At 45.5% G+C, this 72089-nt stretch overlaps 2 protein-coding genes and 2 pseudogenes across 3 annotated transcripts; 1 reads left to right on the top strand and 3 right to left on the bottom strand.

Moving 5' to 3' along the window:
• The window catches only part of LOC115150244 (voltage-dependent L-type calcium channel subunit alpha-1D-like), a 131304-nt pseudogene extending 123094 nt beyond the window's left edge, over nt 1-8210 (bottom strand).
• Nucleotides 8211-31043: 22833 nt separating this feature from the next.
• On the bottom strand, nt 31044-32445 carry LOC115151183 (putative proline-rich protein 21). The gene is made up of 2 exons (XM_029695194.1): nt 31860-32445; nt 31044-31558 (listed from the first exon to the last, which is right to left on the bottom strand). Exons 1-2 carry the CDS (start codon nt 32443-32445, stop codon nt 31044-31046), a joined length of 1101 nt encoding a protein of 366 aa, XP_029551054.1.
• Nucleotides 32446-35691: 3246 nt separating this feature from the next.
• Nucleotides 35692-57642, top strand: LOC115150241 (transketolase-like; annotated as a pseudogene).
• An 8293-nt stretch (nt 57643-65935) lies between these two features.
• On the bottom strand, nt 65936-71702 carry LOC115150240 (zinc finger and SCAN domain-containing protein 31-like). 2 transcript variants are annotated; one of them, XM_029693327.1, is made up of 2 exons: nt 71301-71702; nt 65936-67305 (listed from the first exon to the last, which is right to left on the bottom strand). In XM_029693327.1, exons 1-2 carry the CDS (start codon nt 71491-71493, stop codon nt 65981-65983), a joined length of 1518 nt encoding a protein of 505 aa, XP_029549187.1. In that variant the 5' UTR covers nt 71494-71702; the 3' UTR covers nt 65936-65980. The 2 variants fall into 2 exon arrangements, with proteins under 2 accessions (XP_029549187.1, XP_029549188.1); XM_029693328.1 differs by lacking the exon at nt 71301-71702 and adding an exon at nt 67574-67903.
• Nucleotides 71703-72089: the final 387 nt, after the last annotated feature.

The following is a 72089-nucleotide window of genomic DNA, read 5'->3' as shown; positions in this document are numbered from 1 at the left end:
CGTAAGTAAGCATTTCACTGTAAGGTCTACACCTGTTGTATTTGGCGCATGTGACTAATAAAATGTTATTTGATTTAATCATCATTCTACCATATGAACATAAGATAAGGTGTAATGTAGCCTACATACCTACACTGAGTGTACAAAACATTAAGAACACCTTCCTAATATTGAGTTGCAGTTGTTGACACAAACCGGTGCGCCTGGCACCTACTACAATACCCCATTCAAAGGTACTTTGATCTTTGGTCTTGCCCATTCACCCTCTGAATGGCACACATATACAATCCATGTCTCAATTGTCTCAAGGCTTAAAAATCCTTCTTTAACCTGTCTCCTCCCCTTCATCTACACTGATAGAAGTCAATTTAACAGGTGACATCAATAAGGGATCATAGCTTTCACCTGGATTCTTCATGGGAAGAGCAGTGTTCCTAATGTTTTGTACACTCAGTGTATATGCTACGTAGTCAACTTGAACCATAGTTAACTCCAGGGCCATACATACTTTATATACGGCCCCGGTTTACTCCCCAGAACTATCAGATCAGATCCCCTGTTACATTTCATCTGTCTTTTATTCATTTTCATATGGTGGCCCCTGCAGGAAATGAACTAACAACCCTGGCGTTGCACGCGCCATGCTTTACCAACTGAGACATACAAGACAACATTTTTGCCTTATACTCATACTGATATGAGCATCACAATCCCCTCACTAAGAAGATGCACTTTTCATCCTCCTAACAACATGTAGTTTAACACCAACCAAGATTACACAATAGTGTAGCACAGACTGTATTGTCCCTGATGACCTACTTTCCTCCGCCTATGCACCACTGTGCAAACAAATACCCTGGGGTCACCCTCCTGGAGGTCACATTAGCAAGCATTACACCACACTTCTTCTCTCAAGTAGTACATCTTGGTATCTTACAGTAGAACGTCTTCATACAATCACAGCATTACTGCAGTATAAACCCCACACATCTTTTAAAGCAGTAGTTGTGTTGAGTTTTACAAAACTTGACAGCTTCAACACTAGCCTTCTATCACTCTTACACCATCCTACTTCTGTCTGTCTGTCTGTCTGTCTGTCTGTCTGTCTGTCTGTCTGTCTGTCTGTCTGTCTGTCTGTCTGTCTGTCTGTCTGTCTGTCTGTCTGTCTGTCTGTCTGTCTGTCTGTCTGTCTGTCTGTCTCTCTCTCTCTCTCTCTCTCTCTCTCTCTCTCTCTCTCTCTCTCTGTCTGTTTCTCTCTCTCCCCCTCTCTCTCTCTCTCTCTCTCTCTCTCTCAGACATAACATTACGAGAACATCCAGCAGTCCGCTCTCTCTGCAGGTAGACATACGATCTCTTCATGAATCATTAAGCACTCCAGCTAAATTCTGCTCATGTACGAATCCAAATGTCTGTTGTCTCGCCAGTGGACTTTGCACACACTCTCATACTCACTCTCAGCTGTAGAAGCACTGCTTTGAACACTACATCACCCATAATTCATCAACCTACACAGACACACTGTCAGACTAACATGCACGGGGAGCATAAAGAGCGGTGGTGCAGAGATGGGGATTTCTAAAAATAATAATCTGAATGAAATTCCGGTGCACTGCAAGAACAATGTGACATGACAAAGTAGGAATGAAAGGAGCATGGAGATGATTCTCTATGTAGCCAAAGCTTGGACTCATAGTCTCTGTGGTTACACAATAACAATATTCAAAGGGGATATACACACATCAACACATCCCCAGCATACATCCAAAGCAAGATATCTACATGTATTATACATAAATAACGTATGACCATTGAACAGCAAAAGAACGGCCATATATTCCCTTTAAACATGTCCTGACAACCCCTAGTCCTACAACCAGACACAGCCATTACAGCTGAGCAGGGTACGGCATAACAACCTGAAAACAAACTGAGGGTATCTTCTGTCCTACAGCACCTCCATAGAGACTTCAATGACACCATAAGTCATCTGCACCATGAATGATGTTACTGTCAGAGTACACAGCAGCAAACCCAAGCAGTGATTCAGAGTAGCAGCTGAAAACAGCAAAGCACAGAATTCTCTAGGCTCTGGGGTGAAGTGTCCCTGAGGTACAGATCTAGGATCCCCTCCACCAATCCTAACCTTAACCATTAGTGGTCAGCATCTAGGGGCAACTTCCCCCTACAGAGCACAATAGAGGTTAAAGGTATTGCAATGGGATTCGAAGGTCATGGGGTTAATTAGGGGAGTCAGGAGTAATGTTGACATACGAATGTACTCACCAGGTCATGGTTGGTGGAGTTGGAGTCATCCTGAGGGAAGGGGATGTACACAGCTAAGGCCATACAGTTGGCAAATATAGCAATTAATATAAAGATATCAAATGGCCTGGAAGAGAAGGTTAAGGGGAAAACATCAAAGCAGTGGATCACATAAATATATTCACAGTGCCAACATGTGATTACTTCCTGTTCAAAGTATAGTCATCAAACACAGATAGTTCTAGTCAAAGACATGGAAATTACAGGAGCAAAAAAAGTCAGAACAACATTCAAAATGCAACTTTGCAATTCAGCACCCATCTAAATAACATGAGATAATGTGCCTTGTTATCACGGTGTTCTGATGACTGTGTCTTCTGGAGCAGCAGAGTCCCAGCAGAGGCTGACACACACACAGCTGTGTCTTGTCACTGAGTCACCCTCTGTTATTACAAGCCCCACCAGTATTTTCGGATTTAGGACGTGGTGACTTTCACTGTGCCTTGGGAGGCAGCAAAAAATGACTTTGTTAAAAAAATAAATGACCTCCAGTTGACTATTCTCTAGCATGAACCGCTGAAAAAATACAAAGTGTAGAATGATTCACACCTCAGTGGCTATAGCAGTCAAATAATGTGTTTTTGCATTCCCTGCTGCAGTATGCTACCTACGCTAGAACAAACTGATTCAAAGTAAACGTTGACTTGCTGTTTCACTTTCATATTCTGTGTTGGGTAGTGAGTCACAGGCTGCAGTGAGATTAACATGAAGCAGTGTCTCTCGTCTAGTTGTACTGGAGTCTGAGGGGTAATGGAGACAGGATACAGTCTCTCCACATGGCTAAGTTAAAGCTAGGCAGCTACAGTTAGGCATGGGCTAGGTGCAACTCAGAGTTAGCCAACTGTACTGTTCAGAAGTAAATCAGGAATTGGTGCATGATGGTTCTTCTCATGTACTCACATACACATCACACACAACGCAACACACACTAAAGAACACGACATAGATTACTGACATCCAGACATACCCCCCCTCCACACACACACACACACACACACACACACACACACACACACACACACACACACACACACACACACACACACACACACACACACACTGTGGTCCTTTGTAAAGGATACTTCCACTCCACCAGGCTGATACAGGCTCTTCGTATGGGGTTGTTAAGTTTGAGGCAGAACAGGGCCCTGGCAGGCCTGGTGTTGGCGTTGCTGCCCTGCTTCTTGCTTTTGGCGTACTGCGCTCGCTTCTTTTGTGCCAATGCGCCCACCGGGACGGTCGGCACCGGGACCGGGGCAGCCGTGGGGGCAGCTACTGGAGCTGCGACCGGCAGGGCGACTGGGGTTGCAGCCGGGGCTGTAGCCAGGGCCACAGGGGCAGGCCCGTTGGCGCTCATGGTGTGGGCGTGGCTCTGTGGGGCGTGTCCAGCAGCATGGATCTGCCAGGGGAGAGGGCGTGGCTAGAAGTGGTGCACAGAGCTGTCTGACCAATGGGCTGGCAAGTCACCAGGGGGAGGGACTCTGGTGCTGCTGGCATAATTTGCCTCTGAGAAAGATAGAAAGGAACAAAGAGTGGTTACCAATCCATACTTTTACATAAAACTGATCAATGATCATCACTAGCTAACATCATTAGTAGCAGGTTACTGTGGTGACTTTGTGAATAATGTTAAAAGGTAAACAACAAACATTAACAGTGGAGTTTCTGATTCAGCATCACAGACAGAAACGATTCAATCCCCACAATCTGACATTCGGAACCACAAGACAGTGGACAGCAGCCATCTCAGGTGAAGCTGCAGCAATGTCGATGGCCACTGGGAGAATCACTTGAAGATAAATAGGCTACAGGAAGGCCTCCACAGGAATCAGTCTACCCAACAAGGAGCCTGAATGGGAAACTATGATGATTGATAGACTGTTTCAGCCATAATTGATTTCAAACGTTTAACTTCAGTATTGTTAATAATAGGTAATAAATTGACAAAAGATGAAAATAGACTTCTCCAGTGATCCCTTGCCATTCAACAGCTACCCCATCCAGAACCACTACTTCATAATAACCAACAAGCCTCATGCCACTGATCTCAGGGAAGCCATTGACAAACTCAAAACCTAACTCTTATTGAAATTATTGCTACTGTGTTAGATGCGATATAGGTTAGGCACTAATGATGCATTACATAGCAGTAGGATTTTGTTAGTCTTCCTCATATCATTTATCTTCCAATTGCTTGGCAGCGTTAGTCAGTGTCCTCTGTTGGAGGACATGCATGTGTCAGTGTCAGTTATGAAATGTTGTCACCTTCATGACCATGCAGGGGGTAATGAGATGAGCTCACTCCTTCAGCCCAGCTACACAGTCACACAGAGCTATCTTAGAGGTTGTGAGTGTAATAACACTGTAAAAATACATGAATAGTACTATTAACACTGTAATAACACAGTAATAACTAAATAATTCTGTCTGACAAGACCAATAATCAAATCTACCTTATTAAAGGGTAGCAAGCATGAGTAGTTTTTACTCACCAAAGTAACAACACAGTGTGGTCAAAGACTTAGTAACATAGTTGTAGTCACGATCTGGTTACCTATAACTACAAACATAGTTATGTATTTTGGTTATTACATATTTATGAACTTATTTCCAGATATCTTCTAAACTACCCACAATGCACTATTTCTCAATGTCATATGGAAAATATACTCTGTGCTACCGAGTTCATATGCTAGCTCGTTAGCTAGTTCAAGCTGGCTAATGTTAGCATCCTCATGCTTGTCACGGACTTTGTGGCTGTGTTAACCCGTTTGCACGGCAGGCTCTGGTGCCTTCTTGACGTGGACTTAAAATGAAAGAGAAAATCATACCTGCTTGCTCTAATTGTGTAGTACCTCATCTGTTCTCCTTTTTGTTTTGCAAATTTCTTAGCATGTTCTCTATGAAGTAGGTTACAGGAGTTTTGCTACTTTTTCCACCTTGGTTTAGTGCTAGCGCGCTAGCTGACTGACATCTGGAATCTATCTATTTTGGATTTTTATCGCTATATAGCTATTCGATTTCCCTCACCGACTCTCCCTTGGGCCAGTGAAGCGCCCGCCTCCCCTTCGCTTTGGTAGCTAACTCAGCCTGCACCCTTTTCAAAGTTTTACCATCGGCTGGGCCCCAGCTATCAATCTGTAAGTCTCTGCTCTCTCTGCTTTTGATCTGCGGTTATGTTTTAGTTGTGTTGTGTTAGTTGTGTTCTAGCTGGTCTCCAGTTGTTGGGCTCTGGCTTGCTGATAACCGTGGCGGTTGGCTAGGAGGACTAGGCTAATACTTAGTTGGCTAAACAGCTAACATTAGCTGGCTGGCTGGCTAGCTTGCTGGCTAAGATAACGGCATATGGCTAACATTCTTTAAAACATTATTTAATAGATGGTTGATGTTAGATGGCGTTATGTATTTCCAAAAACTTTGGCTTACTTTAATGTAGCTGTAAGCTAGGGGTTGATAGCAACTGGCTGATTCATGCCATGCTAACATAACGTTAGCAGGCTGGTAGGGCTAATGTTAGCTGGCTAGTTGGCAAGAAACCTTGCAAGTTCATTTGTAACAATAAATTCATAAAGTATTTGCTTGTAAGTTGGCTGAAAATGTAACTGAAACCAGTAGTCATGAGTGCAAACGATTTGGTTGAATTTGAAGTTATACATTTGAAGTTATTTCTGTTGGAATTTACATTATAGGGAATAGGCTGGCTTGCAAATCCATATGTTACATGTGGCTACGTGTGTCCTCCATATTACGTCACACCCCGTTAAAACATTTTCCGACATGACTTCAGCATTTCATGTAATAGCTCGAAAAATAGAAAAGGCGTGGTGTAACTTTGGTGTAACATTGGGACTTTTGATGTGTATAATAATGCAAATCCATATGTTACATGTGGCTACGTTTATTCTACCTACCCTTTAATCATCTTATTACACATGGTAAGAGTTGTTAATCATTCACTTCACAGTGTCAGCAAAATGACAGGCATAGCTAATGCTGGATATCTGTTGAGTCTCATGATTGGAAAATAAGGAGAGAACCATCTCCCTCTCAAAATAGGTAAAGCGCATCAATTACATTTTTGGACACAATAAAGAGTTGAGTGAAAAAGAGTGGTTAAAACCGAAACGCACAGGCAAAGCTAATACATCTATAAAAATGTACACAATGTTGCATTATGAGGATACAAAGTTAAAGCACTAGTCTATCAAAGAACGTTAGCAAGGCACAAGACTAGGATATGTGTCTGGATGATGGACTCGACCATGTCATCACAACAATGAGGGGACACAGTCATATTTGTAAACAACCGAAATTATTTTAAACTGAAAAATGCGGCCATACATATTAAAATATCACCACAGATGACATGCTGCCCGAGCCAAAAACACAGGGATAAGCTGTGTGAATTCAAAGCTGTCACTCTAATGCATCACTTGGTCAAATCAGTTGTGTAAGTCCTTGAACTGCGAGTGCTAGGCCCCGCAGAGAAAACAAGAAGAAGCTGAAAAAGGTCATATTGCCTGAATATTCCTGAGAGCTTATAAAATCTCTCAAATTCCGTGGATAATAAGGATAGAGCGTTACAATCATCTTTGTCATAGAAAATAAACACATTAATGCAGAAAGCACCAAACGTTAGCCTACACTATTAGAAAAAAGGGTTCTGCAGCTATCCCCATAGGATAACCCTTTTTGGTTCCAGGTAAAAACCCTTTTGGGTTCCATTTAGAACTCTCTGTGGAAATGGTTCTACATAGAACCCAAAAGGGTTCTACCTGAAACCAAAAGGGGTTATGCAAAGGTTTCTCCTATGGGGACAGACGAATAACCCTTTTTGGTTCTAAATAGCAAAAAAAATTCTAAGTGTAGTGTTGTCATTCATCCTTACTGTTTTCATTTGCTGTCCATATGGAACTGTATCCTATGCAGAAGAATAGGCTACATCAATATTCATTTGATAAATGTCCAAGTAACATTGATATAAATCGATTCGTGACACTTGAACAATACCCTTCACCAAACGTGTCCGTATTTCTCCTTGAACACACTGAGGTAGGCGTAGGCCTATTTCGTCAAATCCCAAAATAAAACGGTGTAAAATGACAGCCCGGCTCTAGGCGCTCATTGTAGAAATGGAGCAATGCATGGCCGTCAGATAGTCCTCGCGATCAGAAGAAACAGCTGGCGTTATTGCTAAGTTACAATGGGTTACACCGCTCACTGACGGTCGCTCCGGTCTAGGGACACGGTCTGGGGTATTTTGCCCGGCGTTTGATTCCGCGCAAAGAATTCTGTGAAAGGATACTAACGTAGTCACCGAACTTCGGTCCAAATGACAAGCATGTATCTTGTTCAGTAGGCTATTGATATTGTCATGATAAATGTGAAATAGTCTTCGCAAAAGCTATTCTGAGATATGCTCAACAAAATAGCAGGGAATATGAAGGACAAACTTGGCAATACGGTTTTTTAAAAATGAAATGGACACTGTCAATTAGTTATATTGTTCTGGTATAGAAATAATGAAAACAAACGACATTTACAAAAACCCTTTAAAACCCGGTGTAGCTAAGCTAACATGCTAATTTCAGACCCTATTCCATGCAACAACAAAAAACGTACCTTTTCTGAAGACGTATTATTCGGCAGATACCTCCGTGTTATCCACTCTGTACAAGGAAATTCCAGAGCTTTTGCGGCCGAAAAAACGCAAGTCCAGTCTCAAACGGCGAATTAAAATTCATTAGCTTCAGGGCAGGAGGGACACATGCATTAATTAAGCCCTTCCATGTTGACGGTGGAAAGCAGGAGACAGGAGAGTGTGTGCGCGACAGAACAGAGCATCCTAGTCCGCTGCGCAGCGCTGCCTGCCAGTTTATCGTCACGGCGTCAGTGAACAGTGAAATGAGCACATCAGAATCAGAGCCCTTTTCCTTCTGGCTCTGTGTCCCTCCTGTTCGTGCACAAGCTTCTCTTCATTTACATGCCACGGAAAAAGTAATCAACAAAAGAGACATCATGAGTATATAGCCTACGTCTAATTAGGTATAGTCTAGCATACTTTTAATAGATTTTAATTTAGAACCTCAAAACTATAATCAACCATCTCAATTTGGGAGGCAAGTATTTTGACACCCAAATATTGCCAAACCACTGGCACAGTGACACTAGGAGTCCTCTGATTTCATTGCCTTGATTAACTTAAACTGAAGGTTCATGTTGATCAATCTTTGTATTATCAGTCAAATCCCTCAGATTCATTTTATGAATGAAAAATGATAAATTCCAGCTGACATGGTCCAAGTGGCATGACCACATGACATATTGGAGAGAGGCTTAAGCAGCATAGTCCAGCCATACTGTGCATGGCCCGCAAATGTAATCCCCTATTCGCCTCAGACGGATAGCCTAGAATTTAAGTGACCTTTAGTGTATGTCATTCAAACTAAAACTGCCTCAGCAGCCAGAAAAGAAAGCGAAGTTGACAAGTGTTGGAAGTAAAAGTGGACTCAATGGGGACGCGCACAGCAGTGATGAAGCAACCCATGCCATGACCCCTTTTTGGTTTGGACTGGGAATTCACTCAACTCTCCTTGGAAATGTTGGGAAATGTCTATTGTCAGACACAGTAGACCGAACAACTGAGCTGTTGGAACTGAAGCCTATTCTACAACTCATCTTATTTACTAGGGAGGCGATACATGTGTCACTAAAGACATTCACAGCCACCAAAATGTAAATAATTTCCACAAGAATTTGAATGAATGCCCACAGGCAGGCCAGAATGGTTGTGTGTGGCAATAACAGCTCCAGTGACCATCGATTATATGCAACACAAGGCTCCTTATGTCACGCCCTGACCTGAGAGAGAGGGTTTGTTTCTCTATGTGGTTAGGTCAGGGTGTGGGGTGGGCATTTTATGTGTTATTTTCTATGTTTTGGCCGGGTATGGTTTCCAATCAGAGGCAGGTGTCTATCGTTGTCTCTGATTGGAAGCCATACTTAGGCAGCCTTTTTCCACCTGTGTTTGTGGGATCGTATTTTTGTACTGCTCGTTATTAGCCTGCAAGACGTGACGGTCGTTTGTATTTGTTTATTATTTTGTTTAGGTGTTCTGATTAAAAATAAAGATGAACACTCACCACGCTGCACCTTGGTCTAATCCTTTGGACGATCGTTACAGAAGATCCCACCACCAAAGGACCAAGCAGCGTGGGCCGATGGACTGGACATGGGAGGACATCCTGGATGGCAAAGGATCCTGGATGTGGGAAGAGATCCAGGCCTGAAGGGATCGCTTTCCATGGGAACAGGTGGAAGCAGCAAGGGAGGTACAGCGACGTGATCAACAGGCAAGGCAACAACGGAGGCCCGAGAGGAGCTTGTACCGTGTTATGCGGTGATACGCACTGTGTCGCCAATGCGTACTCACAGCCCGGTGCGCTCGGTGCAAGCTCCTCACCGTTGCCGTGCTAGAGTTGGCCGTCAGCCAGGAAGAAGTGCGCTGGCTCAGCGTATCTGGTCTCCAGTGAGTCTCTACGGCCCAGGTTATCCTGCGCCTGCTCTACGCACGGTACCCCCCGTTCACCAGCACAGGCCAGTTCATCCTGTACCAGCGCTCCGCCCTTGCCGGGCGATAGTCAACATCGAGCCAGGACGGGTTGTGCCAGCCCTAAGCGCCAGACCTCCAGTGCGCCTCCAAGGCCCAGTGTACCCTGTGCCTGCTTCGCACACTCTCCCTCCAGTGCGCCACCATAGCCCAGTACGTCCTGTACCAGCGCTCCGCCCTTTCCGGTCGATAGTCAACATCAAGCCAGGACGGGTTGTGCCAGCCCTAAGCGCCAGACCACCAGTGCGCCTCCCTAGCCCAGTACGGTCGGTGCCTGTTTTGAGTACGCGGTCCTCAGGGCATCTCCCCAGTCGGGTGAGACCGGTTCCAGCTCCCCGTAGGAAGCTTCCAGTGATGATCAATGGTCCAAAGCCTCCAGTGATAATCCATGGCACGAAGCCTTCAGTGATGATCAATGGTCCGAAGCCTCCAGTGATAATCCATGGCACGAAGCCTCCAGTGATGATCCATGGCCCGGAGCATGTAGGGATGATCCATGGCACAAAGCCTCCAGTGATGATCCATGACCCGGAGCCTGTAGGGATGATTCATGGCACAAAGCCTCCAGTGATGATCCATGGCACAGAACCAGTAGTGATGATCCATGGCACGGAGCCTGCAGCGACGGTCCCCAGTCTGGAACCTACAGAGACGCTCTCCAGCCTAGAGCCTCCAGCGACGCTCCTCAGCCTGGAGCCTCCAGCGACGGCCTGCAGCCCCGAGTCTTCAGCGACGCCTGCAGCCCCGAGTCTTCAGCGGCGGCCTGCAGCCCAGAGTCTTCAGCGGCGGTCGGCAGTTCAGAGCCTCTGGCGCTGATCCACGGTCTGGTTCCTCTGGCGACACAGAAGCGGGGGGATCAGCGGGCGGTGTGGGGGCTACGCCCCGAACCAGAGCCTCTCCGCCAAGTATAGATGCCCAACCGGACCCTCCCCTATAGGTTCAGGTTTGCGGCCAGGAGTCCGCACCTTTGGGGGGGGGGGGGGGGGGGGAGGGGGGGGGGGGGGGTACTGTCACGCCCTGACCTGAGAGAGAGGGTTTGTTTCTCTATGTGGTTAGGTCAGGGTGTGGGGTGGGCATTCTATGTGTTATTTTCTGTTTTGTTTTGGCCGGGTATGGTTTCCAATCAGAGGCAGGTGTCTATCGTTGTCTCTGATTGGAAGCCATACTTAGGCAGCCTTTTTCCACCTGTGTTTGTGGGATCTTGATTTTGTATTGCTCGTATTTAGCCTGCAAGATGTGACGGTCATTTGTATTTGTTTATTATTTTGTTTAAGTGTTCCAATTTAAAATAAAGATGAACACTCACCACGCTGCACCTTGGTCTAATCCTTTGGACGATCGTTACACCTTATCATGTAACACAGGGTCAAGCAGCAGTAGCCCAGCCTGTATTCAGATGTAAATCTATTATGCCACATTATACATGTAAACATCAAGGAAACAGACCTGTTTTCTCTCCATGCATATAAAAAGGACTAATTGGCCAGCTATCTCTATGCCTGCCCTACATCAGCATGACTGTTGAGGTGATAAAGTAGTTTATGGGGGTGGGGTTATATCCTGCCTGTTTGGCCCTGTCCAGGGGTATCATCGGATGGGGCCACAGTGTCTCCTGACCCCTCCTGTCTCAGCCTCCAGTATTTATGCTCCAGTAGTTTATGTGTGCAGACACTGTTATCCAGAGTGACTTACAGTAGTGAATGCATACATTTCATACATTTTTTTATTTTTTATTTTTTTCATACTGGTCCCCCGTGGGAATCGAACCCACAACCCTAGCATTGCAAACACCATGCTCTACCAACTGAGCCACACGTCTTATCCAGTGTCCTGTGTGAACTTAAGTATGCTCTCTCTAATTCTCTCTTTCTCTCTTTCTTTCTCTCTCTCTCAGAGGACCTGAGCCCTAGGACAATGCCTCAGGACTACCTGGCATGATGACTCCTTGCTGTCCCCAGTCCACCTGGGCGTGCTGCTGCTCCAGTTTCAACTGTTCTGCCTGCGGCTATGGAACCCTGACATGTTCACCAGATGTGCTACCTGTCCCAGACCTGCTGTTTTCAACTCTCTAGAGACAGCAGGAGCGGTAGAGATACTCTCAATGATCGGCTATGAAAAGCCAACTGACATTTACTCCTGAGGTGCTGACTTGTTGCACCCTCGACAACTACTGTGATTATTATTATTTGACCATGCTGGTCATCTATGAACATTTGAACATCTTGGCCATGTTCTGTTATAATCTCCACCCGGCACAGCCAGAAGAGGACTGGCCACCCCTCATAGCCTGGTTACTCTCTAGGTTTCTTCCTAAGTTTTGGCCTTTCTAGGGAGTTTTTCCTAGCCACCGTGCTTCTACACCTGCATTGCTTGCTGTTTAGGCTTTTAGGCTGGGTTTTTGTACAGCACTTTGATATATCAGCTGATGTAAGAAGAGCTATATAAATACATTTGATTTGATTTGATTTGATCTTTCCATACACACTAAATTGAGTTTCTTGGTAGCCTGTAAGGCATTACGGTAAAAGTTGACTTTAGTGCTATGCCTATAGCATAGCTTGCTGCCTACATGATATCAGTGTTGTTTAACGCCTTTACAGTATAAGGCTTATAACACCTTTATGAAAACTATAAGTGTTACAGTGTTACACAAGCATCAAATTCAATAGCTGATTACAAGCAAATCAGATAATGATGCTGTAATGATTATGATAAATGGTCCCTAACTATCAAGGTGTTATCTTAACATTGATTGCCATTGCCTCCTATGCCCCCTGAAGAAGGGCTCACACCCAAAACGTTCGTGCAGCAATAAAAATATGCTCATTTAAGTTTATTCACAGGAGTCCTGTCCTATTTCTGTTCTTTGGATTATATACGAGGATACAGCACCCAATCTAAGTTTATATAAGGTGGAGAAGAGCACATTATTTATCCTTTCCCTAGCAAGTAGGGTCAGGAGTGTTCCATAGTCACATGGTCAGGTAAAACTCAGCCCTATTTATTTACTAAATAATCATAATTCACACACTGTGACAACTCTTTCCAACCATCGTTTTCACATCCCCTTCCAAATTAGGCCATGGTCCAAATCCCCTCTATGGTGAATTTCATAGCATTGCACTGTAGCCTACATGAACATATTCCTACTCCCACAGCTTGTGTATAGTATCGTGACGAGGCAGTAAGGCAATACCGTCCTGCTTGATCTGCTTTCACACTCATGGTTTCTCTCCCATTACAGCTGTTCTGTTCTAGTCCTATCAGGATCAGCCACCTTCTGTTCTGGAATATTCCTCTGTAGCACTGGTCTCTTTCCACTTAATGCAGTTTCTAGAATATGTCCTTGTTGGTCGGAATTGACATTGGCTATGGAATACAGCTATACTGCCAATGCTACTGTAGGATGTTCCAACTATTGAACTGTTTCTGGAATATTCTGAAAATGCCTGTAGTGTAGGACAGTATAGCTGTAACATTTCTCTGAAGTGCAGAGTATTCCTTCATAATGCACAATAATAAACAATACACTCTACCCTAATCTATGCACCACACTATTGATTAGGGAATTCTTGAGACACCCCCATGACTACCAGTGATGTTCACAGTTTCACACATTTCCCCATACAGTGGTATTCCAATAAGAGGCAGAATTGCCCAAAACTGTGGGGTCTGTGCCAGCTGCTTAAGCCCAATGAGCAGGTGACATGCTTAAAAAGGGGAGTGTCTTACTCTCAGGCAGTATAATTATAATTGTGAACATGCTAATGAGTCTAACTGAGATGAACAGGCACACATGCATGCACGCACGCACGCACGCACGCACACACACACACACACACACACACACACACACACACACACACACACACACACACACACACACACACACACACACACACACACACACACACACACACACACACACACACACCCCAGGATGCAGAAATAAGTCCATCTCTTGATGGATTTCAACAGTACTGTAATTCAGTGTAACAATTCTACTGTGTAAAGTAACACATCACCTGTGTAGATGTCAGCACATCTTTCACTTGGGTTACACACTTGCTGAGTGATGCACATACACCTCAGGCAGGACCAAACCCTTCCATGCCCGTTACACAGGTGGTGTGTTCAGTGATGTGAAACGTTCTGAGCACTGCAGATAGAAATATAATGAATAAGGCTGACACAATTCCCTATTCTATCTGGAAAACCATCATATCTGTTCTACACAATACATTTCTATCGGAACAATCTGTAATATCCACCAGAACGGGCCCAGGAGTTTCTCCAAACAGCAGGTTGTCATTTATGCCTATTTATGTCAAGCCTCAAAACTCCAGTGCACCTGCCTGTCACACACACACAAAGCTGACTTTTATGAAATAGTAATGAGGACATGATACAGGTGACCCATAAGAGACCCCTACACCACCCTGTTCTGGAATTTATACAAATATAATGTTCTCTCTTTGTCAGACTAGACAGGAAAGAGCTGGCTCAGGCGCTCTAATATCTGTTGGGAAGGATATGGTCCAAAACGGTTTGAGCCTTTCTGACATCAGAGACATATTCACTAGGAACCAAATGTAAGAAAGCTGTAGGTTCAAATCAAATCAAGTTGTATTTTCACATGCGCCGAACACAACAGGTGTAGATCTTACAGTGAAATGCTTACTTACAAGCACTTAACCAACAATGCACTTTTAAGAAAAAAAGTGTTAAGAAAGTATTTACTAAAATAAACTGAAGTAAAAAAAGAATACATTTTTTTTTTAAGTTTTAAAAAACAAGAAAAATAACAAATAATTAAGGAGCAACAATAAAATAACAATAGCGAGGCTATATACAGTGGGTAGTGGTACAGAGTCAATGTGCGGGGGCACAAGTTAGTTTAGGTAATTGAGGTAATATATACAGGTAAAGTGACTATGCTTGGATAATAAACAGAGAGTAGCATTACGCATGTTATGGAAATCTGAGGGAATAATGTTGCTCTATTGATCCCTTTAACATCTGGAATAATATTACAATGAAAAACACCCTCAACAAACACCAATTTTCCTGGAAACAAAACACCAAGACAAAAGAAACATCCACAACGTGTCTTATAACAATAGTTGTACACAATACAGTGTATATTAACACAATAGATTAAAGTAGAATCCAATGATCTCTTTGGTTGTAATCTATAATCTAAACAGATATAACCAATGAATTTGTCCTTACTAGGACTGTGGTCAGTCAGGTCCATACACTATCAACATATAACAGTCTATCGGAGCTAGAGAGCTATTAGAAACCTTGTCTAACAGTTAACAATTCAATACAGAAGAAAAGCTTCAGCTTTACCTGTAGGTCTGAGGGGAGTGAGGAAGACAATGGAGCCTCTCCTCTTACTCTTCCTCCCGGCGGCGAGTGGAAGGGGAGGGTGAGTGCACCGAGATGAGAGGTATTACCCAGGCTCCCGGTAAGGTTCCTGGTAGTAATGGCAGAGGGAGGATGACAGGCCACAGGGGAAGGGAATAGGTTTACTACCCCTATCACCTTACTCTTTCAGTTCAGGATAATGGTTTCTCCCAGAATGCACCTGAATTATTCATCTGGGGAGAAGGAGGGAGGGGTACACGGCCTGTCCATCAAGCGTTTGTGTCAGTCAATCATTACCTCTTAGCTGAGTAAGTGTTCCGTGACGACATCGGTTGATGTCACTATGGAAAGAGAAAGGAAAGGCTAGCAGTGTTTCCCAAACTCGGTCCTCAGGACCCCAACGAGGTGCACGTTTTGTTTTTTGCCCTAGCACTACACAGCTCATTAAAATAATTAAAGCTTGATGATACGTTGATTATTTGATTTGGCTGTGTATTGGTAGGGCAAAAACCAAAACGTGCACTCCACTGGAGTCCCGAGGAACGAGTTTGGGAAACACTGGATTAACCCCAAAACCACAAGCAGTGAGAGAGAGCAAGAAAGAAAACATAATGGCAGAGAGTTGTTCCTGACCATGTGACCTAACCAAGCAAACCTGTGGGTCCAAGTTAAAGCCTTGAATTTGTCCTGCTCGAGTCATGTATTATCTGATATGATGTAGGCCTACATATGCAATATGATATTATGTGATAAAGATATTTTAGTTGAAAATACTAGCATATCTGGTAACATCACCAATCCTGAGACTTGAAGCTTAACTGGGACTGATTGTCACGTCCTGACCATAGAGAGTCCTTATTTTCTATGGTGGAGTAGGTCAGGGCGTGACTGGGGGGTTGATCTAGTTTATTTATTTCTATGTGGTGTTCTAGGTTTGATTTTCTATGTTGGTGATTTGTATGGCAGCTGGTAATCGTTGTCTCTAATTGGGGATCATATTTAAGTAGCTGTTTTTCCCACCTGTGTTATGGGATATTGTTTTGAGTTAATGCACATAGCATTCTCTGTTAGTCACGGTTTGTTGTTAGTTTATTGTATTTTGTTTATGTGTAGTTGCATTGTCGTCACGTTTAGTTTATTCTTTATTATTTTTGTGTTAAGTTTCACTTTCTAATAAAAATGTGGAACGCTACTCACGCTGCGCCTTGGTCCGTTTCTACAAACGAACGTGACAGAATATCCCATCAAACCAGGACCAAGCAGCGTGACCAGGAGGAGCAGGATTCCTGGGCACGGGAGAAAAGGGAGTGGAGGACTTCCTGGATGTGGGAGGAGATCATGGCAGGAGACAAGACCCTGCCATGGAAGCAGGCGGAGGCAGCGAAGGAGGATCAACGACGACTCCGAGGTTCGCCACCACGACGGAAGCTCGAGAGACACCCTGAAAACGTTTTTTTTGGGGGGGCACATGGAGTGGTCGGCGGAGCCAAGGAGTGAGTCAGAGACCGAGGAGGAATATTGGGACAGATTGAGCGAGGAATGGGCGGTGAAAGTTGAGGAGAGTGATGAGAGAGAGCTGTTGGTTTGGCGTAGTATGCACGGCATTCGCCCTGAGGAGCGTGTTAGCCGTCTGAGGTCACCTGAGTCAGCTCCTCGTACTGGTCCTGAGAAGTGTGTTAAAGTTCCGGTACAATTGTTGCCGGCTATACGCACCAGGTCTCCAGTACGCCTTCACAGTCCAGTACGTCCTGTGCCAACTCCCCATACTCACCGTAGGGAGCGTGTGACCGGTCAGGCACCATGTTTTGCAGTGATACGCACGGTCTCCCCAGTGTGCATCCACAGACCGGTGCGTTCTGTGCCAGCTCCTCGCACTTGCCGTGCGAAGGTGGTCATCTGTCCAGGACGCGTTGTGCCAGCTCTATGCTCCAGACCTCCAGTGCGCCTCCACGGTCCAGTATATCCTGTACCGGTTCTACGCACCAGGTCTCCAGTGCGCCTCCACAGCCCAGTACGTCCTGTGCCTGCTCCTCGCACTCTCCCAGAAGTGCGTGTTCCCAGTCAGGTACATCCTGTGCCTGCTCCCCGCACTCACCCTGAAGTGCATGTCACCAGTCTGGGGCCACCTGTCCCGGCTCCATGCACCAGGCCTCCAGTGTGCCTTCACAGTCCAGAGCTTCCGGCGACAGTTCCCAGTCCGGAGCTTCCGGCGACAGTTCCCAGTCCGGAGCTTCCGGCGACAGTTCCCAGTCCGGAACCTCCGGCGACATTTCACGGTCCGGAACCTCTGGCGACGTTTCACGGTCCGGAACCTCCGGCGACAGTCCACGGTCCGGAACTTCCGGCGACGGTCCACGGTCCGGAACCTCCGGTGACGGTCCACGGTCCGGAACCTCCGGCGACGGTCCGCAGTCCGGAACCTCCGGCGACGGTCCACGGTCCGGAACCTCCTGAGACGGTCCACGGTCCGGAACCTGCTGAGACGGTCCACGGTCCGGACCCTGCTGAGACGGTCCACGGTCCGGAACCTGCTGAGACGGTCCACGGTCCGGAACCTCCTGCGACGGTCAACGGTCTGGAACCTCCAGCTCCATGGCCTTCCCCTTCCCCTGCGCCGATGCCCAGTCTAAGCACGGTGTCCAGTCCAGCTCCAAGGCCAGAGTCTTCATCTGCGTTGGTGCCCAGTCCAGGCACAGCGTCCAGTCCCGCTCCATGGTGGGAGCCTTCCCCTGTGCCGATGCCCAGTCCAGGCACAGCGTCCAGTCCTGCTTCATGGCCTTCCTCTGCACTGATGTCCAGTCCAGATCTGGTGTCCAGTCCCGCTCCATGGCAGGAGCCTTCCTCGGCATCTAGGACAAGTCCAGGCGCAGTGTTCAGCCTGGGTCCATGGCTGGATCCGCGGGATGAGCGGGTTCTTTGTCGCGCACCAGAGCCGCCTCCGATGCTGGTGGAACCGCGGGATGAGAGGGTTCTTCGTCCCGCACCAGATCCGCCTTCGATGCTGGCGGATCCACGGGATGAGAGGGTTCTTCGTCCTGCACCAGAGCCACCACCCTAACCCTCCCTAACCCTCCCTTTTGGTTTCAGGTTTTGCGGCCGGAGTCCGCACCTTTGGGGGGGTACTGTCACGTCCTGACCATAGAGAGTCCTTATTTTCTATGGTGGAGTAGGTCAGGGTGTGACTGGGGGGTTGATCAAGTTTATTTATTTCTATGTGGGGTTCTAGGTTTGATTTTCTATGTTGGTGATTTGTATGATTCCCAATTAGAGGCAGCTGGTAATCGTTGTCTCTAATTGGGGATCATATTTAAGTAGCTGTTTTTCCCACCTGTGTTATGGGATATTGTTTTGAGTTAGTGCACGTAGCATTCTCTGTTAGTCACGGTTCGTTGTTAGTTTATTGTATTTTGTTTATGTGTAGTTGCATTGTCGTCACGTTTCGTTTATTCTTTATTGTTTTTGTATTGTGTTAAGTTTCACTTTCTAATAAAGATGTGGAACGCTACTCACGCTGCGCCTTGGTCCGTTTCTACAAACGAACGTGACACTGATGCTCCGGAACTAAGTTATCGTTGTGGTCTAGTAATATGTTTGGTTGGCTTTAGTTTGCATAGGGCTGGTAGGAGCATGAGAATGGATCCTGGGTTCTCAATGCTACACAAATATATGATACACACAGCAATGATTTGATACACTGTCACGACTTCCGCCGAAGTCGGTTCCTTTCCTTGTTCGGGCGGCGTTCGGCGGTTGACGTCACCGGTCTTCTAGCCATCGCCGATCCACCTTTCATTTTCCATTTGTTTTGTCTTGTTTTCCTGCACACCTGGTTTTCATCTCCTACTAATTACTATGTGTATTTAGCCCTCTGTTCCCTCCATGTCTGTGTGGGGTATTGTTTATTGTCAGGTTGGCACGCTTCCGGCTGGTTTGCGCCGGGTTTTGTTGATTACCTGTGCTTTGTGGCAGCCGGTACTTTGTACTTTGTTTGTGGTACTTTGTGTTGCCTCACTTGTTCTTTGGGCATTTGTTTTTGTGAGGTGATTGCGTTCTGTTCATTATGATTGCCTAGGTAAAGTGCTTGTCCACTCATCTCTGCTCTCCTGAGCCTGACTTCCAAGCACCAGCTACACCCACCGTTGACATACACAGGAACATTGGGCCATCGGTAAGCCCCTGAAATCTTTCCACCGCTCCCTCTCTCTACTTTTTCTTCTCTCCCCTCACCTCCTCTAGTTGGTGACCTGCTTTCTCTCTTTACCTGCCAACATGATGTTTCCTGGAGAGATCACTCCAAGGAAGAGTGCATCGTGGAAATTGCAGTTGTACTTTAGTTTGTTCCTCAACCTGAAATGACTACAACTCCCTGGTGTGTGTGATTGTGTGTGTGTGTGCATGTGCGTGTCCAAAATACCCAGACACTATCTACAATGCCCCGCTCCCAACACCCAAACTCTCCTCCAATCCCGATGAGATGGGTGCAGTTTTTGTTTACTCCAGGAATCTAAGTAAACACACAGACAGAGGGTGCAGCCGAGCCCCAGGGGTTAGGGCTGCCATTTGGCTGGGGCTGGGTGCATCTCGACCATCACCCTCCCTCTCCTCCTCTACCTCCTCAAATGCCCACTCTCCTCTCTTCAAACTGCTGGATGCCTCCCTATTCAATCACAAGTACTGCAACTGGGGCTCTGGGATAGATTGGAATCAAATTCCCAAAGATAATTAGCTAATTCAAATTCATATTAAGTTTAGTTTTGATCCACACCCAAAACATTGCTTTGATTAGTACATGTTTGTAGTCGGATGCAGTCATTGAATTACTAAAATGTAGTTCAGTTGGTTTTGGCACCAAACATTTGTTTGTTGCTTCGCTAGTTTCACTCTATTAATCATGTGTTTCATATATTAATGTTACCACTACAAAGCAGGGCTTGGAACTGGTTCAAGGAACAGAACCGAAAACCGGAAAGTAGGAACAGAATCAGAAACGGGAACGAAAGTGATCTATATTTTTTTCCAGAACAGAACCGTTATTTTAAAAGCATGGGAACCGGTTAATAACGTTCTTTTACGTTCTGGGAATTTTTTCCCAGTCCCACAAAAAAATCAACAAAGCCCTTGTCACGGCTGTCTAGGACCAGTGGAGATGTGGAATCAGGAGCAGGAGACAGAGGGCCGGAGCAACAGTGTTTTAATAATAATTTCAAGCGCAATAGCCGTAGGGCACAGGGCGCGTGGTGAAGTCCGCCAGGGGAAAAACACATTCCCAAAATAAACGCTCTGGAAAAAGCGCACGGGGCGCAGCCCGGCAATACAATGGACAAATAACAGCGAAAAACAGCTTACACTCGCAACTGTCCTGAGTGGACAATAAACAATCCCGCACGAGAACCCCAACTGAAAATACACACTAAATAACCCCCCACTAATGACAGACACAAAACAGGTGCGGGATAGACAGACAAAACCAAAAGACACAGAAACAACGATCGGTGGCAGCTAATAGGCCGGCGATGACGACCGCCGAGCGCCGCCCGACCGAGGAGGGGCGCCACCTTCGTTAGATACTGTGACAGTACCCCTCCCCTGACGAGGCGCCGGCCGATCAGGACGGCGACGGTGGAATTCTTGTAGCATAGGTGGATCTAGAATGTCCGCCGCCGGAACCCAGCACCTCTCCTCCGGACCGTACCCCTCCCAGTCCACGAGGTACTGCAGGCCCCCTACCCGACGTCAGGAGTCCAGGATGGCTCGGACTGTGTACGCCGGGGCCCCCCCGATGTCCAGGGGGGGTGGGGGGACCTCCAGCACCTCATCGTCCTGCAGCGGACCAGCTACCACCGGCCTGAGGAGAGACACATAAAACGAGGGGTTAATATGAAGAGAGTTGTAATCTGTAACACACCTCGTTTATCCTCCTCAGGACTTTGAACGGCCCCACAAACCGCGGACCCCGCTTCCGGCAGGGCAGGCGGAGAAGCAGGTTCCGGGTTGAGAGCCAGACTCTGTCCCCCGGGTTAAACACGGGGGCGTCACTGCGGTGGCGGTCAGCGCTCTCCTTGTGTCATTCACAAGCCCTCCTTAGGCACTCCTGGACACCATTCCAGGTCTCCTGAGAGCGCTTCACCCATGCCTCCACCGCAGGAGCCTCCGTCTGGCTCTGTTGCCATTGCACCAGGACCGGCTGATACCCCAATACCACTTGGAAGGGTGACAGGTTGGTAGAGGAGTGGCGCTGAGAGTTCTGGGCCATCTCGGCCCATGGCACGAACTGCGCCCACTCCCCTGGCCGGTCCCGGCAATACGACCGCAGGAACCTGCCCACATCCTGGTTAATGCGCTCTACCTGCCCATTACTCTCGGGGTGGAACCCCGAGGTCAAGCTGACCGAGACCCCCAGCCTCTCCATAAACGATCTCCACACCCTGGACGTGAACCCCATAGTGCCGGAAGACATGGGTGAACAGGGCCTCCGCGGTCTGCAGGGCCGTAGGAAGACCGGGCAAAGGGAGCAGACGGCAGGACTTAGAGAACCTGTCCACAACGACCAGGATCGCCGTATTCCCCTGGGACGGCGGGAGATCCGTGAAGAAATCCACCGAGAGGTGAGACCAAGGCCGTTGTGGAACGGGGAGGGGCTGTAATTTCCCTCGAGGCAGGTGCCTAGGAGCCTTGCACTGAGCGCATACCGAACAGGAAGAGACATAACGCCGAACATCCTCAGCCAAGGTGGGCCACCAGTCCCTTCCCTTCAGGCCCCGCACTGTCCATTCCACCCCAGGATGACCCGAGGAGGGTAGAGTGTGGGACACTGTGGTGGAGTGTGCCCACGGGACACTGTGGTGGAGTGGGTTCTGACCGACCCGCCCGCTCGATGTCCGCATCCACCTCCCATACCACCGGTGCCACCAGACAGGAGGCGGGAAGTATGGGAGTAGGATCGATGGTCCGCTCCTCGGTGTCGTAGAGACGCGACAGTGCGTCAGCCTTCCGGTTCCGGGAACCTGGAATGTACGAGAGGGTAAAGTGAAACCTCGTAAAAAACATGGCCCACCTTGCCTGACGGGGATTAAGCCTCCTCGCTGCCCGAATATACTCCAGGTTACGGTGGTCGGTCCAGATGAGAAAAGGGTGACGTGCCCCCTCAAGCCAATGTCTCTACACCGTCAAAGCCCTGACCACGGCTAACAGCTCCCCGTCCCCCACATCATAGTTGCGCTCTGCCGGGCTTAGCTTCTTAGAAAAGAAGGCACATGGGCGGAGCTTCGGAGGAACGCCCGAGCGCTGCGATAGCACAGCTCCTACCCCAGCCTCGGACACGTCCACCTCCACTATGAATGGCAAAGAGGGGTCCGGATGCGCCAAGACGGGTGCGTTGGTAAACAGAACCTTCAGACGATGAAAGGCTCTGTCTGCCTCTGCTCACCATCGTAGCCGCACCGGCCCCCCCTTCATCAGTGAGGTAATGGGAGCCGCCACCTGGCCAAAACCCCGGATAAACCTCCGATAATAATTAGCGAACCCCAAGAACCGCTGCACCTCCTTCACAGTGGTTGGGGTTGGCCAATTACGCACAGCCGTCACGCGGTCACACTCCACCTCCACCCCCGAGGTGGAAATGCGATATCCTAGAAATGAGACGGCTCGTTTGGAGAACTCACATATCTCAGCCTTGACGTATTGGTTATGCTCCAGCAGCCGCCCAAGGACTCTACGCACCAGGGACACATGCTCGGCGCGTGTGGCGGAGCAAATCAGGATGTCATCGATGTACACCACCACACCCTGCCCGAGCATGTCCCGAAGAACCTCGTCCACAAAGGATTGGAAGACAGCGGGAGCGTTCTTTAACCCATACGGCATGACGAGGTACTCATAATGGCCCGATGTGGTACTAAATGCGGTTTTCCACTCGTCTCCATCTCGGATACGCACCAGGTTATACGCACTCCTGAGATCTAATTTCGTGAAGAAGCGTGCCCCGTGAAATGACTCCACTGCCGTAGCAATGAGAGGTAGTGGGTAACTGAAACCCACTGTGATAGCATTTAGACCTCTATAGTCAATCCACGGGCGCAGACCTCCTTCCTTCTTCTTCACAAAAAAAAACTTGAGGAGACGGGGGACTTAGATGGCCGAATGTATCCCTGTCTCAAGGACTCAGTGACGTATGTATCCATAGCCACTGTCTCCTCCTGAGACAGAGGATACACGTGACTCCTAGGAAGAACCGCGTCGGCCTGGAGGTTTATCGCACAATCCCCTCGTCGATGGGGGGGTAATAGAGTCGCCTTCGTCTTACTGAAGGCGATACCCAAATCGGCATACTCTGAGGGAACTGAATGAAAAAAATAATGGTTCTGGAAAATAATTTTGGTTCCAACCTCTGCTACAAAGTACACATGTGTTGGTAATCAAATCACTATTTCTATTTTAAGTAATGGTTAGAACTTACTGTTGGCATTCATTCCTCGTAGGCTAATTGAAAAGGTGAAATGATTGCTACTTCTACCGGTGCTCAGACGTTGCATGCATCAACCAATGGTGGCGTGCTGCATCATCGACTGTGCAGTTGGGCACCAGATTGCTATACCATATTATGTGGTTAGCTGACATGTGAAATACCTATCCAGGCGTTGAACAGGGTCATGACTAGAAGGGATCTAGCTTTTGTCAAATTAAGGTCAGATTTGACTTTTCTTAGCAGCTTAGGAGAATTTACGCAGCAGGTTAGGAGAATTAACGTAGCAGGTTAAGGGAATTAGGTTAAGGTTAGGAAAAGGGTTAGGGTTAGGGTTAGCTAAAATGCTAAACTAATTTAACTTTTGATGTTAATTTGACAAAAGATGGATGCCTTCTAGCTATGACCTCTGAGCAGAGGAACAGAATCCTCTGTGTGTTTAGGCAACTCAACGCTGCTAAATCCCAAGTGGGTGAGTAGGCCTAATGTGTACCCCTGTTTACAGCAGTGGAAAAGTACCAAATCGTCATACTTGAGTAAAAGTAAAGACACGATAATAGAAAATGACTGTTTTTATGGTAATTGGCTGTGTTACCTGAATGTGTTTGTGTAGGCTAGTACTGCAACAAGCTCTCACAGTCTCAAGTCAGAATTAGAGGTTCAGCCATGTTTTTCAAACTTTACATTTCGCAGATGTTCCAAATGTCAAAATCTAAAGCGTTTCAGGTTAAGTTTAGGCATTAACTTCGAATGGTTAAGGTAAGGGTTAAGGTTTGGGATAAAACAAAAATATCTAAAACAACTATCGCTGGATTCAAACATGCAACCTTCTGAGCCAGACGCTTACACTCATCCACCATCCCCGTCCACAATGTCTTAGCAAAGCCAAAGCCTACTTGAAGGTAACAGCACTCACTGCTGTCCCCGTCCACAATGTCTTAGCAAAGCCAAAGCCTACTTGAAGGTAACAGCACTCACTGCTGTCCCCGTCCACAATGTCTTAGCAAAGCCAAAGTCTACTTGAAGGTAACAGCACTCACTGCTGTCCCCGTCCACAATGTCTTAGCAAAGCCAAAGCCTACTTGAAGGTAACAGCACTCACTGCTGTCCCCGTCCACAATGTCCTAGCAAAGCCAAAGCCTACTTGAAGGTAACAGCACTCACTGCTGTCCCCGTCCACAATGTCTTAGCAAAGCCAAAGCCTACTTGAAGGTAACAGCGCTCACTGCTGTCCCCGTCCACAATGTCTTAGCAAAGCCAATGCCTACTTGAAGGTAACAGCACTCACTGCTGTCCCCGTCCACAATGTCTTAGCAAAGCCAAAGCCTACTTGAAGGTAACAGCACTCACTGCTGTCCCCGTCCACAATGTCTTAGCAAAGCCAAAGCCTACTTGAAGGTAACAGCACTCACTGCTGTCCCCGTCCACAATGTCTTAGCAAAGCCAAAGCCTACTTGAAGGTAACAGCACTCACTGCTGTCCCCGTCCACAATGTCCTAGCAAAGCCAAAGCCTACTTGAAGGTAACAGCACTCACTGCTGTCCCCGTCCACAATGTCCTAGCAAAGCCAAAGCCTACTTGAAGGTAACAGCACTCACTGCTGTCCCCGTCCACAATGACCTAGCAAAGCCAAAGCCTACTTGAAGGTAACAGCACTCACTGCTGTCCCTAGTGTCCGGTTTCCACATCATCTCCTGACGTCCTCAGACATCGAATACTGACTTGTATCACAGATGGCCTGTCTGAGTACATCCATTTATTTTCAGCCATTGATATTTGATTAGTGCAAATGGTTTATTCCAAGTAGAGGCCTTGTATAATCTCTGTCATTCCTGTTGTGGCCAGAAAGGTTGTAATCATTAGTCCAAACAGTTGCGAGAGTTTTTATTGGACAAATTCAGGTAGGTCCCTGCCCGTTTCGTTCCGTTTGCTTACGTTTGCTTCCATTTGCTTCCATTTGGTTCTGCTTGGTTCCAAGTTAATACACCCCAGGGTTTAGGTTTTGGTTTAGACTTAAAGGGATAGTTCAACCAAATTACAAACTGACATATTGGTTTACTTCCCTGTAAGCATTCTATGGACAAGGTAAGACATCAATCAATGCTTTGGTTTTGTTTACCATGTCATTTTCTCTAAATGCTAACTTTTTAGCATTTATGGAACAAATCCAATGCAAGTCAATATCCCCTATATTAGCATTTTTTGCATTTTATGTCCATATCATCTTAAAGTAACTTCATTCAGCTACACACTCAATTTTACACACTTTAGGATTGGTTTAGCGAGACACTTCACAGGCCTTAGGTGTCTACCAAGACAGTGAACTAAAGAAGAACTGGACAATTATATAAAATATATAACCCTGTCACAATGACATGCAGCAAGACTGAAAGAAGGCGACTCGGCACCAGGCAGCCAGACAGACAGGAGGAGAGTCCTCCTCACCATAGAAATAGAATCCATAGAATAGCCTCTCCATTGTATTATATTTCTATGGTTCTAATTTAGGTCTTCAGCTCCCAGAGATCCCATGACAAGGTTACATTTGGCCAACCTCTAATGGGATCATACTCAGCCTGTGGCGGTTGTGTTACTGTAGCAGCAAAAACAGCACAAAGAATCTGTGTTTATTTTATTTACATAAGTGATCCACAGTAAACAGCTGTTAATTTTTGCTGGCTCTCTGCCAGTGCACTTTGCTCTTCTGTGAAAACCTCTCTCTCGCCAAACACTCTGTCTCCCTCCCTCTATCTCTCTCTCTCTTTCTCTCTCGCTCTCTCTCTCTTTCTTTCTCGGCATCTTTAAAAAAAATCTAATTGCAGTAAATCTCTGGCTAACGTATTAAAGCAGCGCTCACTAAACTACTCTTTCTTTGGGATCGTGTTTTCATTTTATCCCATTCAGAAGTGTGTGTGTTTGTGCAGCTGGAAGTGTGCAGTGTCTGTGTTTTATATATATATATATATATATATATATATATATATATATATATATATATATATATATATATATATATATATGTGTATCACAGGAGGCTGGTGGCACCTTAATTGGAGAGGACGGGCTCATGGTAATGGCTAAAGCAGAATTAGTGGAATGGTATTAAATACATCACATGGTTTCCATGTGTTTGATGCCATTCCACTTACTCCGTTCCAGACAATATTATGAGTCGTCCTCCACTTAGTAGCCTCCGCGGGTGTGTATATGTTGCTTGTGCTCTTGTGCATGTCTAATTGTACTGTACATTGGTTCATGTGTGAACATACAGCTATAGTTTACACTGTAGATTACACTGTATACCTTTCTATGCTTGTTTGTGTATGTATTATACCACAGTCTATTACGACTGTGTGAATGCAATTAGTATAGAGTGATTTGATGTATTCATATATGAGGTGTTTGTTTCACAGTCTGGTACATTAATACACAGCCCAGTTTCTCTACTACTTGTTATTATGTCTATGTGCACTGATGTAATAATCAGTGTTTTTGCATGTTTGTTAGTCCATGCATGTGTGTGTATTTATGTGCACGTGTGTGGGTGTGCGTCTACGTTTATGTGTGTTTGTGTGTGCGTGTGTGTGTGTAAGCAGAGGAAGGGAGCTGCTTGAAGGAGAGCAGTAGTGATGGAGCCTGAAAGCCCTGCAGCGCAGCTGTTCTTCTAATGCATCGTCAACTTCACCACTGAGCCTACAACACTCTGCTCTGCTCTGCCAGCCCTAACCCCCACTCTCCTCTTATCTCACTCTCGCCATGCATCTCTCTCGCTCTCTCTTCATTGCTATCTCACTCGTGCTCCTCTTTGCTCTGCCTCTCCTCCAATGAATATATCATCTTATTTAGCTAAATCTAGATTTATATGGGTCTATCTTTTCCTCCATCTACAAAGTGGTTTTGGAATAGTCCCCCTGTTTCTCTTCACCGGTATATTTAATCCTTCCCTTCACATGCCTCTTTCTTGTTGAATTTCATTTTCTTTATTTTCTTTCTTCATCTTTATATTTATTTTAGCTATTTTCTCCTATTTTCTCTGACTCTCCATTCCTGTCTTTTTCCTTCTCGCCAATCAACTACCCCCCCATTCTCTCTTCATCCACCACCCCCTTAATGATGACTGGTTAATAGAGTTGTGAGCCCTGTGAGTGAATGAGTGAGTGACTGCCTGTCGGCCTGACTGAGTGACTGCTCTGTTGATTACTCAATCAAGTCCTCTGCTCTTGTCATGCTCTGTTAGGGGGCGGGGCCAATGAGTGACGGACAGCCGTCAGAGAGGAGTGTAAGCGATGTGTCGCTGTGGTGACCGCCCTACGATTTAGGGAAATGGAGTGATAAGAGCAGAGTGGAAGAGGCTTAGGCCTGGAGGAGGGGCTGGCATTAAACCACAGCGTTGCTTTGGCTGCATGCTTTGGGTCATTGTCCTGTTGGAGTGTAAATCTTTGCCCCAGCCTAAGGTCGTTTGCACTCTTATTAAGCAGGTTTTCATCAAGGATGTGCTTGTATTTGGCTCCATTCATTGTTCCCTCTATCCATACCAGTCTCCCAGTCCCTGCCGCTGAAAAGCATCCCCATAGCATGATGCTGCCACCACCATGCTTCACAGTAGGGATGGGACCAGACGGTTGATGAGCTGTGCCTGGTTTTCGCCATACATACAGTAGTACATGCATTCAGGCAAAATAGTTACATTTTTGTCTCATCAGACCACATAATATTTTGCTTTATAATCTCAGAGTCTTTCACATGCCTTTTTGCAAACTCCAGGCATGCTGTCATGTGCTTTTTTCTTAGGAGTGGCCTCTGTATGGCCACTCTCCCATAAAGCCCCAATTGGTGTAGTGGTGTAGAGACTGTTGTCCTTCTGGCAGGTTCTCCCATCTCAGCCAAGGAACTTTGTAATTCTGTCAGAGTGGTCATTGGGTTCTTGGTCACCTCCCTGACCAAGGTCCTTCTCGCCCTGGTTCCTCAGTTTGGTTGGACGGCCAGCTCTAGGCAGAGTCTAGGTAGTTCAATATGTTTTCCATTTCCAAATGATGGAGGCCACTGTGCCCCTTTCAACACTCTAGAAATTGTTTCATACCCTTCTCCAGAAATATGCCTCATCACAATTTTATCTCAGAGATCTACGGACAGATCTGTGGACTTCATAATATGGTTTCTGCTCTGACATGCACTGCCAACAGTGGGACCTTATACCATGTCTAAACAATTTAATTTGGCACAGGTGGACTCCAATCAAGTTGTAGTAACATCTCGAGGATGATAAAAGGAAGTTGGATGCACCTGAGCTCAATTTAAAGTGTCATAGCAAAGGGGTGTGAATACTTACAGTACCAGTCAAACGTTTGGACACACCTACTCATTCCAGGGTTTTTCTTTATTTTTACTATTTTCTACATGTAGAATAATAGTGAAGACATCAAAACTATGAAATAACACATATGGAATCGTGTAGTAACCAAAAAAGTGTTAAACAAATCCAAATATATTTTATATTTGAGATTCTTCAAAGTAGGCACCCTTTGCCTTGATGACAGCTTTGCCCACTCTTGGCATTCTCTCAACCAGCTCATGAGGTAGTCACATGGAATGCATTTCAATTAACACGTGTGCCTTGTTAAAAGTTAATTTGTGGAATTTCTTTACTTCTTAATGCATTTGAGCCAATCAGTTGTGTTGTGACAGGGTAGGAGTGGTAAACAGAAGCTAGCCCTATTTGGTAAAATACCAAGTCCATATTATGGCAAGAACAGGAACATTTCAAGAACTTTGATAGTTTCTTCAAGTGCAGTCGCAAAAACCATCAAGCTCTATGATGAAACTGGCTCTCATGAGGACCGCCATAGGAAAGGAAAACCCGCAGTTACCTCTGCTGCAGAGGATAAGTTCATTAGAGTTACCAGCCTCAGAAATTGCAGCCCAAATAAATGCTTCACAGAGTTTAAGTAACAGACACATCTCAACATCAACTTTTCAGAGGAGACTGGGTGAATCAGGTATCATGATCAAATTGCTGCAAAGGACACTAATAATAAGAAGAGACTTGCTTGGGCCAAGAACCACGAGCAATGGATATTAGACCAGTGATAATTTGTCCTTTAGTCTGATGAGATTTTTGGTTCCAACCGCCGTGTCTTTGTGAGATGCAGAATAAGTGATCTTGGATGATCTCTGCATGTGTGGTTCCCACTGTGAAGCATGGAGGAAGAGGTGTGATGGTGTGGGCATGCTTTGCTGGTGACTGTCTGTGATTTATTTAGAATTCAAGGCACACTTAACCAGCATGGCTACCACAGCATTCTGCAGCAATACGCCATCCCATCTGGTTTGCACTTAGTGGGACTATCATTTTTCTTTCAACAGGACAATGACCCAACACACCTCCAAGCTGTGTAAGGGCTATTTGACCAAGAAGGAGAGTGATGGAGTTCTGCATTAGATGACCTGGCCTCCACAATCGCCCAACCTCAACCCAATTGAGATGATTTGGGATAAGTTGGACCACAGAGTGAAGGAAAAGCAGTCAACAAGTGCTCAGCATATGTGGGAACTCCTTCAAGACTGTTGGAAAAGCATTCCAGGTGAAGCTGGTTGAGAGAATGCCAAGAGTGTGCAAAGCTTTCATCAAGGCAAATGGTGGCTACTTTGAGAATCTTTTTTGGTTGCTACATGATTCCATATGTATTTCATAGTTTGATGTCTTCACTATTATTCTACAATGTAGAAAATAGTAAAAATAAAGAAAAACTCTTGAATAAGTAGGTGTGCCCAAACTTTTGACTGGTACTTTCTGTAAATAGATATTTCTGAAACATGTCTAAAAACATGTTTCACTTTGTCATTATAGGTTATTGTGTGTATAGATGGGTGAGATTATTATTATTTTTAATCAATTTTGAATTCAGGCTGTAACACAACAAAATATGGAATGAGTCAAGGAGTATGAATACTTTCTGAAGGCACTGCATGAATAAGAGAATATTCATAGGTTCATTAATGTGTGTGTGTGTGTGTGTGTGTGTGTGTGTATTCTTACTTCTTTTGTTCTGATCCAGAGCCCATTAATCAGAAGAGCCCAGCAGTACACTTGTTCAGTGCTATTCCAGGGCCTAGTTGTTTTTGTCCTCTGTGTTATATTAAGGCGTTGTTTTAAAAGTGGTTCTCCAGCTTCTCTTTTTCTGCCAGAGTGAGTAAAAATAGAAACATTCATGCTCTCTCAATGTACTTTCCCTCCAGGAAGTGCACATCTGTGGGGTTATTGGATTGGCTGCCCTTTTGTCATGTGGCGCCCCCGTTCTCAGGCTCCCATTGGTTGGCACCTGTGGGTCTCTTTGAAGGAAAGCCTTTCTGACGGGACTCAGGAGCCCAGAGGAGTTGTTGTGGAAGTGGGAAAGGAGGACAGTGTTGGTGGGTGGGAGGCTGGAGCACGGTGGGGGTGGTGTTGGTGGGGGGTTGGAGAATGGTGGGCTGAAGCAGTGAGGGTGGAGAGTGGTGGGGCAATAGCAGTGAGGGTGGAGAGTGGTGGGGCAATAGCAGTGAGGGTGGAGGGTGGTGGGGGCTGAAGCAGTGAGGGTGGTGAGGGCTGAAGCATTGAAGGGGAGAGTGGTGTGGGCTGAAGCAGTGAGGGGGAGAGGGGTGAGGGCTGAAGCATTGAGGGGGAGAGTGGTGAAGGCTGAAGCATTGGGGGGGAGAGGTGGTGAAGGCTGAAGCATTGAGGGGGAGAGTGGTGAAGGCTGAAGCATTGAGGGGGAGAGTGGTGAAGGCTGAAGCATTGAGGGGGAGAGTGGTGAAGGCTGAAGCAGTGAGGGGGGGGAGTGGTGGGGGCTGAAGCAGTGAGGGGGGAGAGTGGTGAAGGCTGAAGCAGTGAGTGTGGTGAGTGTTTGGGGCTGAAGCAGTGAGGGTAGGGTGTGGTGGTGGTGTGTGTGTGTGTGTGTGTGTGTGTGTGTGTGTGTGTGTGTGTGTGTGTGTGTGTGTGTGTGTGTGTGTGTGTGCCTGCATTCGTTTGTTAATACATTTTTGTCTGTGTGTCTTTAGGGAGGCATTCCTGTGGCTCTGAGGTGGCAGAGGGCTGGGGATGCAGGGTGATGACATCACAGCTGGCTGCAGAGGGCAGGGGATGCAGAATGATGACATCACAGCTGGCTGCAGAGGGCAGGGGATGCAGAATGATGACATCACAGCTGGCTGCAGAGGGCAGGGGATGCAGGGTGAAGACATCACAGCTGGCTGCAGAGGGCAGGGGATGCAGGGTGATGACATCACAGCTGGCTGCAGAGGGCAGGGGATGCAGGGTGATGACATCACAGCTGGCTGCAGAGGGCAGGGGATGCAGAATGATGACATCACAGCTGGCTGCAGAGGGCAGGGGATGCAGGGTGATGACATCACAGCTGGCTGCAGAGGGCAGGGGATGCAGGGTGATGACATCACAGCTAGCTGCAGAGGGAAGGGGATGCAGGGTGATGACATCACAGCTGGCTGCAGAGGGCAGGGGATGCAGGGTGATGACATCACAGCTGGCTGCAGAGGGAAGGGGATGCAGGGTGATGACATCACAGCTGGCTGCAGAGGGCAGGGGATGCAGGGTGATGACATCACAGCTGGGCTGTAGAGGGCAGGGGATGCAGGGTGATGACATCACAGCTGGCTGCAGAGGGCAGGGGATGCAGGGTGATGACATCACAGCTGGCTGCAGAGGGCAGGGGATGCAGGGTGATGACATCACAGCTGGCTGCAGAGGGCAGGGGATGCAGGGGTGATGACATCTGGGACCTAGAGCAGTGCTGAGCCGGGATCTGGACACTAGAGGGACAGAGAGAGTCAGGCTCCAGTGATCCTAGTGACAGAAGAGGAAACACAGGTACATGTAGTATATAACAGGAGCACAGCCATAACACCTGCTCATTGCTCAACCACAGGCCCTTATGTTTCCCAATAGAAAGGTAGCATCAAGTCTTATGCTTACCCAGCACAATTGTCTGTGGTGCTCAAATTACAAACTGACTTGTGCCATTGCACTGTCACACCCTTGTGATTCGAGCGCCAGTTAAAAACACAGACACCCCTGTCTACCTAATCATCGATCCATTTCAGTCCTTCCTGATGAACGTAAACCAACATATCTTAGACACTTAGAGTACTGTATATCAATCCATTACTATCTATGGGCTCTATGGGTTCATACTCTAGGGACTGGTTTCCCAGACACAATGGAGAATCTCCATTGAAAATACTTCTTAGTCCAGGTCTAGGTTTAATCTGTGTCTGGGGAAACTGGCCCGAGGTGTCTCTGTAGCACACAGCAGACTCTTATGGGGAGACAGTGGCCTCTGGTGGTTAACATTACGCATGGGTGTGTGTGTGTGTGTGTGTGTGTGTGTGTGTGTGTGTGGTGTGTGTGTGTGTGTGTGTGTGTGTGTGGTGTGTGTGTGTGTGTGTGTGTGTGTGAGAGAGAGAGTTTATTTGTGTAAACAGAATGTTTATACACATGCATTTATTATATTATGTTTGTTTGTAAACTGATGCTTTACATTATCTCTGGATTGATAGAATAGGTTTGTAATAATTCACCAACATTTTTGAAATTATCTCCTACAAATGTAATTTTGGATTACCCCTCATCCCTGTAGCTCAGTGGTCTGTTCTGGACCATGAAGCAGACTCTAGATGGAGTCAACTCTAATCTGTGTGCAGTTGCTTCAGTCCGCCATTAGCTCTGATGCATTTGACACACAGACGTTGTTACACACAGCACGCACAAAGATAATTATGTGCAGACGGACACAGAGATACGCACACACACATCGACAGAATCTGCACACATACACTTACTTAGACACACTCAGACACACAAGCACACTATATTTTGCACATACATTTGTTATGGTTCATTGAAGTCATTGCACCTCACGTGTTGTCATATAGAGCAGTGTATTGGTTTTGGTCCTCGCATTTCATCGCTGATTCAAATAATCAAAGCTTGATGATGAGTTGGTTATTTGAATCATCTGTGTAAAACAAAACGTGCATCCAGGGGGAGCTCGGGGATCGAGTTTGGGAAACCCTGCCTGATTTAGAGAAGCATGCAGCTGCAGTGGACGTTGCCCGTCAGAAACAGGTCAGGTGTACTTCTACAGCCTGTCCAGCAGGTGGAGGTATAACCCACTACGTACATCACCTGTCGGCAGCTGGGGACAGTACACAGCCTCCCAATCCCCACCTTAACAGCAATGGAACTGCAATATTACCGCATATATAGAAAATTAGGGAATCAAAACTTATAGTTGACTTTCAAAATATATAATAATAAATCAACAAATAGCTCAATGTAATTGTAATTCATATTAGTTCATATGCAATAAGAGATCAGAAATGATAAATGTTACACTCTGAGAAAAGCAATAGTTATAATAACTTTGTATAAGAAATGATCCTTTCTTCTTTCCATTTACAGATGAGTAAATTCATAGCACACCTATTGAATTTACTTGTTTTAAACAAGTTTGATAGCTATCGATTTGACTGTAGGGAAGAGAAGATGTTTCCTAATCACATGTCCTAATTAGATCAATAGAAAATAATGAGGCAAAGATTGTCTAACAGCGGGACCCTGTTACTACTCCATGACTTTCGCTCTGACTACAAACACACAGGATAGTCTGATGGAGAGGGTTAGTGGCTGGGGTAGCACTGTGCAGATAATTTAGTAATCAGTTCATGAGGTTATGCTGCATGGATGTGTTGGGGAAAATAACACAGTGTCCTATGTTATAGACAGAAGAGTGCTACATGGCAGACCAATCCGGATCTCATCTCTTGTCATGTCCAGCCCCACTCATTATCTCAGCCAATCATGGCTAGCGGGAAGGTTGCTGACTTTTTCAGTGGCTAAACCAACTAGGCTCATAATTTAACAATTCTATTCATATGTACAGATGGCATACACATTTGTTATTAAGGCACATTGAAATGTTCCAGAAGCATTTCTGCCAAAAAACAAATTTTGATTTTAGACATGGCTTTCCTGTGAAGTAGTGACGCGTGACTATGCCTAGCTTCCTGAAAGGAGTCACATTTGTTTGGTACCCACAAGGATAGTAACAACAATGTGTGTGTGTGGATGACACCAGGCCAGTGCTCAGTGATGTGTGCTCAGTGAGACAGGAGAAATAAAACAATTCTCTCTCTCTCTCTCTCTCTGCTCTCATCCTCTCTCTCTCTCCTCTCTCTCTCCTCTCTCTCTCTCTCTCTCTCTCCCTCTCCCTCTCCCTCCCTCCCTCCCTCCCTCCCTCAAACAAATGAAACCTTTAAACCTTGGCGTGCCACTTAAAATGATTTAAACTTTCTCTCTATAGCGTAGCCTACCTCTCTCCTCGCTCCTTTCTCTCTGTTACTTTTTACTCTCTCTCTCTACACACAATAGACACGTACATCTTTATCTCTGTGACATGAAGCACACAAAACAAAGGCACGATCGACGAGGCGCACACTGAGGTTGACAGGAACAAAGGACAAGACTCACATATCTACAAGTCTGGTTAATGAGTTTAGACACTGAAGCCTAAGACATTTGTGGGCAGATGGTTCAACTGTGGGCAACCCCACCTCCTTTCAGACACACAACCCTCCTTCTAACACAACACCCCTCACACAACCCTCTTTTCTAACACCACACCCCTAACACACACCCCTAACACACCCTCTTTCTAACACACACCCCTAACACAACACTCTTTCTAAACACCACCCCTAACACAACCTTCTTTTCTAACACACCCCTAACACAACCCTTTTTTTAAAAACACACACCCTAACAACCAACCTCTTTCTAACGCACACCACCCTTAACACAACCCCTTCCTTGCACCATCATGCACGCGCCCTGTCCTCTTTCTCCTCCTTCTTCTGTGTGTTGTGGTGTGTACTCTCACTAGGGATAAATCCTGCCTCTCTCCTTTCTTTCCCTCTTCTCTTTGCCACTCACACACACGAGCAGGGCTCCCTCTACCAAACCTCACTCACATACAAATCCACACACGAGCAGGGCTCCCTCTACCAAACCTCACTCACATACAAATCCACACACGAGCAGGGCTCCTCTACCAAACCTCACTCACATACAAATCCACACACGAGCAGGGCTCCCTCTACCAAACCTCACTCACATACAAATCCACACACGAGCAGGGCTCCCTCTACCAAACCTCAACTCACATACAAATCCACACACAGCCCAGCCTCTGTGCAGTCTAGTCCACATTGGTTCTTTTGGTGCTTTGACATTTTGCCTTTCATGGAGGACTACCACAAACCCGACCAGCAGCCGGTGCAAGGCGCTCAGGAACATCGCCAACCGCCTCCGAATCAAACTGCATCAAGGCTACCACCGCAACGGGCAGCGGGTAAGACCCAGACACAGACAGACAATACACAACACACACATAAACATATACACACACAGATTACACAGTCGTACATCTAGGAAGAGTGTATTAAAGACTCATTCATACACACAGGTGCACACATAAACCACATGAAACGTAATAACACACACACACACACAAAAACACACACAGTCTTGTTTTGCTAACCTTGTGGGGACACACAATTGATTCCCATTCAAAATCCTATTTCCCCTACCCTAACCCTTACCCTAACCTTAACTCCAAACCTAACGTTAACTCTAAACCTAACCTTTAACCCTTAACCCTCATTCGAACCCGAACACTAATTCTTACCCCCACTAGAAATAGCATTTTTCCTTGTGGGGACTGGCAAATGTACCCATGTGGTCAAATGTGTCCTGTTTACTATACTAGTGGGGACTTCTGGTTAACAGGTCCACACACACACACACACACACACACACACACACACACCCACACACACACACACACACACCACACACACACACACACACACACACACACACACACACATCCATGTGAAATGTAAAGTGTAGCGCATGTTCTCTTTTGTTTCTGTTGGACCTATGGAGAATGAATGAAACAGAACAGGATGTTTGATATGAATGAATGAAACAGAAACAGGATGTTTGATATGAGTCCTTGGGGATAGTTCTGACCACTTAGTCTGCTAATAGCTTTAAATTGCAGAAAACTGTGTGCTTACACATTATTTATTGAACAGGATTGATTTTATGGCCATTGTGGCCAATTGTTTTGTATTAGAAATGTTCTATTGTGAACAACAAATCGGGAAATTATTTTGCATCTCCATCTGTCTAACCGCGCGAGAGAAAATGATGGAGGAGCGCCTCGGAGTTTGTTAGCACAGGACAAATTTGGTAAAAGGGCTTTTATGTACTCTGCACCATCGTCTTGGAATGCCTTACAAAATACTTTTAAACTGGATGAACTTGTTCCCGATTGGTATTTTTAAATCACGGATGAATGATCTGGAGACTGATTCCCTGCCCCTGTCAATGTTTTTAATTTGCTGTTTTTGATTTTGTTATATCTTTGTTAATTCTATGGTTTTTACTAGATTACTTGTAGTTTTTCATGTTGTTTGTCTGTAATTTTGTAAGGACCTTGCCTATCTTGGCCAGGACGCTCTTGAAAAAGAGATTTTAAATCTCAATGAGCCCTTCCTGGTTAAATAAAGGTATTCAAATAAATAGTCAGCAATCCATCTATTGTGTGAACACCCACTTGAAGTGCATTATTATAGCTAAATAAACACCGTAGCCTATCCACGAATAGCCCAAGAGCGCACACAGCCTATACAATGTAAGCAACAGCCATGCAGTCGATGATTGAGAGAAAACCCCTCTACGCATTTCGTTACTGGGGAAAGTCAAGTGTGATATTTTGGTTGGGCTAGGCTACTTGCCAGCATTCCTGGAGTTTTGTTGAGTTTTTAGGGCATCTGGTCGGTACTTTTAGTTTTACGCAGTTCTTTACACATTTTTTTAAAGAGCATCTATTCCATCAACAGAAGATTTTTAGATTATGCCTCAGTGGTTATGTTAAGTATTTCGCTGGCTGGAGATGGAAGGTAACCGTTATAAGCCCGGTGATGAATGTGACTTCAAATGGCGCCCTCTGACTCCGTGCGCACAGAAGCCAAAATGGTCCCCCATCTCTCCCCAGCCTCCGGTTAGTCTCGTTGTAGCAGGGATAGGTCTGTGTTGTGACCGTGACCTGAACTGGCGCTTTGCAAGGGGAGGGTTTACCCCTCTGATGTTGACCGTCACTGTAATTGGGATAAAGAGAGAGCAGGCTGCTGAGGGGAGAACGGCTCATAATAATGGCCGGAACAGAGGAAATGGAATGTCATCATGATGTATTGATACCATTACACTGTTAATGCTCCAGTCATTACCACGAGCCCCTACTCCTTAATTAAGGTGCCACCAAACCTCCTGTGAGAGAGAGCCAATAGGGCATCTCGGTTTGAGCATGGCCCCCTCATTAGTATTTGGATAGACAAGTACACTCTAATAGTGCTACCCATCCTTCCCCATTGTGCTCTAAGACTGTGCCACTTCAAATCCAGTTATAGGCTCTGTGTCAATTTTGAATGTTTATGAGTTGTGTAAAGTGGTCTGTGTGTGTGTGTGGTGTGTGTGTGTGTGTGTGCGTGTGCGAGAGCGAGAAAACAGTCTGTGTCCAACTTGTTGTAACCTGTCTGTAACCTCCCTCCCTGGTCTGTCTGTAACCTCCCTCCCTGGTCTGTCTGTAACCTCCCTCCCTGGTCGTCTGTAACCTCCCTCCCTGGTCTGTCTGTAACCTCCCTCCCTGGTCTGTCTGTAACCTCCCTCCCTGGTCTGTCTGTAACCTCCCAGACACCCTACATCATGCTGCAGCGTGGCAGAAATCATGTCTGTGCTGTTCTTCAACACAATGAAGTACCGCCAGAGGACCCCAAGACCATCAACAACCGGACCGCTTCATCCTCTCTAAGGTGAGACACCGTAGATGAACAAAGTTCTATTGAATTTGTATTGAATTGAAGTTTTACATTTTCTTTCATTGATTTGACCACCAGCCACTGTTTTGGTTAGATAAAAGTCATATAACGGTTCAACATCTGCTTCTTTATGGCTTGTGTTGTGGCTTGTAAGAGATTTTTCATAGATATACAGTTAGTCTGCAGTTGTCATAGGCATATGTATAATTATTTGGCTGGCAAGCAGCAACAGTGTATTTTACTCTTCCTGGTTATACAGTTATATTGTGGTTGTGTTATAGTGTTATAGGTTTTGTTATAGTATCATATACTAGTACTATAGTAAGATGTCTGTTCCTCTCCTCAGGGTCATGCCGCCCCGGCGCTGTACTCCATGTGGACAGAGACTGGCTTCCTGAAGGAGAGTGAGCTGCTCTCTCTGTGCCAGGTGGAGTCCAACCTGGAGGGACACCCCCACACCGTAAGTGACACTACTACCACATCACCTTTAATAGCTTAAGCACTAAATATATTTTTCCTCTGTTTTGTATCATATTGTCAGGCAGCTGTTGAAACTAACATTGTAAAAGTGCCCCAAAAAATGATCAGTGTTATTCCTGATAGTTGCTGGTTGAAATACAGTATACACAGAACCTTATAAATCAGCAGGTTTTGCTATGGACAGGAGTTTCGGCCAATAACAAAGAGTGTTCCAAACCTCTCTGCCAATAACAGCTAGTTTTCCCCTCCCCACTCAGACCACTCCTAGACGACCTAGCAAATTATTTTTTGAGGAATAGTTTTTTGATAAAAAGCAATTTTTGCCCATTAAATGTAAATATATATACAGTAAGTACTTAATTGTTACACAGAATAATATGATATTGATATAAAACATCTGCATTGGGCCTTTAATAGCCTAAGAGTTAGCCTACACCTCACCTTTAATAGCCTAAGAGTTAGCCTAACACCTCACCTTTCAATAGCCTAAGAGGTATCCTACACCTCACCTTAATAGCCTAAGAGTTAGCCTACACCTCACCTTTAGTAGCCTAAGAGTTATCCTACACCTCACCTTTAGTAGCCTAAGAGTTATCCTACACCTCACCTTTAATAGCCTAAGAGTTATCCTACACCTCACCTTTAGTAGCCTAAGAGTTATCCTACACCTCACCTTTAACAGCCTAACAGTTAGGTCATGTTCTTCCTGTTCAGACATTGATGACCATGCCAGATCTTACAATGCCTGGATAGGTATTTAACGTATCAGCTAACCATACCATATCATATGTTACAGCAATGTGGTGCCCGACTGCACAGTCGATGTCGTGGCACGCAACCATTGGTTGATGCATGCAACGTCTGAGCAATGGAACGCGACCTTAGCCTACTCCTCACCTTTAATTGCCTAACAGTTAGCCTCAATTAGGACCAGACAGATATAACCACACAACAACTCTAAACCTGGGTCATATTCCGAAGAACACACAGTAGCAAAATGTTTTGCAACTGTAAACAAAATCTGTGTTTCTTATTGGACAAGTTCAGGTAGTGCCTCACTAAACTTGTCCAATAACTTGTAACATAATAATACATCAACGTTTTTCCACTACTGAACACATCCCTGCTCTCTATGGTGATAGTAACAGTTCCTGTTCCTGTGTATGCGTTGGAGTTTCAGAAGCAGCAGTTTGTGGATGCTGGGCTACTGGCTCTCTGGGCCAGGGCCTGGGTGTGGCCTGTGGGATTGCCTACACCGGGAAGTACTTTGACAAGTCCAGGTAAGAGTTCACACACATGCACACACAGATTATAAGTCTTTGCATGTCTCTGAATTCTAAAGTGTCAAGCGTGGACTCTAGTTCATACTGTGGTATTTTTAGAGGTCTTTAGAGCAGTGTTCCCCGACCCTGGTCCTCAGTACCACCAACAGTACACAGTTTCATTGTAGCCCTGGACAAACACACCTCATGCAAACTCATTGAGGGCTGATGATTAGTTGACAAGTTGAATCAGGTGTGCTTCTCCAGGGATACAATACACATGTGTACTGTTGGGGTACTCAAGGAGCAGTGTTGGGAAACACTGCTTTAGAGCATAGTGAGGTTTTTGAAGGTTCTCTTGGGTGTACAGGGGCTGCATGCTCTGCTATCCCAATTGTTCTGCTCTAATTACCACAGCCCTGGCAGACACAACTCTGTTCTTTTTTACCATCCAGAAAGATTCTGTCTCAGAATCCGATTGGACCAGGTTTACATTAGTATTCATCACTCAGTCTATTGTTCAAAACCACACTCACATTCCTCAATCTAATTCAGGCTTGGGTTCAGGTTTTGTCTCGAAATGTGGATCTCCGATATGCAGAATGCTGATATTGCCAGTCTCCAAAATGTGCCCTAGATAGATTTGTACTAGAGAAGGATTTTGTGTGGACAGTGGTTAAAACTCATAACATAAGCAGATTATCAAACCATTTGATTAAAAGATGAGCGTTTGTTCTGTTCATAGGAGCCTGTGTGGCTAGAAGCCTCAGTGAAGATGTGAGGGAACAGAGTAGGTGTGATAGAAAGAGGTTGTAAAGGTTACCATCCAGTCCCCTAGACAGATGCAGGGGGTGGTGTGGGTACATACACACACTGTTACAACCCCCCCCCCACCCCACCCCCCCACACACACGCACACACACACACACACACCCTGTCTTACCCATCCGTCCCTTTCTCTTCCTCAGCTACCGTGTGTTCTGTCTGATGGGGGATGGGGAGCTGTCTGAGGGGGCAGTGTGGGAGGCCATGTCCTTCGCCTCCTACTACCAGCTGGACAACCTGGTGGCCATCTTGGATATCAACCGTCTGGGCCAGACCGACCCAGCGCCCCTGCAGCACCACTTGGAGAAGTACCAGAAACGCTGTGAGGCCTTCGGGTGAGTGTGTGTGTGTGTGTGTGTGTTGTGTGTGTGTGTGGTGTGTGTGTGTGGTGTGTGTGTGTGTGTGTGTGTGTGTGTGTGAGTGAAAGTGGGTTTACGAGGAGAGAGTGATCATCTTTGTGAATGTGCTGGGAGAACGAGTCTGTGAATGTGTGAAGGCATATGTCAACATTAGTGGGCATATGTGGAATGTATTGTTTATGTGTGTATGAGTAGAGAAAGTGTGTTCATGTTTCCATATGTGGAATGGGTTTTCTGATGTGTTTCTACAGTTGGCATGCCATCATCGTGGATGGGCACAGTGTGGAGGAGCTGTGTAAGGCTCTGAGCCAGGCTCGCCACCAGCCCACTGCCATCATCGCCAAGACCACCAAGGGCAAGGGCATCCCAGGTACTCTCAGCCTCACATGGCTACTGGTTACATTATATTACTCATACTAGGCCTCTATCTCAGTGATGGGCTATGCTCTATCTCAGTGATGGGCTTCGCTCTATCTCAGTGATGGGCTACGCTCTATCTCAGTGATGGGCTTCCCTCTATCTCAGTGATGGGCAACGCTCTATCTCAGTGATGGGCTACCCTCTATCTCAGTGATGGGCTACCCTCTATCTCAGTGATGGGCAACGCTCTATCTCAGTGATGGGCAACGCTCTATCTCAGTGATGGGCAACGCTCTATCTCAGTGATGGGCTTCCCTCTATCTCAGTGATGGGCTTCCCTCTATCTCAGTGATGGGCAACGCTCTATCTCAGTGATGGGCAACGCTCTATCTCAGTGATGGGCTACGCTCTATCTCAGTGATGGGCTACGCTCTATCTCAGTGATGGGCAACGCTCTATCTCAGTGATGGGCTACCCTCTATCTCAGTGATGGGCAACGCTCTATCTCAGTGATGGGCTACGCTCTATCTCAGTGATGGGCTTCCCTCTATCTCAGTGATGGGCTTCCCTCTATCTCAGGTGATGGGCTACCCTCTATCTCAGTGATGGGCTTCCCTCTATCTCAGTATATGCACACACAAGTCACTACTGTATAATGTGTCGCTAAGGACTTTTACTGACCATGTGACCTGATTTCAGTACCAGAGTTTTTACTGGTCAGGTCACATGATCAATTCCTGGGCCTATGTATGCGTATACAATATAATGTTGAGTATACTGTATGTATTTTGATGTTGTGTTATTTTGCTGTCCACGTTTGCCAGCTGTGGAGGATAAGATGGGCTGGCATGCCAAGCCCCTGCCCAAAGACATGGCTGAGGGAGTCGTGAAGGATCTGCAGGCGCGCATCATGAACAGCAGCAAGCGCCTGTACCCTGCCACGCCCATGGAGGACGCCCCGCCAGTCAGCCCTGTGCAACATCCGCCATGCCGAGCGCACCCGCCTACAAGCAGGGAGAGAGGTAACACATAGAACACACACCTCACCACAGGAGGACAGGCTAGTGGTCCTCCCCTCAGCAGCCTCCATTGCACCTCACCATTTACAGTACATCTGGGATTGTGCTCTCATCCCAATCACAGAGGTGTCAACATTATTGACTGCACTGACACTTGGGACTCAGCCCATAGTCCCAAACAAGATATAAAATAAACTGTCACAACTTTGAGTACTGTCAACTAGAAGGTCGTATAATGGTGCATAAATAACAGGTAGACTTATTGCTTTCTTATTATTATTAATGATTGGTGATTGATTGATTAGTGATTGGTTGATTAATGATTGAATGGTTGTCTTTCTACAGATTTCCACCAGGAAAGCCTATGGCATGGCCCTGGCTAAACTGGGTCGTTACAATGAGCGCGTGGTGGTCCTGGACGGAGACACCAACAACATCACCTACTCAGAGAATCTTCAAGAACGAACATCCCAACTCGCTTTGTGGAGTGTTACATCGCTCAACAGAACATGGTAGGAAATGAAACCTAACCCTCTTGAGTTGATCCTGGTCACAGGTGATGAGGTCAGGATCAGGAGAAACCTATTGGAACTGTCACGCCCTGACCTGAGAGAGCCTTTTTATTTCTCTATTTAGGTTTGGTCAGGGTGTGATTTGGGTGGGCATTCTATGTTCTATTTTCTATTTTTGGTATTTCTTTGTTTTGCCGGGTATGGTTCTCAATCAGGGATAGCTGTCTATCGTTGTCTCTGATGGTGACCATACTTAGGCAGCCCCTTTTTCCCCACCTGTCCTTGTGGGTAGTTAACTTGTTTGTGGCACTTTGCCCTGTAAGCTTCACGGTGGTTTGTATTGTTTATTGGTTTTGCTGGCGACATTCAATAAAGAGGAAAATGTACGCTCACCATGCTGCACCTTAGTCTACTTCATCCGACGGTCGTGACAGAAACTACCCACCACCAAAGAACCAAGCCAGCGTGGCCAGGAGAGGCAAGCCCCAATATTTTTTGGGGGGGGGGGCACACGGGACGGTGCGGCGGAGCCGAGGATGGAACCAGAGCCAGTCGGGGTGAAATTGGAGGTGAGCGAAGGAGAGCGAAGCAAAGACAGTGAAGGAGTTGATGGGGAGATTGGAGGAGAGAGCTACTGAGAGAGCTGCTGTGTTGGTGCATGAAGCACGACATTCGCCCTACGAGCGTGTCCTCGAACTGATGTCACCTGAGTCAGCTCTCCATACTCGTCCTGAGGTTGCGTGCTATCCGTCTGGTGAAGACTGTGCCAGCCCCACTCACCAGGCTCCTGTGCGCCTCCCCAGCCCTGCACGTCTTGTGCCAGCTTGTGCTCCAGACCTCCAGTGCGCCTCCACAGCCCGGTGAGTCCTGCGCCCGCCTCCACTCACGGTTTCTCCAGTTCGCCTGGAGAACCCAGTGCGGCTTGAGCCAACTCCCCGTGTTACCGTGGCGGGCATTTGACTGGTCAGGCCCCGTGCCTATGGGGTGATGCGCACGGTTGTCGAGGCCGAGCATCCACAGGCCGGTGTGCTCGGTGCCAGCGTCCCGCATTTGCCGGGGGGAAGCGGGCACCCAGCCAGTATGGGTGTGCCAGTCCCTGTGCCGAGGACCGCCAGTGCGCCTCCACGGCCCAGTGTATCCGGTGCCTGCTCCCGAGCCAGGCCTCCTGCAAGTCTCCCCAGCCTGGTGAGTCCTGTGCCTGCTCCCAGAGCCAGGCCTCCTGCATGTCTCTCCAGCCGGGTGAGTCCTGTGCTCCCAGAGCCAGGCCTCCTGCATGTCTCTCCAGCTGGGTGAGTCCTGTGCCTGCTCCTAGAGCCAGGTCTCCTGCAAGTCTCCCCAGCCTGGTGAGTCCTGTGCCTGCTCCCAGAGCCAGGCCTCCTGCATGTCTCCCCAGCCTGGTGCATCCTGCGCCAGAGCCGCCCGCCAGTCCGGCGCTGCCAGAGGCGCCCGCTTTTTTATGTCTCTATTTAGGTTTGGTCAGGGTGTGATTTGGGTGGGTATTCTATGTTCTATTTTCTATGTTTTGTATTTCTTTGTTTTGGCCGGGTATGGTTCTCAATCAGGGACAGCTGTCTATCGTTGTCTCTGATTGGGAACCATACTTAGGCAGCCCTTTTTCCCACCTGTCCTTGTGGGTAGTTAACTTTGTTTGTGGCACTTTGCCCTGTAAGCTTCACGGTGGTTTTGTATTGTTTATTGGTTTTGCTGGCGACATTCAATAAAGAGGCAAATGTACGCTCACCACGCTGCACCTTGGTCTACTTCATCTGACGGTCGTGACAGGAACTAAGTATTACCACTCTATAAACACAGACAAACACTTTCTCTAACCTCACCAAGCTTTTAAAAGATGACCTGTCCTCCAAATAAATATTTTTGTAAAAAAATAAATAAGAATCTATCCTGAAATGTAGAGATGTACTCAGATTAAAATAAGAAATACAACTGTAGCAGCATTTGGTGGCTCAGTTTAGCTGTCCTCTCTCCTCTACTTACATCTCTCTCTCTGATAATAAAAAGAATGCCCTGTCCCCAGACATGGGTTTGAACAGAATGCCCTGTCCCCAGACCTGGGTTTGAACAGAGAAGCAAAGAGAAGCAGAGAGGCTGAGATGTGGGTCCATTCATAATGTAACACTGGGACTGTAGAGAGAGGCAGAGAGGCAGAGAGGCTGCGACATGACCTACTTACAGTATGCCATGCTCCCCCCCTCCCTCCATTCCTCCGATGCCTCGCAATGCTCCCTCCCTCCTTACACACAGCTGGCTGCTGCCTATGGCTCTGCAGCCTCTCATACAGTATACTGCCACCACTCGCTTTCTGTCTATTTCTCTCTTTCTCTTTCTATCTCTGTCTGTCTTTGTAGGTCTCTCTCTCTCTTTCCAATCAAAATCAAATCAAATCAAATTGTATTGTCACATGCGCCAAACACAACAGGTGTAGACTTTACAGTGAAATGCTTACTTACAAGCCCTTAACCAACAATGCAGTTTTAAGAAAAATAAGTGTTAACAAAGTATTTACTAAATAAACTGAAGTAAAAATAAATAAATATATATATATATATATATATATATATATAAAAAATAAGAAAATATTTCTCTATCTTTCTGTTTCTCTCTCTCCCCTCCCCACTTATTTGACCCCCTCATTGCAATCTGTCCGTACATTAACATTTTGGAAGAGCCAGCCATTCAGCGCCTGGCTATACAGTAGCTGCCTGGCCATTTGTCTGGTCCTCCTGGCAGCCTGTTCAGATGTAGGTCAGGGCTGTGTTTGAGCAGCCGTTATAACAAGTCAGTCATGTTGAGATGAGAGGTGAAATATTCATCAGAGAGGAGGGTGGGTGTGGCCGTCCGGCTGATCTCACTGACTGACTGGGTGAATGTTTGGCTGACGGACTGGTTTACTGGCTGACGACCTGGGTGACTGGCTGACTGACTGCCTGACTGACTGACTGGGTAGGTGACTGCCTGGCATGACTGACTAACTGACAGGCTGGCTGACTGACTGACTGACTGGTTGACTGACTGGCTGGCTTGCTGGCTGCTAGACTATTATCATAAAGACTGATGTGCAGAAAAGAGCCAGAATGACAGGTTCAAATGAGGAATCATTAATATTGATAAGAGAAGCATGAGAAAAGAGGCACTGGTGTTAATGTTATGACTGATTTATGACTGCATTATGTCATGTGTTTGTGAATACTGCATCAAAGGGGCAAGCTGCAACTCAAATAATCACACAGTGGACACCCCGCCACTGTTTTGGTAAACAGAAAATATCAAAAATATATGTTGAGAGAGAGAGAGAAATACAGAGAAGGAAACTAATTAAAATACTCTTCTATACAATGACAGGAGTCAATAACAGACTTCTGTCCTCCTTTGTCCAGATTCAAAGTAGTGTGAGAATAAGGACATGGGATAATGAGACCTCGTTTGGTACTGCTATAAGAATATGAATGAGTCCATATTACATTGTGGAGACGGAGCAGGGGGATCGGGGAGGGCTCTGGAGACAGGAAATGAGAAATGACAATGCATGAGAGTGATTCCTCACATATGGTACTGTAAGCTCCTGTGCTTTTGGACTGACTGACTTCTCACTGACTTTTACATAACTTCTGGAGGCATGAACCCTCCCTTTGATTGTGATTGGCTCAGCAGTTATCGTTCCCATGGAGACCTCACTTGACCCTTTGGATCTTCAGGTCATAGAGATACCATAATATTGTTGTATGTAATTCTGATGTTCTGCTGAACTTCAGAGTACTGGTATCTGCAGCTGATTGTGTTCAGTAACTTCCTACATGTCTAAGACTCTGCAGGTGCAGGACACCATACAAATGAAGTACAGTGCCCTCTGTAATTATTTGGGACAGAGTAGGGATTTTGTTTTTGGGCTCTATACCCCAAAAGTTTGGATGTAAATAAAACAATGACTGGGGTTAAAGTTAAAGTGAGGACTGAAGCTCTTAAAGATGAGGGTATTTTCATCCATATGGGTGAACTGTTTAGAAATGACAGCACTTTTTGTACATAGTCCCCCCCATTTTAGGGGGAACAAAAGTATTGGGACAAATTCACATTATATTTTTTTATTTTTTTTATTTTCACCTTTATTTAGCCAGGTAGGCAAGTTGAGAACAAGTCTCATTTACAACTGCAACCCTGGCCAAGAATAAAGCAAAGCAGTTCGACACATACAACAACACAGAGTTACACATGGAATGAACAAAACATACCGTCAATAATACAGTTGAAGAAAATCTATATACAGTGTGTGCAATGAGGTAAGAAAAGGGAGGTAAGGCAATAACTAGGCCATGGTGGTGAAGTAATTAAACATACCAATAGACACTAGAGTGATGATGTGCAGAAGATGAATGTGCAAGTAGAGATAAAGGGGTGCAAAGGAGCAAGATAAATAAATAAATACAGTATGGGGATGAGGTACGATAGATGGGCTGTTTACAGATGGGCTATGTACAGGTGCAGTGATCTGTGAGCTGCTCAGGACAGCTGGTGCTTAAAGCTAGTTGAGGGAGTAAGAGTCTCAGCTCAGTGATTTTTGCAATTCATTCCAGTCATTGGCAGCAGAGAACTGGAAAGAAAAGGTGGCCAAAAGTAGGAATTGGCTTTGGGGTGACTAGAGAGATATACCTGCTGGAGCGCGTGTACGGGTGGGTGCTGCTATGGTGACCAGTGAGTTGAGATAAGGCGGGCCTTACCTATCAGAAACTTGTAGATGACCTGAAGCCAGCGGGTTGGCGACGAGTATGAAGCGAGGGCCAGCCAATGAGAGCGTACATGTCGCAGTGGTGGGTAGTATATGTATATGCTTTGTTGCGAAATAGGAAGCCAATTCTAGATTTAATTTTGGATTGGAGATGCTTAATGTGAGTCTGGAAGGAGAGTTTAGAGTCTAACAGACACCTAGGTATTTATAGTTGTCCACATATCAGAAGTCAGAACCGTCCAGAGTAGTGATGGTGGGCAGGTGTGGGCAGCGATCGGTTGAAAGAGCATGCATTTAGTTTTTACTTGCATTTAAGAGCAGTTGGAGGCCACGGAAGGAGAGTTGTATGGCATTGAAGCTCGTCTGGAGGTTAGTTAACACAGTGTCCAAAGAAGGGCCAGAAGTATACAAAATGGTGTCGTCTGCGTAGAGGTGGATCAGAGAATCTCCAGCAGCAAGAAGCGACATCATTGATGTATACAGAGAAGAGAGTCGGCCCAAGAATTGAACCTGTGGCACCCCCATAGAGACTGCCAGAGGTCTGGACAACAGGCCCGCCGATTTGACACACTGAACTCTGCCAGAGAAGCAGTTGGTGAACCAGGCGAGGCATCCTTTGAGAAACCAAGACGTCGACGTCTGCCGATAAGAATGTGGTGATTGACAGAGTTGAAAGCCTTGGCCAGGTCGATGAATACAGCTCGGCACAGTACTGGTCTCTTATTGATGGCAGTTATGATATCGTTTAGGACCTTGAGCGTGGCTGAGGTGCACCCATGACCAGCTCTAAAACCAGATTGCATAGCGGAGAAGGTACGGTGGGATTCGAAATGGTCGGTAATCCGTTTGTTAACTTGGCTTTCGCAGACCTTAGAAAGGCAGGGTAGGATAGATATAGGTCTGTAGCAGTTTGGGTCTAGAGTGTCCCCCCCCTTTGAAGAGGGGGACGACCGCGCCAGCTTTCCAATCTTTGGAATCTCAGACAATACAAAGAGAGGTGAACAGGCTAGTAATAGGGGTTGCAACAATTTCAGCAGATCATTTTAGAAAGAGAGGGTCCAGATTGTCTAGCCCGATGATTCGTATGGGTCCAGATGTTGCAGCTCTTTCAGAACATCAGCTGTCTTGATTTGGGTGAAGGAGAAATGGTGAGGGCTTGGGCGGGTTGCATGTGTATTAACTGTGTATTAAAGTAGTTAAAAAGTTTAGTATTTATTCCTATTTTCAAAGCACGCAATGACTACATCAAGCTTGTGACTCTACACATTTGCTGTTTGAATGCAATTGCTGTTTGTTTTGGTTGTGTTTCAGATCATTTTTTGGCCAATAGAAATGAATCGTAAATAATGTATTGTGTCATTTTGGAGTCAATTTTATTGTAAATACGAATAGAATATGTTTCTAAACACTTTTACATAAATGTGGATGCTGTGGATAATTCTGACTGAATCCTGAATAATTATGAGTGAAAAAATTACAGACGCACAAATATCATACCGCCCCCCAAAACAAATGCTATTGTAATGGTGAGAGGTTAGCATGTCTTGAGGTATGATATAAAATGCTAACCTCCCCTGTTATTGTAATGGTGAGAGGTTAGCATGTGTCTTGGAGGTATGATATAAAATGCTACCTCCCCTGTTATTGTAATGGTGAGAGGTTAGCATGTCTTGAAGGTATGATATAAAATGCTAACCTCCCTGTTATTGTAATGGTGAGAGGTTAGCATGTCTGGAGGTATGACATTTGTGCGTCTCTAACTCTATATATTTGCGGAGGTCACTGGACATGTCCCCGAGGGGTTCAATAGGGACTAGATTTACTGCCTGGCTCCAGAGGAGGCTCTTCCAGGGAGGAAGAGGAGGATGGTCCTCCTGAATTTGTGCCTACGCCTTGAATAGCACCCTATTCCCTTTATAGTATACTTTTAACCAGGGTGCACACAAAAGTAATGCACTATATAGGGAATATGGGGCCATTGGGACGCATCCCTTGTTAAATGAATAGACGGTGACTTGGAAGCTGTCCACCCATGGCTTCATTAAAATAATTTCCATCCATTATTCGCCCTAACTAATCTTGCCAAAGTCACCAGCCGCCATTGTTATAGTATGATGGAACCCCTTCTCCCCTCCTCCTCTAGGTGAGTGTTGCCACTGGTTGCGCTGCCCGTGAGAGGAACGTTGTGTACGCCAGCACCCTGGCCTCCTTCTTCACCCGCGCCTACGACCAGCTCCGTATGGCTGCCATCTCAGAGAGCAACATCAATCTGTGTGGCTCCCACTGCGGCCTGTCCATCGGTGAGTCTGTCTGTCCAGTCATTCATCCACCCCAAACACCCTCACTACATGCTACTCACACACCTCCCACCATCACACCCATCTGTAACCTATCACCTCACAACCCCACCCTTTCCCCAGTGACCTCACTCACTCTGCACTCTTTCTATTGGCTCCTCAAGTCAACGCATCCTCAATGGTCTGAAAGCCTAACGTGACTGTCCTCCTCCTTGATCCAAGTTCCTATTTTTCTTTCTCTCTCTCCACTTCTGTGTTTTCCTCCTCACTTCCTCCTTCACCCCTGAGTTCCCTAGCCTCCCTCTCTCCTCCCCCTCCCTGACCCCTGACCCTGTCTGTCCTGGACGCTGTCACCTTCACCGGAGGACCTGATATCCCTCTCCTCTGTTAGTCCCTCAGGTACACTGCATGCCACCCTCTCAATCTGCCTGTCTGTCCTAGTGTCTGTCTGCACACCTGTCTGCCACTCTGTCTGTCTGTCTGTCTGTCTGTCTGTCTGTCTGTCTGTCTGTCTGTCTGTCTGTCTGTCTGTCTGTCTGTCTGTCTGTCTGTCTGTCTGCCCACCTGCATGACACTCTCTCTGGTCTGTCTGTCCTATTGTCTGTCTGCACACCTGCCTGCCACTCTCACTGTCTGTCTGTCCTACTGTCTGCTGCAGACCTGCATGCCACTCTCTCTGTCTGTATGTCCTATTGTCTGTCTGCACACCTGCCTGCCACTCTCACTGTCTGTCTGTCCTACTGTCTTGCCTGCCACACCTGCATGCCACTCTCTGTCTGTCTGTCCTACTGTCTGTCCGACTGTCTGTCTGCACACCTGCCTGCCACTCTCATCCGTCGTCTGTCCTATTGTCCTCATTCCTTTCTGTCTTATACACCTGCATGTCTGTCGTTCCATCCAGGCCTTTCACTTTACATGGGTTGAAATAGTATTCAAGTTTTGTTGAGCATGCCCGGAGTGTGAAATGGATGTGGTTCTCACCAGGCACGCTCAATGAAGCGTGAAAAAGTCCCCCTAAAGTCCCTGAAAAACAACATACTGTTTGCTTTCTGCTACATTTGACAACATTTGGAATTAAAGGATTCTAACTATGTGAGTGTGGTGTTCCAGGAGAGGACGGGCCATCCCAGATGGGTCTAGAAGACATAGCCAGTTTAGGGCCATCCCCACGGCAACCATCTTCTACCCAGCGATGGCGTTTTCTATTGAAAAGGCAGTGGAGCTTGCCGCCAGCACAAAGGTACTTATTATATCCTCCCACCAAAATGCTATTGGTCCTTATCCCCATACCTCCAAAAACATATTGGTTCTTATCCCCATACCCCCAAAGATATGGGTTCTTATCCCCATACCCCCAAAAAGATATTGGTCCTTATCCCCATACCCCCCAAAAGATATTGATCCTATCCCCATACCCCCAAAAAGATATTGGTCCTTATCCCCATACCCTCAAAATGTTATTTTTCCTTATCTTGATACCCTCAAAATGTTATTGGTCCTTATCCCCATACACCCCAAAATGTTATTGGTCCTTATCTCGATACCCTCAAAATGTTATTGGTCCTTATCCCCATACACCCCAAAATGTTATGGTCCTTATCTCGATACCCTCAAAATGTTATGGTCCTTATCCCCATACACCCCAAATGTTATTGGTCCTTATCTCGATACCCTCAAAATGTATTGGTCCTTATCCCCATACCCCAAAATGTTATTGGTCCTTATCTCGATACCCTCAAAATTGTTATTGGTCCTTATCCCATACACCCCAAAATGTTATTGGTCCTTATCTCGATACCCTCAAATGTTATTGGTCCTTATCCCCATACCCCCAAAATGTTATGGTCCCTTATCTCGATACCCTCAAATGTTATTGGTCCTTATCCCCATACCCCCCAAAAGATATGGGTTCTATCCCCCATACCCCCAAAAAGATATTGGTCCTTATCCCCATACCCCCAAAAAGATATTGGTCCTTATCCCCATACCCCCAAAAAAGATGTTGGTCCTTATCCCAATACCCCCAAAAGATATTGGTCCTTATCCCCATACCCTCAAATGTTATTGGTCCTTATCTTGATACCCTCAAAATGTATTGGTCCTTATCTCGATACCCTCAAAATGTTATGGTCCCTTATCCCCATACACCCCAAAATGTTTTTGGTCCTTATCCCCATACACCCCAAAATGTTATTGGTCCTTATCCCCATATACCCCAAAATGTTATTGGTCCTTATCCCCATATACCCCAAAATGTTATTGGTCCTTATCTCGATACCCTCAAAATGTTATTGGTCCTTATCCCCATACACCCCAAAATGTTATTGGTCCTTATCCCCATATACCCCAAAATGTTATTGGTCCTTATCCCCATACACCCCAAAATGTTATTGGTCCTTATCCCCATACACCCCAAAATGTTATTGGTCCTTATCCCCATACCCTCAAAATGTTATTGGTCCTTATCTCCATACCCTCAAAATGTTATTGGTCCTTATCTCCATACCCCCAAAATGTTATGGTCCTTATCTCGATACCCTCAAAATGTATTGGTCCTTATCCCCATACACCCCAAAATGTTATTGGTCCTTATCCCCATACCCTCAAAATGTTATTGGTCCTTATCCCCATACCCTCAAAATGTTATTGCTCCTTATCCCCATACCCTCAAAATGTTATTGGTCCTTATCCCCATACCCTCAAAATGTTATTGCTCCTTATCTCCATACCCCCAAAATGTTATTGGTCCTTATCCCCATACCCTCAAATGTTATTGGTCCTTATCTCCAAACTCCCAAAATGCTATTGGTTTCTCATCCCCTCCCACAATATGTTATAGTCCTCCAAACATGATGTTTTCCCTCTACCTCCCACACCACCCCAAAACCAGGGGATGGGCTTTGTGTTCTCACCCTACAATGTAATACCTGTTTACAATGAATTCCAATATACATTGTACTATGTTATCTTTTTCTTAGGGTGTTTGCTACATAAGAACCAGCCGCCCCGAGAAACCCATCATCTACAGCCAGCAATGAGGACTTCCATGTGGACAGGCTAAGGTGAGCACCACTCAGCTCTGAAATATTTTGTACATTACATTAACTACACAGACTAATCACAGCCTTGACTAAGCCACTTTAGTTTTCTATCCTGCTTCAGGACGTGCTATGATTAGTAAAATGATTAGTTTAATCAGTTGCACAGCATCCATAATAGGAACTACTGTATCTCACTGAGAATGTTTTATCTGACAACTGAACGAGTTTCTACTATGGATGGAGTACAAGTGGTTGAGTGGCTGGAACACAAGCCTGCAGACAGACAGGGTTGTCTTCTAGTAGGATAAACAATTCATCTCTCATCCAATAGTCTAGAGCAGGAAGAGCTGTATGAGATGTGCTAGAGCCTTGCTGTTAACCCTTCCCTGTCCATCTCAGGTGGTGCACCAGAGTACGGAGGACAAGGTGACTGTGATCGGAGCTGGGATTACTCTGCATGAGGCCGTGGCTGCAGCTGAGATGCTCAAGAAAGGTACAGTACAACTACACCCAGATCAATGATCTAACTATGTGGGTGTGGAGAAATACTTGGAACCCAGGACAAAACTTTATCTGAGTTTGATTACTCCTGTCTGGGGCAATGCTCTCTTTTTTTCATACGCTAATATTGGCTCCATGTACTAATGCGCTGCTATTTAATTCAATCAGTTCATTAGCGTTGGCGCACAACGTCTTATTCTCCTATAAGTGTTAGACTTTCTCAACTATATGTTCAAGTTTATCCAGATTAGAAAGCTTTATCCCTCCCACAATGATTTAAGGTTCAGGTTTTATAGTCATTCTCTGTGTAGCTGCCTGTGTCTTGTTATTGTTTCTCCACTGAAACACTCTACTCAAGGATCCACAATTCCAGTAACAAATTTCCAGGTTTTCCAAAAATCCTGGTTGAAGGATTCCAGATTTCCTGCTTATTCATTTCTAATTCCGTGAATCTTCCAACCAGGATTTCTGAAAAACCTGGGAATTCTGCAACCCTCTGCACTACTGTTGATTAACGCTATGTTTTCCACCTTGTTGTTTTCCCAGAAAGGATCTTCATCAGGGTGATTGACCCGTTCACCATCAAACCCCTGGACTCCAAGACCATCATTGAGCACGCTCGCCAGACCAGGGGGCGTATCCTCACTGTAGAGGACCACTACTACGAAGGTATGCTTTTTCTGACAAGTGTTCCGACCTCCTTGGACCAAACACCATGCAGTTAGAGAGGGATCAAACACCAGGAAGTTAGAGAGGGACCAAACACCAGAAGGTTAGAGGGACCAAACACCAGAAAGTTAGAGAGGGACCAACCACCAGGAAGTTAGAGAGGGACCAAACACCAGGAAGTTAGAGAGGGACCAACCACCAGGAAGTTAGAGAGGGCCCAAACACCAGGAAGTTAGAGAGGGACCAAAAACCAGAAAGTTAGAGAGTGACCAAACATCAGGAAGTAACCACTTCACCAGACTCCAGCACTCGAGGGTACTTTTATGTAGTTTAGCCACATTGTAGTGTTTAGCCATATATATTGCATGGCCTTTACAACCTGGCAACCTGAAATATTTTTCCATTATTATTTATGAATATGCAGCCAGTGTCCTCTCATTGGCCCACAGACACTGGGGTGTGTTGCGGTGGCATGTTCCAATTGGATGAGTGGCTGAGACGTGATGCAGTGGCATGTTCTCATTGGCTCGAGAGGCATCACGTGTTAGGCGCTGTCATGGTGGGCGAGATATATTCTGTTCTGGTGTCTTTTGTTTGCTGAGGAGGGAGACTGTATATCTGTGTGTGTGTGTGTGTGTGTGTGTGTGTGTGTGTGTGTGTGTGTGAGGGCCAGGGAAGCAGAGTGCTGTCAGATTTCCTTAGTGGAGTGTGTTCCCATGGGGCTTTCTGTGACCCAGATATCACATAGACAGCTATGTCCAACACAGACAGCCATGCCTAGTCCTGCCCAGTCTGTGTCTGTGTAGGTTAGGGCCGGAGGAGATGAGAGTGGGGGTGGGGAGGGGACAGACTGGACCAAAGATATGTGGCTTCCAAAATCAGTAGCATCCCCCTATCTGTCCCCTAAGGGGAGAGAAACTAGGGATAGCATGGGAGAAAAAGAGTGAGAGAACGAAGAAGGACAGATAGAGGGTGAGAATATGGGGGGGGGGCCTTGCATGGCAACAGAAATAGATCAATGGCTTCATCCAAATGATCAATGAGCAACGAGTGGCTTCAGGTAGAACCTTTAGGCAGTGGGCACTGATCTAGGATCAGCTTATCTACCCACAATCATAACATTTAAGTGTAGAGGGATAAACACAAAGCTGACCTTAGGTCAGTGTTTGAGCTCAACTTAATCCTAGTGTCCCAGATTGGGGTCAATTCCATTTCAATTCAGAAAATTTCGGGAAGGAAACCGAATTTCAAATTGACTGAATTGAATATGAATTGACCGTAACCCTGTCGCAGAGAAGGTTCTTCCTGTCCCTTCCCTCTCTCGTGTCACGTATTTAATGTATTGTTGCTGTTCCTCAGGTGGTCTGGGGGAGGCAGTGTGCTCAGCGGTGGTGAACGAGCAGGGATTCACCCTACAGCGGCTGGCCGTGGCCCACGTACCCCGCAGCGGCAAGCCCAACGAGCTGCTCAAGATTTACGGCATCGACCGCGAAGCCATTTGCCAGGCCATCAGGAAGATGCTCAGCGGCTCTGCCAACGCCAAGTAGCTCCACCCCTTCCTGCCTAAGCCCCACCCGACCCAATTCTACCACCCCTCAGATAAACGTTTCATGTCACATGACCCCACCCCACCTGGTAACCTCACCCCCTCACTGTGAAAGTCCACCCCTGTGTTTACTGAAGTAACGTGCGTTTGTGCTGTATGTACATTTTGACGTAACCGTCACACATTTCACTTTTTTTCCCCCATACATCACACACACACACACACACACACACACACACACACACACACACACACACACACACACACACACACACACACACACACACACACACTTACTTACTTCCTGGTAACCATGGGTCATCACAGGGTCAAGTTTAGAATTTAAAATGAGAGGTAGTCATTGATCCTCAAACCCGGTTGGCAGGTGTAGATGGACATTCTCCATACCAAACAATCCAATAAAGACTGTACATGTTGTTACTCAATGCAGGTACCTTTATGTGATGCTCATGTGTTTTTAAACCCTTCCTCTTTGATATTTTCAACCCCAAACAACCAGCAGCAGTCTATTTTAATACTTTTATATTGTTCTGATGATGTAGTTCTGAAGACAGGGTGGGGCATGTGGTAGTGAAATCTAGGTGTCGTCTCCATGACATGTTTGTAGAACGTAGTCCAATAAAAAATAAATACAGACGATCAAATAGAAATGTATGTGGGCCATAAATATCAGTGAAGTGAAAAGTCCATACAGTTTGAACCATATGTCTCTTTATACCACAACACCCAACTTGTACTGGACAGCTTGTGTTAGCACAGCACACACTAACTTCCTTTCATCTCTACAGCTCAGGCGTACACTAGCTAAACATATGGCATCAGAGAACTGCCCAAATGTTGTGCGTTCAACCTTTGGCAGATATCTAACTCCATATTAACACCTTTTACCTGGATGAGCAAACCAGAAGAAGTACATTAGCCCGAACTGTCTGAACATACGAATAATGTTTCTATTCCATTTACATTTTTGTCATTTAGCGTATGCTCTTATCCAGAGTGACTTACAGGAGCAGGACCAATGTGTCCTCTACAGCAAATAGTTTGACTTGGAGGTCGGGGAGAGTGATACAGGGCCAGCTAGGACTTACAGTAGGGTTGGGTTGAATTCCATTTGAATTCAGTCAATTCAGGAAGTGAATTGATCCTAACCCTGGATTAGAGTGCTTGCTCTGTGCTTGTGGCCATGGTGATGTTGGGAGTATGCTGTTACATCTGAACTGTGAACCTAGTACAAACACCTCCTTCGTTACTTGAACTTCTGTATGTACCTTATACTTTTATTTATTAAAGCCCTCTGCATTTCAATTTTAGAGTTTGCAAGTTGTTTTGTGTGTTGTTTTGACTGTGTATCTGTGTGTTCTGTATGTGTGCATGCATATCAGAGTGTAGATCTATTGAAAGGCAGGTTGGTGTATTTGCTTATTCAAAACATTCATATTAGACTATTGTACATGGAAGACTTTAACCAAAGCATACATTTTCAATAGATAAACTAATATAAAACAATATGAAGAGTTTCATGACAAAACACTATATATACATTTTCAGAAATGTTGGTAAATTAGCTTTGGTGTGTTTTTTCACTATCTAATCATAGTATGGGGCTGTTGAATGACAGACATGTACAGTATTTGTTTAAAATGTGGTCCCATGTGGCTCAGTTGGTAGAGCATGGTGTTTGCAACGCCAGGGTTGTGGGTTCGATTCCCACGGGGGACCAGTACGGAGAAAAAAATGTATGAAATGTATGCATTCACTACTGTAAGTCGCTGTGGATTAGAGCGTCTGCTAAAATGTAAAGTCTATCACTTGGTTTCATTTCAGAGACAAATAACCATGTTTTTTTTCCTAAATCCATATAGTAGTATGAAATCTGTATGTAAAACATTTACATTTGACATCTTAGTCATTTAGCAGACTCTTATCCAGAGCAATTTACAGGAGCAATTAGGGTTAAGTGCCTTGCTCAGGGACACATGGACAGATTTGTCACCTAGTCTGCTAGGGAAGTGTTCCCCTTGACAAACACACCCCATTCAGCTCATTGAGGGCTTGATGATTAGTTGACAAGTTGAATCAGATGTGCTTGTCCAGGGTTACAATACAATATACAGTAGGTCTGTTGTCAGTTACCTACCACAGAGAACTGTATTTCTGCTTGGCTCCTCAAACTGCAAACACCATGATTCCACATCCATAAGACAGTGTGTAAACAGGGGAAATAATCATTTACATTCAATTATAATCAATAGTGAGTTCAACATGATTATATTTGTATTACAATCATATTACACTGTATTCATCACAATTACTTCAATGAATAATCAATTGTACCATAATATGAGGGAAGGTTTAAAACAGCCACAAACAGAGCAACAGACTACCCCCAGCAGACCTCCGAGAAGACAGTAATATGCTGTGGGTTGTTAAAGATACTAGGAAGGTAAAGACGGAATGAGTTATCGTTGCATTCATCAAAAAGGTAGTTTTGTTGAAGTTCATTATGGATGTGAAGAAGAGTTTTGGACATGCTGTTGTTGTGTATTTGGGATGGACTTGAGGTTGGTGTGAGAGTATATATATAAGTATATATACACACGACATGCAGTACATCGTACCTCTGCTATGATAGGGAGGGACATATTTTAGTGGGAGCTGGTAGAGATGGAATGTATTGTGTTATTTCTCATTGTCATTGACTAGTAAGCCATTACACACACAAGACCATACACAAAAAGCTCATGCTTTTTACTATACATAAGACTATAAACATCTCAAATTACAGTATAAACATACACACAAGACGGACAGTACAGGTGACCTTACCAGAGAGCTTGCCCACAAATGAAAATGCAAGCGTCGAAACCACAGAGAAATGCTGACGTCTTAATGACAAGGACACTGATTGTAGACACAAAACCACCCATATTGAGTGATGAAAAAACAAAGTAACAATTACTCAGGTTTCTTGAATAGTCAATGACATTTACTCACAGTAATATGGTCCGTAGACTGCCATACCACAACACAGTCCAAAACAAATTGAGAATACATTTTAAAAGTCATCTTCAAAAGAGAAGCATGTTGGTCAAAAGATTAAAAAGATCTTGCATTTTCTTATTTTAGTTTAAGCAAGCACGCAAACTTACAGTGGTGGAAGAAACAGATTTTTTAAAAGTCTTGTCCTGGGTCCTGAAAATGGATACAATACACAAAAAAGATCAACATTTTAACTTTTGAGAGATTGATTGAGACAGAAAGAAGATGCAAACCCATGGTTATTAACCAAAATCCCATTCCCAACCCAGGGGCCTCGCATGGTGAGAGGTACCTACCATGAAGGAGTAGTAGGCCCCTAGCTCCTGGCCCCTCAGTGTATGATGGGGTGGTAGCATTCAACTGAAGCCAGACAGGCAGTGTAAAACTGTCAGAGCCTGTCAGACTGGTATACAGGTCCTATACTGCTCCGACCTGTCAGACTGGTATACAGGTCCTATACTGCTCCGACCTGTCAGACTGGTATACAGGTCCTATACTGCTCTGACCTGTCAGACTGGTATACAGGTCTTATACTGCTCCGACCTGTCAGACTGGTATACAGGTCTTATACTGCTCCGACCTGTCAGACTGGTATACATCAGGTCCTATACGGCTCCGACCTGTCAGACTGGTATACAGGTCTTATACTGCTCCGACCTGTCCGACTGGTATACAGGTCCTATACTGCTCCGACCTGTCAGACCGGTATACAGGTCCTATACTGCGCCGACCTGTCAGACTGGTATACATCAGGTCCTATACTGCTCCGACCTGTCAGACTGGTATACATCAGGCCCTATACTGCTCCGACCTGTCAGACTGGTATACATCAGGTCCTATACTGCTCCCACCTGTCAGACTGGTATACATCAGGTCCTATACTGCTCCCACCTGTCAGACTGGTATACAGGTCCTATACTGCTCCGACCTGTCAGACTGGTATACATCAGGTCCTATACTGCTCCGACCTGTCAGACTGGTATACATCAGGCCCTATACTGCTCCGACCTGTCAGACTGGTATACAGGTCCTATACTTGACCTGTCAGACTGGTATACATCAGGTCCTATACTGCTCCAACATGAGGGGCAGTGGAAAATCCCAGGCATATCACTTTCGTATTCACTTACCATAAACACAAACAAAAATACACTACATGAACAAATGTATGTGGACACCTGCACAAACATCTCATTCCAAAATCATGGGCATTAATATGGAGTTGGTCCCTCCTTTGCTGCTATAACAGCCTCCACTCTTCTGGGAAGGCTTTCCACTAGATGTCGTAACATTGCTGTGGGGACTTGCTTCCATTCAGCCACAAGAGCATTACTGAGGTCAGGCACTGATGTTGGACGATTAGGTCTGGCTTGCAGTCGGCGTTCCAATTCACTCCAAATGTGTTCGATGGGGTTGAGATTACGGCTCTATGCAGGCCAGTCAACCTGTCAGGGGGCATTGTCATGCTGAAACAGTAAAGGACCTTCCCCAAACTGTTGCCACAAAGTTGGAAACACAGAATCGTCTAGAATGTCATTGTATGCTGTAGCGTTTAGATTTACCTTCACTGGAACTAAGGGGTCTAGCACGAACCATGAAAAACAGCCCCAGCCCATTATTCCTCCTCCACCAAACTTTACAGTTGGCACTATGCATTGGGGCAGGTAGTGTTCTCCTGGCATCCGCCAAACCCAGAGTCATCAGTCGGACTGCCAGATGGTGAAGCATGTCTCGAGAGAACGCGTTTCCACTGCTCCAGAGTCCAATGGCGGCAGGCTTTATACCACTCCAGCCGATGCTTGGCAATCTTAGGCTTGTGTGCGGCTGCTTGGCCATGGAAACCCATTTCATGAATCTTCCTAACGAACAGTTCTTGTGCGGATGTTGAGTCCAGAGGCAATTTGTTACTCGGTAGTGAGTGTTGCAACCGAGGACAGACAATTTTTACGCTCATCAGCACTCGGCGATCCCGTTCTGTGAGCTTGTGTGGCCTACCTCTTCACGGCTGAGCCGTTGTTGCTCCTAAATGTTTCCACTTCACAATAACAGCCCATACAGTTGACTGGGGCAGATCTAGCAGGGCAGAAATTTGACGAATTGACTTGTTGGAAAGGTGGCATCCTATGACGGTGCCACGTTGAAAATCACTGATCCTTTCAGCAAAGCCATTTTACTGCCAATGTTTGTCTATGGAGATTACATGGCTGTGTGCTCGATTTTATACACCTGTCAGCAACGGGTCTGGCTGAAATAGTCGAATCCACTAATTTCAAGGGGTGTCCACATACTTTTGTATACAGTGCATTCGTAACATATTCAGACTCCTTCCCTTTTTCCACATTTTGTTACGTTACAGCCTCATTCTAAAATTGATTGTTTTTTCTTATCAATCTACACACAATACCCAAAATGACAACGCAAAAACAGGTTTTTAGAAATGTTTGCAAATGTATAAAACTAAAATAAAACTTTTTTACATAAAAGTATTCAGACCTTTTGCTATGAGACTTGAAATTGAGCTCAGGTGCATCCTGTTTCCATTGATCACCCTGGAGATGTTTCTATAAATTGGAGTCCACCTGTGGTAAATTCAATTGGACATGATTAGGAAAGGCACACACCTGTCTATATAAGGTCCCACAGTTGACAGTGCATGTCAGAACAAATACCAAGCCATGAGGTCAAAGGAATTGTCCGTAGAGCTCTGAGACAGGAGTATCGAGGCACAGATCTGAGGAAGGGTAGCAAAAAATGTCTGCAGCATTGAAGGTCCCCAAGAACACAGTGGCCTCCATCATTCTTAAAAGGGAAGAAGTTTGGAACCACCAACACTCTTCAAGAGAGCTGGCCGCCCGGCCAAACAGCAATCAGGGGAGATGGGCCTTGGTCAGGGGGGTGGCCAGGAACCCAATGGTCACTCTGACAGAGCTCCAGAGTTCCTCTGTCGAGATGGGAGAACGTTCCAGAAGGACAACCATCTCTGCAGCACTCCACTAATCAGGCCTTTATGGTAGAGTGGCCAGACAGAAGCAGCTCCTCAGTAAAAGGCACGATAGCCCACTTGGAGGTTGCCAAAAGGCACTTAAAGGACTCTCAGACCATGAAAAACAAGATTCTCTGATCTGATGAAACCAAGATTGAACCCTTTGGCCTGAATGCCAAGCGTCCCGTCTGAAGGAAACCTGGAACCATCCCTACGATGAAGCATGGTGGTGGCAGCATCATGCTGTGAGGATGTTTTTCAGCGGCAGGGACTGGGAGACTATACAGGATCGAAGGAAATATGAACGGTGAAAAGTACAGAGAGATCCTTGACGAAAACCTGTTCCAGAGCGCTCAGGACCTCAGACTGGGGCAAAGGTTCACCTTCAACAGGACAACGACCCTAAGCACACAGCCAAGACAACGCAGGAGTGGCTTCGGGATAAGTCTCTGAATGTCCTTGAGTGGTCCAGCCAGAGCCCGGACTTGAACAATATCAAACATCTCTGGAGAAACCTGAAAATAGTTGTGCAGCGAATCTCCCCATCCAACCTGACAAAGCTTGAGAGGGTCTGCAGAGAAGAATGGGAGAAACTCCCCAAATACAGGTGCCAAGCTTGTAGCATCATACCCAAGAAGATTCAAGGCTGTAATCACTACCAAAGGTGCTTCAACAAAGTAGTGAGTAAAGGGTCTGAATATTTATGTAAATGTAATATTTCCTCGTTTTATTTTTTATAAATTTGCTACAATTTCTAAAAACCTGTTTTTGCTTCGTCATTATGGGGTATTGTGTGTAGATTGATGAGGGGGGGGAAATGTACACAATGCGGAAAAAGTCAAGGGGTCTAAATACTTTCCGAATGCACTGTATATCTTAATTTGACATACTGTTTTATGGCATGCCAGAGAGTATAAGATTGATATCATGACTATGATTCTGAGCGATGGGTCTCTGGAAAGGAAATTGTTTAATGGCAGCATGTGCACAAATGAGGTGGCAGAGATGGACTGTATTTAATCACTCTGCAATGTGGCTCTAGAATTCCTTTGACTGGAAACATCCCGTATGAGATCTCCTCCATTCACACGACATACAGACACTCACATACCCACCCCAGCTAATTTCTACCCCCCGCCCCCCCCTAACACAGACATGCACGCATCCCTGCACATAAATACACACTCTCTCCTCCCCCGTCAAAAACTAACAAACACATACCCAGACAGACACACAGACACATACAGTCATCCATCCACTTTCAGTGGAAGCAATGTGTGCTGAACTGTGAATTATGATAATAGATGAATAATGCACATTAATAAAGCATTATCCTAAGTGACAGAAAATGAGAGATGGGGAGGACAATAGTAGAGAGGGGCACACAGAGGGGGTGAGGAGCGATATAGGGAGAGAGAAAGAGAGATATAGGGAGGAAAGGGAGAGATGGGGAGAGGGAGATATATATAGGGAGAGAGAGAGGAGACAGAGGAAGAGATGTAAAGGAGAGATACATGAAGAGAGGAGATGGAGAGAAGAGGGAGAGATACAAAGAGAGGAGAGGGAGAGAAAGAGAGGAGAGGGAGAGATATGGAGCAATATAGGGAGCGAGAAATAAAGATAGAGGGAGAGATATAATGAGAGCTATAGGGAGAATGTATAGGGAAAGAGGAGAGGGGGAGAGAGATATATATATATATATATAGGGTCCACCACCCAAAGGACATCCAGCTGCCAAGCATTGGAGTCAACATCCAGCATCCCCGTGGAACACTTTCAACACCTTGTAGAATCCATGCCCCGACAAATGTTGGCTGTTCTGAGGGCAATATTAGGAAGGTGTTCTTAATGTTTCGTGCACATCTTCTTGGACATGTCATATAATTGAACATTTAAAGCCAAATTATGGTCATTCCGGAGTCTGCAGTGGCCGTACAGCATTTACTGCGATGCGGCCTCTGCAGAAGTCAGGGCATTCATACCTCTTGCACTTCGCAGAGCAGCACAGAGCTGTTGTGAAGGAAGCTGTCAAGGAAGTGAGTTTGTTTCTACAGAATGTACCGCCCCCACCTATCTTCAACCAATCATATAAATGCGTGCGGAGCTATACAGAGCCCTCTACATCGTTCCAAAATATGGACGATGCGGTACAGAACTTAATTTGGCCTCCGCAATTGCGTCCCACCCTCCGTACGGAAACTCTGGACCGCATAAATTGTCTTATAGGCAGGTCGCCTAGTGGTTAGAGTGTTAGGCCAGTAACCGAAAGGTTGCTAGATTGAATCCCCGAGCTGACAAGGTAAAAATCTGTCGTTCTGCCCCTGAACAAGGCAGTTAACCCACTGATCCTAGGCCATCATTGTAAATAAGAATTTGTTCTTAACTGACTTGCCTAGTTAAATAAAGGTAAAATAGGCTAAAATAGGCTATCTTTGTCCTGGATGTGTTGTTCCGTCTATTTTGTATGAATAAACTACAGTAATTATTTGAAAGACTTCAGAGTAGATTTTTATTACATCAAAAAATATCAACCTTTGATATGTAAATAACAGCAAGAATAACATTTGAGATGTAAATTTCAAAAAAATCTAAAAGGAATTGAACATCAAGGGACAACCTCAATTTCTCAATATTTTCACAACATGGATAGAAGGTTATGATAATGTGATATTGACAGAGGAGGTAGGCTATGACGGTAGGCAAAGATCCTTCAACTACTTATTGTACCCCTCCAAATCGGGGAGGGGACTGTGGATCGGTCTCCGTCCGTTAGTACGTTCGTCACATGCTTTGATTAAACTTGGGTGAATGATGTGTCTTGCCATAGAGCTCCGACATTTACAACATTACACTGATTGGCCAGATGTTGGAGGACCGTTTGACTAAAATTCATGAAATACGGTACATACACTACATCACCAAAAGTATATGGACACCTGCTCCTCAAACATCTCATTCCAAAATCATGGGCATCATGTGTCCGTCCTTCGCTGCTATAACAGCCTCCACTCTTCTGGGAAGGCTTTCCACTAGACGTTGGAACATTACTGAGGGGACTTGCTTCCGTTCAGCCACAGGAGCATTAGTGAGGTCGGGTACTGATGTTGGGCGATTAGGCCTGGCTCTCAGTCGGCATTCCAATTCATCCCAAAGGTGTTCGATGGGGTTGAGGTCAGGGCTCTGTGCAGGACAGTCAAGTTCTTCCACAACGATCTCGACAAACCATTTCTGTATTGACCTTGCTTTGTGCACGGGGCATTGTCATGCTGAAACAGGAAAGGCCTTCCCCAAACTGTTGCCACAAAGTTGGAAGCACAGAATCGTCTAGAATGTCATTGTATGCTGTACAGTTGAGGCCTTGCCTGAACCATGAAAAACAGCCCCAGACCATTATTCCTCCTTCACCAAACTTTATAGTTTGCATTAGGTATTGGGGCAGGTAGCGTTCTCCTGGCATCTGCCAAACCCAGATTTATCCGTTGGACTGCCAGATGGTGAAGCGTGATTCATCACTCCAGAGAACTCGTTTCCACTGCTCCAGAGTCCAATGGCTGTGAGCTTTACACCACTCCAGCCGACGCTTGACATTGCGCATGGTGATTAAACCTATGCTCTTAGGGGGGGGGTTATTTAAGTAGGGTTTCAGATGTTTTCGGGCTGGGACTCTGCTGTACTGAACTTAGGGGGAAGCTGGTTCCACCATTGGGGTGCCAGGACAGAGAAGAGCTTGGACTGGGCTGAGCGGGAGCTGCCCTCCTGTAGGGGTGGGAGGGCCAAGAGACCAGAGGTGGCAGAACGGAGTGCTTGGGTTGGGGTGTAGAGTTTGACCATAGCCTGAAGTTAGGGAGGGGCAGGTCCTCTTCCTGCTCCGTAGGCAAGCACCAGGGTCTCAAAGATGATGTGAGCTTCGACTGGAAGCCAGTGGAGTGTGCGGAGGAGTGGGGTGACATGGGAGAACTTGGGAAGGTTGAACACCAGGCGGGCTGCGGCGATCTGGATATGTTGCAGGGGTTTGATGGCACAAGCGGGGAAATATATGATCTCTCCCCTGTGTGAGTCATCATATGATCTTTCAGGCATATCTTCTGACTAAAGCACTTGCCACAATCACTGCACTTATATGGTTTCTCTCCAGTGTGTATCCTCATATGGCCTGCCAAGTTTCTCATTCGGCTGAAGCATTTGCCACAATCTTTGCACTGATATGGTTTCTCCCCAGTGTGAATTCTCATATGTTCCGTCAGGGTTCCCTTCTGACTGAAGCATTTGCCACATACATTACAGAAATATGGTTTCTCCCCAGTGTGAATTCTCTGATGTGCTTTTAAAATGCTACTTTTCAGAAAGCATTTCCTGCAGACAGGACACCTGTGTGGTCTCTCCCCTGAGTGAGCCGCCCTCAATGGAACTTTCAACTCACTGGCTTCCCTGGTCTTAATAGAGCTTTGTACTTTCTTTGTCGGTGTTCTCTTTGATTTAAGTGGCTGTAACCCTGACAGTACTCCTCCACAGTCCACCCCATTGTCACTTTCACTGTTCCCAATCTGAGCTGCAGAGCAGTCTGGGTATACTGCAGAGAGGGGTTGAGATTCACTTGTTGGTTCTGATGCACTGTAGCCCTCTCCATTAGGTTCTGTTTTGATGTCTTGTTCAGTTGTTTTGGTGGGAAGAGAGTCCCTCTCTCTGTTCTCCATAGTCTGGGTTTGGGGAAGATATAAGGGCTGAGGAGGGTCCTGATCATAGTCACTTTTTACACAGGGTAGAGTGAATATGAACTCTTTGATATCAGACTTCAGCCCTTCAAGCTGCTCTTCCTCCTGACTGGTCCCAAACTCCTCCTGTTCCTCTTTAATCTGAGTGGGCTCTGGGTCCTCCTGGCCCTGACAGGGGCTCCAGTCCTGCTGCTCAGGAGGAATGTCTTCAGGGACAGGGAGAGTGAGCTGCTGGGTGTCTGAAGAGAAGAATAGGGTATCAATTAGATGTAGTTTCCAGTTCTATGTGGCCTTGAGTCCAACTATTAGATTAATGACAGTAAGCTACAATTGGAATGTTACATTTCATCAGTTGTAAATAGTTCTAACATTACAGCTAAACAATTGAATGAATCAGGTGTTTAGTGGCAGTGGCCTGGCTAGCCCAGCTTCTCTAGACAAAGATTGTATCTCAGTCTAGCATTATAATACTAGCCCACAATGCACTGTGTGATTTTTTTTACCGACCTGTATCTGTTTGGCAACGCTTTTCCCACTTCGAAGGGTATACCCGTGGTCGGTGGACCATTCTGATAAAGAATGTGCTGTTTGCGTCACCGTGTGATGCCCAGGAAATAATTAAATCCAATTGTTAGATGCTACCACCCCCTCCAAATGAAAACCAAACATGGATGTCAATGTTTGCGAGCGCTCCATTCTACTTCCAGTCTGCGGCAGCATGGTGCCCATATTGCAAGGTAGATTGTTACACAAGATAGCGTGATTTAACCAAAGATGATGGTATCTACTAGCATTTTGCAAGTTTGCAAAAAAAGGTATTTCACTATACTTGTGCATGTCACATTAAAACTTGAAACAGACTTCCAGGCATTGCGCTAACGTTAGTTAGCATTGGCTGGCAAAACTACCTCCAACTTCCTTCATACTGGACACAAAGACATAAAAATGATATCCAAAAGTTAATCTGATTCTGGGGAAGTAGATAAATGGCATCATTGCCAAAATCTGAGCAAGAGAACAAGTACATTAGAGTGTCTAGTTTGAGAAACAGACGCCTCGCAAGTCCTCAACTGGCAGCTTCATTAAATAGTACCCACAAAACACCAGTCTCAAAGTCAACAATGAAGAGTCCGGGATGCTGGCCTTCTCGGCAGAGTTGCAAAGAAAAAGCCATATCTCAGACTGGCCAATAAAAAGAAAAGATTAAGATGGGCAAAAGAACACAGACACTGGACAGAGGAACTCTGCCTAGAAGGCCAGCATCCCGAAGTCGCCTCTTCACTGTTGACGTTGAGACTGGTGTTTTGCAGGTACTATTTAATGAAGCTGCCAGTTGAGAATTTGTGAGGCGTCCGTTTCTCAAACTAGACACTAATGTACTTGTCCTCTTGCTCAATTGTGCACCAAGGCTTCCCACTCCTCTATTCTGGTTAGAGCCAGTTTGTGCTGTTCTGTGAAGGGAGTAGCACACAGCGTTGTACGAGATCTTCAGTTTCTTGGCAATTTCTCGCATGGAATAGCCTTCATTTCTCAGAACAAGAATAGACGAGTTTCAGAAAAAAGTTGTTTGTTTCTGGCCATTTTGAGCCTGTGATCGAACCCACAAATGCTGATGCTCCAGATACCCAATTAGTCTAAAGAAGGACAGTTTTATTGCTTCTTTAAATCAAAACGACAGTTTTCAGCTGTGCTAATATAATTGCAAAAGGGTTTTCTAATGATCAATTTGCCTTTTAAAATGATAAACTTAGCTAACACAACGTGCCATTGGAACACAGGAGTGATGGTTGCTGATAATGGGCCTCTGTACGCCTATGTAGACAATCCATTAAATAATTAGCCGTTTCCAGCTACAAATATAATTTACAACATTAACAATGTCTACACTGTATTTCTGATCAATTTGATGTTATTTTAATGGACAATTGTTTTGCTTTTCTTTCAAAAACAAGGACATTTCTAAGTGACCCCAAACTTTTGAACGGTAGTGTATATTTCAGTTATGTGAGATACCCTGTAAGAGACTTCGTGCCTAAACTCATGAAGTGTGATAAAACTATTTGGACATGTGTCAAGTGTATGTAGACAGGAGGGGTATTGTATGCCAGTTGAGGCGAAATGCTGCAATTATGGTGTTGAGCAAACACCCGATTCATGAAGTGCCCTGTTAGAGTGAAGGAGACAGAGGTGACAAGAGTAAGGGCTGTCCAGCATGTCTCCTATCTGTCAGATATACTTGGATGTGTAGTGTCAGTGTTTGTTGCTGGCATGTCATGCCGAAGTTTGCTAATCTTGCCATTGAAAAAGTCACTAAAGTAGTTGGCAATCAGTGGGTTTTGATAAATGAGCCATCTGATTCAATGAACGACAGAGCAGAGTTTGTCTTTTTTCCAAAAATGTAATTTAAGGTCCTCCAAAGCTTTTAACTATCATTCTTTATATCATTTATTTTTGTTTCATAGTATAGTTATTTTTTATTAAATTTGCAGTATGCTTGCCAATCGATTGGGATGCCAGACATATTTGCCATTCCTTTTGCCTCTTCCCTCTCAACCATACAATTCCTCATCAATCCACGGGGATTTAACAGTTTTTACAGTCATTTTCTTAATGGGTGCATGCTTATTAGTAACTGGAATAAGCAATTGCATAAATGTGTCAAGTGCAGCGTCCAGTTGTGAGTGTGGCTGAATGTTTTTTGGGACTCAGAGATTTTACAACAGAGGCATTACAAAGAATACTGTCAACTAACGTTCCATCCTCACAGGGCCCTGCGCCTGTGTAGGGATGTGACTTGCTTGGATTATGACTGAAGGAGTGGCATGGGTTTTTGTATTAATTTTAGTAATGTATATGATGTTGGGTTTTTCCCCCTTTCCCACAATGGATTTTTTCCCCCTCGTTCACAGTAGGCGTTTGTTTGCGGACCACCATAATACCAAAAAAGAAGAAAGGCTGGTGAGTGTCACCGTGACATGCGGTACTTCGGGGTGGACCCACCTGTCTCAATCAATGAGAAGATTTGAAATAGACAAGGTGGCGGCGTACAGATGGAGCATTTCCTAATTCAAACGCAACACCTGCATCTGGACACTGACATTTTAGAAGATACGTTTGGCTGAATCGATAACGAAGATGGTATTACTAAGTTAAGGCTGGTCAAAAATTATCTGTGCTACACCAAACATAGCCCTTGATCATGACTCTCAGTTCCAATTACTTTTATGTGTAATTTAATGGACGAAGGCGTCTTCTATAGGGAGAAGTTTTATTAAGAGCCGCTTGCGGCATGGCTTTGGAAGCATAAGGACCTTATCTTTCATATCAGCAAGAAATAATTTTCAAAAAACAATGTTATATTGATACACACTTAGGGTTAGGGTACCCACACGGCCATACTACAGTGCTTGTTTACGAAAAACGGACATTAGAGAGTGGACTATCTGTGCTAATTAGCCATATGCATCTCTGAACATCATTGTGTGAACGGAAGACAGACGTTGATGTTTCTAGAACCGTACCGCGATTGAGAATCGATTCACGTTTAGTGTTTGGCTTCCAGAGCCAATTCACCTTTTAAACAGAAAATGTAAGGTCCTTGTACTAAGGAGCAACGTTGGGCTCCTTGGGTCCAATATTTGGCTACACCAAACTATACCTACCTCTTAAAAAATATTTGGTTAAATCACATTCTGTTGTATCAATCTGTAGCTAATTGTGAGGCTGACTTGGAAGCAGACAGGTGTGCACACAAAGCGAGAACACAACATGAAATCTATGTTTGGTTTTCATTTGGATGTGGGGGGGGGGGGGGGGGGGGAAATCTACAATTGTATTTAGGCCTAATTATTTATTGGGCACTGATCTGTGATGTAAACGAGGACTTCCTAATCAGAACCTCCTACCGATTACAGATATATTCCTGGACTTTGGAAAAGTTGTCAAACAGGCACGGGTTGGCAAACAACTCACAAGGTGGACCATCTTCAGGTCCAGCTAGAAACTGAGCTGTGGCGTGACTAGCTTCGTCCCGCAACTAGCCATTTAAAATGACCATTAACATTAACAATTTTGACTTTTACTTTGTATGTTACAGAAGGATATCTATAACAATAAAAGTCAAAAGTCACTATAAATGAATATTTAAATGGCTACTGTTGCGGGACAAAGCTATGGCCTGGCTAGGTGGTTCAATTAGATTGTTATAGCGGGGTCATAGCTACTCACTACTAACCTGCAATATGTAACTTTATGTCGGGTTTGAAAGCCAAATCCAGCAACCTTCGTAGACGTTGGATCTCCTCCTTCGAACGGGAGATTTCTTCCTGGTACTCTGCTATGGTATTTTCCACTGCCCCAAATATCTCAACAGCCGCTGCTGTTAACCGCTCGTTTAGAAAAACCCGCAAAAGCTGAATTTTCGACATTTTGAAGGAAATCTAAGTGCTATTTGTTTTACTATGAAGAGATGTGTTTTGCTGCTAACAAGGTGTCTAATGGTAGCAAGCATTATCGGCGTCTGGTCAGCGAAATAAATAAAAAAGTACTTCCGCGTCAGGGAATTTCAACAAACTTCAAAATAAAGGTCCCCACGTAATAGTAGAAAATAGTAACCTGTATTTATTCATGATGTATGGAACATAATTGTCAAAATATTAACAATTGCTCATATTTGTTAATATTTAAGTATTCAATGTCCATTCAATTTGGGTTTTAAAACATGTTCAAATAAATGCCCCCAATTCAAATCACTGTATATGCATTCAGCTCATAATGGCTTATAGAGAAAAAACGATTATTTTTGTAAAAGTGGGGTGGGGAGTATTCAGTAGGGTTTGTAGAATCTAAATATAGTGTCATTCCATGGGGCTCTGAAAAAATACAGAACATTGCTGGCCTTTTACTGTGGTCAAACAGCTTAAAATTGGATGCCTTGATACTATATGGTTCAAATTTAGCAGTGTACAGGAAAAACCAATCAATTGTGTGTCCATTAAACCAGGGTCCAGTCTACTCCCTAGAG

This window comes from Salmo trutta, chromosome 16, assembly GCF_901001165.1.
Source record: "Salmo trutta chromosome 16, fSalTru1.1, whole genome shotgun sequence".
Taxonomy (NCBI): Eukaryota; Metazoa; Chordata; class Actinopteri; order Salmoniformes; family Salmonidae; genus Salmo; species Salmo trutta.
This window is presented reverse-complemented; position numbering and strand designations above follow the sequence as displayed.

Coding starts and splice junctions, on each gene's coding strand:
- LOC115151183 (XM_029695194.1), bottom strand. CDS start 32,445: ATGTCATCACCCTGCATCCCCTGCCCTCTGCAGCCAGCTGTGATGTCA. Junction 31,559..31,859: donor CCTGCCCTCTGCAGCCAGCT/GTGATGTCATCA, acceptor TCACTGCTTCAG/CCTTCACCACTCTCCCCCTC.
- LOC115150240 (XM_029693327.1), bottom strand. CDS start 71,493: ATGTCGAAAATTCAGCTTTTGCGGGTTTTTCTAAACGAGCGGTTAACA. Junction 67,306..71,300: donor CATAAAGTTACATATTGCAG/GTTAGTAGTGAG, acceptor TCTTCTCTTCAG/ACACCCAGCAGCTCACTCTC.